The sequence below is a fragment of the Puntigrus tetrazona genome, chromosome 15 (genome assembly GCF_018831695.1).
Source record: "Puntigrus tetrazona isolate hp1 chromosome 15, ASM1883169v1, whole genome shotgun sequence".
In the NCBI taxonomy this organism is placed as follows: Eukaryota; Metazoa; Chordata; class Actinopteri; order Cypriniformes; family Cyprinidae; genus Puntigrus; species Puntigrus tetrazona.
Window position 1 is genome coordinate 19,414,768 of NC_056713.1, and position 70,755 is coordinate 19,485,522.

General features: G+C 37.6%; 2 protein-coding genes, 1 long non-coding RNA gene and 1 other non-coding gene across 17 annotated transcripts in view; 2 read left to right on the forward strand and 2 right to left on the reverse strand.

Annotated features, from left to right (window-relative positions):
- The window catches only part of mecom (MDS1 and EVI1 complex locus), a 138,168-nt gene extending 133,436 nt beyond the window's left edge, over positions 1-4,732 (reverse strand). For 7 of the 14 annotated variants that reach the window (XM_043259365.1, XM_043259369.1, XM_043259367.1 and 4 more), the window contains exon 1: positions 4,242-4,731. In XM_043259365.1, the coding sequence (XP_043115300.1) occupies positions 4,242-4,278 (37 nt within the window). In that variant the 5' untranslated portion in view covers positions 4,279-4,731. Of the gene's footprint in view, positions 1-4,241 lie in introns of all 14 variants that reach the window. The other 7 variants (XM_043259370.1, XM_043259372.1, XM_043259364.1 and 4 more) reach the window with 2 other exon arrangements.
- Positions 4,733-10,349: 5,617 nt separating this feature from the next.
- trnav-aac lies at positions 10,350-10,422 on the forward strand. Its single transcript has one exon. It is a non-coding gene; the product is annotated as a tRNA-Val (tRNA).
- An 8,864-nt stretch (positions 10,423-19,286) lies between these two features.
- On the forward strand, positions 19,287-54,654 carry nyap2a (neuronal tyrosine-phosphorylated phosphoinositide-3-kinase adaptor 2a). Its single transcript, XM_043259863.1, has 7 exons — positions 19,287-20,026; positions 22,313-22,533; positions 30,966-31,273; positions 39,201-40,382; positions 46,816-46,974; positions 47,433-47,545; positions 50,450-54,654. Exons 2-7 carry the CDS (start codon positions 22,337-22,339, stop codon positions 50,678-50,680), a joined length of 2,190 nt encoding a protein of 729 aa, XP_043115798.1. The 5' UTR covers positions 19,287-20,026; positions 22,313-22,336; the 3' UTR covers positions 50,681-54,654.
- LOC122359535 lies at positions 20,001-22,344 on the reverse strand. Its single transcript, XR_006252715.1, has 3 exons — positions 22,211-22,344; positions 20,889-20,988; positions 20,001-20,116 (listed from the first exon to the last, which is right to left on the reverse strand). It is a non-coding gene; the product is annotated as an uncharacterized LOC122359535 (long non-coding RNA).
- Positions 54,655-70,755: the final 16,101 nt, after the last annotated feature.

Sequence of the window (70,755 nt, forward strand, 5' to 3'; positions counted from 1 at the left end):
AGAGGATCATTTCCCAGGACATAAGCAGACCTTTTGGCTAAACTCAGCAGCTTCTGGCTAATCAATCAATCCTTTGAGAACATGTGATCAATCATGATCAAAACCCACAGTGGCCTGCAACTCTCTCCATCTTACGCAGATGCACACGCTCAATGCCTGGGAAAGCCGGCCTTGTTTCGAACTGACCCCATCACGGCCCACTGTTTTACCCGTAATTAACTCATCGGTCACTCGGACTTTGTCTCTAAAACAAAAGTCTTCGGTTTTAGACTCACTGATCTTTTCAGAGTGGACATGCATGCATGGAAGCTGAAAAGAGGCACAGGAATTCTCCAAGGGAAAGCATTACAATCCCAGGAACTCAACTAAAAACTTTGTAGTATATCATGCCAGCGAAGAGAGAGAGAGAGAAGAAAAGTAAATATTTATTCAAGAGGTAAAAAATTGAGACGTTAACATTGTAGATTTTCTTTTTTTTCACAGTCTGAGAAGTGAAGACAATATAAACATTTTTTCTCGCTTTCTTCCGTCCCCCAGCGAGTCTGAGAAATGTTTTGGCCGGACACGGTTCACTGTCCATGAAACATGGACATTTTTTTTTTCCACCGAGCTCTCAGATTCAGCATCAGGCGAACGAACGAGCGTTTAATACGGTTCGCGCTCACCTTTTTAAATGGCCCGATCCGTTCACCCCGTTCTGAATGGGCTCTATAATGAGCCCGGGGGGCCGGCGGACGCGGGACGCAGCAGCACGGCCCATTGCACAATGCAGAATCTAACGCGCGCCCGTGTCTAAGAAGAAGCGGAGAGAATGCTCGCGAGCGGGGCTTATTCTCACGCGCTTCACTCACGCGGAATGTCACATTGTTAAATTTGGAGCCCCGTCTCTTTTTTCCCCCCTTTCTCGGCGTCGAGTTGATTTTCCGTTGTTTGGACACTTTCACGGTGAACTGAGTCACATCAAAGTCAAAACAAAAGTCGTGGCGTGAAACTGATGGAGCCGTCGAAGACGCCGGACGGGACAAAGGGACAATCAAAAGTCTTGCTGAACATGTGCAGCTTATCAAATGCAGTTATCATCAAAAGAGAAATCAGATAGTTAGACCTCAATGAGAGCCGGGGAAATGCGTATGAATTTATCAAATAAGTCTGTAATTTCCCATACACCGGTAAAGGTAAATAACGACTCCACTTAGAAAATGTAATCTTTAGATAGAACGGTACAGTTGCTTGTACTTGAATATAAAGCATTATTCTATTCAACTGTGAATAATACACGCCTACGATATTAATAGCCATTTATTATTTTTGTAATATTGTTTCATTTATATATTGCTGCTTATATGCATCTTAAATAAACATGCACGTAAATATTGTTTGAAAGTGCTTTACCGTACCTTGCACCTGACTCACATTTCTACATCAGTTGCAGAAGTAATTTGTATATTTGCACTATATATAACTGCTTCTGCACCCTGCACAATGACAATAAAGTTCTAATATTATTCATGACCTGGTATATCATCTACAATGAGCAACGGACCCGTTTGCGTCAAGACGTTCAGACAAGGTAAATTTGGCAGACTTGAAAGTGTACGACGCTGCGTAATAAAAAGTGGAATTAAGACCGTCAAGATCAGTCAATATGTCATTGGTGGTTTCATCTGACAGCACGGTCTGATTTCTGGCAGGTCGAGGTTATTATTCCCGTTCATGAGGTGTAATTTTACCCTATTCATAGTAAACCTGCAACATCACGCTGAGGGATATAGGACACTTGGCACGGGGTGTTAAAACATTATAGACAATTTAAGACTGTTGGACCTGCAGGTGAAATGTCCGGAACCGCTGGCCAAATCCACAAAACATGTCGTGCACACACACCAGCTAAACGACCGATTTTTATTACCTTTCCAGCACTCACACACATCAGTGCGAGCGCGTGCAGCCAGAGTGATGTGCGGTGAGCGCGCGCGGCGGAGGCCACACGGAGAGGAGATTACTTTTTCCTTTTTTCCCCCCTTCAAGGAAACCGAGTCCGCGGCTACTCAGACTAACGCGCTGAACGCTCCTTTACCGACAGACGGGCCCCGTTATGAGGAGTCTGGGAATTTAAATATTCAATGTTGACATAGTGCAGGGCTGGCGCGAGGCCAGAGAGGCCAGCGTCTCGCGGGACCCGCGCGGTCCAGAACATTCTCTCCCTTTCACTTAATAGGTAGAAATCTTCTTCTTACATCTTGGGTAAATAATAATCTTTAAATACACCCCTCGACAATTATCCCGCTATTCTCAGATAGTAGCCTAAATAATAACGCCGGGGCTCGGAGAGGAGGGGGGGGGATTGTAACAATCTTGGCGAATATCTCTCGATCTGATTTTTTTGGCCAAAAATTGTGCACAACAGAAAAGTGTCCGTGTGCAACACCATTCTATTGCCTTTCCATCTAATTAAAAATGAAAGTTGTTCATTTGTGTTCACGTAATTAGGCTACAGTATGTGAAGCTACTAGCCTGCTTAGCTTGGCTTTCAGGTGTCATTAATAAAAACCTAAAGTCTAAAAACTCATTTAAAACAAGACGTGTTCTAGGGGGAAATCGTAAAACAGTGGAGCTGAGATGTACATGGTTATCTATTAAATGACACACACACACACACACACATATATATATATATATATATATATATATATATATATATATATATATATATATATATATATATATATATATATATAGAAAACACAAGTGAAATTGCGTTGGTCTGGAGGTATAGATGTGTGTGGACGAGAGCGCGCGTGTGCACGTGAGCGTGTTTGACAACTTGCTGCTGTGCGCAGAAAAATCCCTCTCACTGTACAATGGCAGGGCATAGGGCTCGAGAGGTAGTTTATTGAACGGATAAGACCCCGACCCCTGTCTCTGTCCAGACGGAGCGCGCAGTGTCTAGCCCATCACGGTGCTGTCGACAGGAAAGGAAACAATAATTCAAGAGCAAAACGATCCTTTACTTTGTTTTCACTGCCACTTTTGTTACCTTCACACATGCAGTCAACAATTTTTTTGACCAGCTGTCACAGTCCATATATATATATATATATATATATATATATATATATATATATATATATATATATATATATATATATATATAACATTTTTCTTTTAAATGTCTCAAGTTCATTACTGAAAGTATAATGCATTTTTAAAAAACGTCAAAACTTTTAGCTCTGCCCCGAGAGTATAAAACGCTTTTAAACACTGTGAAATATTTGGATGGATTTGGACGGCGAGGACCACAATGAGAGTTTATTGGAAAACAGCAAAAAAGAAAATTGCTCAAATCAGATAGTCGGCAGCCTACTGCGCACGAGGGGGCCGAATTATTCACAGACCTGAGCGAAATGCATTCGTTCCGAATAAGTCCAATGAGGAGGGGAACCACTTCCCACTAACTGCTTGATGTTGAGTTTCGGCGTTTGAGCTTGTGTTGTGGCGTGGCATTGAACGCATGCATTGAACGTCAAACTCAAACAAGCGCCTAAGGCAACCCGTAATCAAAAGCTAAGATTACAGTCGACCGTTTAGAGGGCCATAACAAACAAAAACATTTCTCCGGGCTGTTCATACCGGAACAAAAAAATCATAACGGGATTTGATCACTTGTTGCACAAGCAGAATCGACAAATCGCGTAGAAAAAAAGGGTAGGATATTGATGTCCGCGTGTCGAGGCACTTCAAAGCACTTTTAACCACAGTCCTATTAATCTAGCATATATGCATTTCATTGGATTGCCTGCCGTAAGAGCAGCTGTAAGCTACCTGTTTGCATTTAAAAGCGTGCCTCCGCAGCTGCTTTCCGTTGTCGACTATAGGCGAAGCTGTCTTTTCAAAGTCGCGGCTGCAAATTGATGTGACCGGAGCCGTAGAAACATGCACGAACGGCGTTGTTTTATCGAACGCCGGGGCGCTCGGGGCGCGAATAGAGAACGCGATTACGGAGCGCGATAGTTAAAAAGTTTGTGCGGCACGCTCAACTTTTTCGCCACTTTCGAAGCTAGGTTTTGCGATGTCCGACCGCGCGCCGAGGTTCGCGTTTAGCTCGCCTTCAACTCTTACAAGCGAACGAAACCGCCGGGCTCTGCTGACCGTAACCGTTTAGTGACTAAAATGTTTCTATGCATCACACGCACGGACAAGATGGCAGTTGAAAAGGGCTAAAAAGGAGATGTTGCACCTACCGGTGGTCAGTTTCCTTGCCCTGCCTTTGGACCTCATGATGCCCGTCTCTCGGCGTGGGTTCGTCGGATTTTTTCTTGAATCTTTTCCTCCTTTTTCTTTTTTCCTCTGTCCTTTTTCTCTGTGATTCTCAATCCCAGACGCGCTATCTCTCCAGCATTGTCAGTTTGGACACCTTCGCACATGCGCACACCCCCGAGCTGCCAGCATCGTCAAAAAAGTTTGGAACGATTCATCACCCAAGTATTACAGATCTTGTCAGATTGCAATAGCCGGCGAGATCCCTCTCGTGTCAGATCTTCAGAGATCAGTGGGCGCGGGACGGAGCTATTCGCGACCTCCGGGTGCACGAGGAACCGGAGACATTAATTATAATGAAGCAGTCTCGAGCGTCCAAGGCGCCCAGTCTTTTGTGTTTTAAATGAAGACGCATTAATCACTGTTCGGGTAAATGACTACCGCAAAACGGTTTCATTAAACGTTTCATGTTGTTTAATTGAGATTTGACCATCTTTATGAATTTATGAAAATGATAAACTTTTACTTCTCTCCCCCTCCCTCAGTCAGGCGCGTGGGCAGTCGGTACCGAAGGCAGCCCGTTGAATTTTTTTTTCCTTGCATGCGGCACTGACAATTATTAATCTAAAGAGTTGGGCTTGCTCTCATTTCACGTAGTCCGACTATATTCATATGATTTTTTTTGTTGCTTTTTTAAGTATAGCATATTAATTAATAAAAAACAATATTTTACTCAAATTAAGCAGGCACATTAGATCCATGCATTTAACTGCGAACGACTCTCCTTTATATAACAAATATATATATATATATATATATATATATATATATATATATATATATATATATACTTTATGTCAATTTAGTCTTTTATTATTCATTTTTAAAACGGGTTAGAATTCGGGGAAAGCTTGGGTCATTAAGTTAATTGTCCATTAATTAGAAGCGCGTGACATCATGTTGACCTTGCCCGTGAACCTTTAAAAGGGTCGCTTTCCTCTCACTGGCGGTATTGATTGCTAAGTATTTCTAAAACGGATCCAATTAATCTGACATCACTCTGCATAAAAATGAATGGCGCAGAACAAACATCGGCTGCCCGTCCACGCCTCTCTGAGCCACGGGCTGACCAGCACTCACACATGCAACACTTAGGCTAGTCAACAGAAAAATAAAGAGGTTCCTAAAATAACAAAAACAGAAACGTCGCGCGATATTTTGCCAAATTACGCCTCGCGATTATCAAAAATGTCAGCGATCATATTTATGTTTGAATTTTTTAGCTGACTGGCCGTAGGCTGTCGTTTAAACTCTGCTAGATTTTTTCTTGCAAATCAAAAGTGTGTTATTTAAATTCCAGAAACGGTGCATTCTTTCGGTGTGTTGTGAAGGAGCGTTTTAATTAAAACACATTTTGCGCAGGAAGCAAACATTAAAAGCAGGCGCTGTGGAACAAGCACAGCCACCAAATGCAACTTTTCTCCGTGACACGAAACAAACAGAGAGAGAGAGAGAGAGAGAGAGGAGTGCAGTTACAGTCCTCCTTTGTTTTGCCTTGCGTTGGCATTAGTTTACATCAACACAGTTTTTAATCCATTCGCAATATCTCACCGTCCTTATTTTCCGCGCTGTATTTTATGATGATACTCTGACCCCGCCGGCCAGAGACGGCGTAGAGACGGCGTAGAGCCGGCGCGCTGGTGTGAGGATCAGTCAAGACCCCGTGGGCTGTAATTATTGAAAATTAATTGAGGCCAGAACCCTTTTGGAACCGCGGCTAAATTATTAGCTTGTCGTCGGGTTTAAATTCAACCCCATCAAAAAGAGAGGATACGGTTTACCTTCTGTGATTAATGCTCCAACCTAATTAAAGGTTTGCCCTCTTGTGTCGTTTGATGTACAGCACGCAGAGGTCGTTGGCGACGTTAAAGAGGGAAGGGAAGGGTTAAAATAAAAAACATAATTTGTAAAGTCGGGGCTCTCGCGCCAGACTGAAAGTGAAATGGGAGCCGCGGGCACAAGGAAATTACCGCGAGCCCGCGTGACCTTTGCGCGAGGTAATCAATCAAGTGATCAACAGGGATATTTATCAATGCTACATCCTGTCGGCTGCTCCTCAAACTCGAAATCAAAACAGCGCAGACACTGGAGCGTGTGAAATAGGCGGAATTATTTTATAATAATGTCTGTGGTTATTAACGGAGCGGTCCATAGCGATACCCTTTGGTGACTAAAACGCTACTTTAAAACTTTAGAAGTAACTTCGAACACGGCTACCAAAGAAAACAACGTTCGAATTAATAATAACAAAAACCGGAGAGATGTTGAACGTGGGTGCATTTTCGTTGCTCAAAAAGAGGGACCAGGTACAGAAAGATGCTGAGAATATAACAAAAATATGCTGAACGCTGTCAGAATTATATTAATCCTGTTTTTACGACCACAAAAACCGATTTACCCCGGTCATTTAATTAATATAATTATATTGGCATCGGTTAACGGCATTATTTAACTCGGAGAAGTCGTAATGCTTGTCGGTTTGGCAGAAAATATTACGCGGGGTTGGGGTTGGGGGGGATAGCGAGCAGGCAGGCATTCAGCGCGAGGAAGAAAAAGCAGCGGTGCCCCGGCGAGCAGTGCCCCTCTGAGGAGACGCGCGTAACGGGAGACCGAGCTAACACGGGCGCATTCTTCACCTCCGCGGAGACTCTGCCAACGACTCCCTCTGCCCAGCCTCTCCGCTTCAAACGAGCGGAAACATCCCGTAACCACAGACTTCACGGCAGAGAGAGAGAGTGGGCAGAACAGGCGGCAGCAAACATCGCTTGTTTGATTTATTTATTTTTTACCTTACAACTGAACGCACTGATGCGTTCTCGATCACGTGTAGCTATCTATCAAGCAGGCCAACATTTTTATTATTATAATTATTATTATTTTAAATTAGTCTTTACAAAGTTTAAACACTTCGGGTATAACCATAGCAACAGTTAGAACGTTAGAACGCGCTCTGTTCAAATCATCAAAGGCGCCGTCAGTGACATCACTGCACTCGTATATCGACGCATATCGCAAAACGTAAAAAGTCTGAGCGCTGGAGAGGCCAAAAGACGATCGGGGTCGTTCGAGACCACACCGGATTGCGACGAAAACGTCCTATTGGAATTCCTTCACAAATGTGGATCGCCCCGCAAGTTGCTGCATAATTCGCGTGCTGTAGAAAATATATAGGTTGAGGCTTTGCTTGGCGAGCGGTGTTCACACGTCTGCGGCGGAGCTCCCCGTCCAACAGCAACAATGTGTGATTACCGTGAAATCAATGGCGATTGAAAACGGCTTTAATAAAACAACGTTAATAATATCACGTCAGGCTTAAATGGTTTTAAAAGTATCGGAGCTAACAAGTTTATTTATGAAAATGGCGCATAACCGGGGAAACCGATCCAATCGAATTGCATTAGCAAACGTCTAACAATGTCAAACAAACGTACTCTAATTTCCTTGAGCACTTTTGATCACGTCTCTAGAACGGCAGCTGGAATAATGAATCTCCTTTTTATTCAAGGTAATAATTGCGATCGGTAGTCAAGACGAGTGAAACTCTGCATAGAAACACGCTGGGTATGTCGTGCTGGAGGACGTTAAACAAGCACTGGAGAAAAAAAAAACCTGCGAGTGAAACGAGACCCGATCGTTGGGCAACGGTGAAAAAGTGTCTCGTTAAAGTCCGCTGCGGGGAGAGACACGTTGTGCTGATCTAGCACGCCCGTTCGTCAGTCATAAAAATCCATCGCTATCCCATAATAAATCTGATTCGTTCATATGTTGCGTATCGCTTCTTTTGAGTGAAAGGGTATTTAGTAATTGAAGTGCTTGTTGCGCAGCCAAGACTTGAATTTTATGCCCTCGCTGCACGAGACCGAGCGCGCGCTCGCGGGAAACCGAAGGCTGGCGCAGGCAGAGAAACTTTGAAAGCCTTTTTTTTCTTCCGCGGCCACCAAACAGCGTTATTGATAACGCAACCGGGCGACCGATGCATATTTAATTATTTAAACGTTAATCTAATTATTTAAATTATAGTTGTTGAATTAGAACGTTTCTGTGGTGTTGTAAATCAAACGGAAGCATTTTTTTCACATTTATATAAATATCAAATTCATGCTACTGAATTAATCTTCGTAGCTAGTCGGGAAATAATAGAATTATTCTGTAAACGGATAAATCGATACATACTTTTTTTTTTTGGTAAGGAAACAACACCGGAATCATATGTTTTTTAGCTTAAAAGAAAATCATATCACAAAACGACCGTGACTTTTATAGATGGACTACTATCTAATAGGTTTTAATAAAAGCTAGGGTTCACATGCAGCGAGCCTTTGCAGAGAAGCACACTGCATTTTTCCTCAAAACAATTAAATAGTGCTTGGCACTAAACATTTAGCACAGAATGAATGAGGCGCATTGTCCCGTTATGCAACGAGTGAGTTCAAACACGATATGCGCGCGGGGGATGCACGAATTATTATTGGAGCTTTACCGCCATCTAGTGTCAAAAGTAGACGCGCTATAAAACATATTCATTTTAGATGTATAAGATTTTGATCTTTTTAAAATGTTCATATTAAGTCAAATAAGGAAGCCGCTGCTTCATCGGCCTCAAAAAGAGAAAGAACTGGAGCGATGCCGACTCTGGCATCCCTGCAAGCCCGACCGAGCACAGTTTGATTGACATCTATTGGAGGAGAATCGTCCGCTCGCAGCCGCTCTTCCCGGCAACTGACTATCAGCAAAGATTACGATGCGCTCTCGAGACAATCTGCGGACGTATTTATGGCCTCGAGAGCGGCCCCGCCAGCTTTACAGGCGGTCGTTTATCCTAAAGCGCACGAACACCGCGCTCATCCATTCCCGCGGGCTCCAGCGTGAAGAGCCCTGACGAGTAATCGATCGGGACGGGCGAGCGGGGTTATTTACCACGGGTTCCAGTAAAAACGGACAGCTGAGAAGCGCGGCGATTCCCGGTTGTGCCGTTCCTTCTAGAGGAGCGAATAAAGTTAAGACAAATGTAGGAACTTAATTCACGATCGATCAACACTTTCTCAGAGCTGTTGCATCCTCAAGTTAGTCGTGGCACTGGCTATAGAAGTAGGAATGGGGAAAAAAAGCTAATAAAAGCACGTTTTAAGAACGTTTTCCTTATGTTTTCAGTGAACGCGTTTAATTTATTGGGTATGCAAATGGGAGATTTTAAAGGTCGATTTTATTTTGAGAAACATTATGAAATATAACTTTTGAATGTTCTTTTAACATTGCTTAAATGTTAAGACTTCCAAATAAAACATTACAGGAAAAAAAAATATTTAAAGTGTATTAATTCATGTTTTGTGCTTGTGTGTTGAGTTAATGTTTTTTTTTATTTGCTATACATGTAGAAATATTCAGCAATCCTTCAGATCAATTGATATTACAATCCTAAAGGACCAATTTTCTAGCATTTTTAAGCACTTCACGTGTTCATTTTTCTGCAGCTGTTACAGCACTGCTTGTTTTTCTGAACTTAATCGTCTTTTTATTTATGTGTTCTACTTTAATGTCTTTAGTGAATTATACTGAACTGCAATAAAGTCCTGGGGACAGTGGCAAAAATACAGCAACTATGTAAAAAAAGACTGTCTTTAGAAGCACTTTCGTCAACAAGCCAGTTTTTCACATTCAGATTAGACCAATCTTTCTTTTTAAAACTTTACTCTATGTTTACATTAACAGTTAAGTTAACGCTATGAACAGTCTTGAAAAAAAAACGTTTATACAACCAAACCCTGACTTTCAGTTATTTTCCTGTTTTGCAATGAGACTTTCAAGAATGACATTTTCCATTTTTAATAACAAAACTATACAGAACCATGACATATTACACAGTTTTTATACAAAATTGCCACACACACTTTCAGATCGCTCAGAAAGGATTAACGTGCGAAATAGCAAACTAACATTTCAGTCATGCTCAGAAAAGACACCTGAACAACTTTACGAACCGGTGCCTGTGAGCGCGACTCAAGTGACGTCACATCCTGCACTGGCGCAGCTCAGTTCCCGTAGTGTAGTGGTTATCACGTTCGCCTAACACGCGAAAGGTCCTCGGTTCGAAACCGGGCGGGAACAAGCGCAAACTTTTTTTTTGTTTGTTTGTTTGTTTTATGTCAAATCGTTCGTACGCCAAGATTTAAAGCTTAGCGCGACGAAGCGTTTCTCACGTGTACAGCGCGGACTATAAACGAAAATGAGTGTGCAACTAATTAAAGGGTATCAAGGGTGACATTTCAAATAGGGAAGACATTTTGGCACATCAACACGAAACAAAACAACACAAAAAACAAGCTGCTTCAAAATATTTGCATTTAAAATTTTTAAATATCTCGTTGCAGTTACTGGACTTGGTCACACGATGGCGACAAAACTTCACAAAACCCTTATGGCCTAAAGATAACTCACCACGTGGGGTAAAACCCTTGTACATTTTATCTTTTGCACAATCTACACAGCTCCGTTATGCACGATTAGCAAAATATGAGCTAATGGCACTGACCTGTGTTTCTTAAACCGAAAAGTGGTAATACTGGGTCATGAGCTCTTCTGTATAAACCATCTGTTAAAATAAAAACGAACAGACCTTGAAACGTCAAAGCACATACAATAACTGCAGCTAAAACAACAAACTAGACTTAAACTGAATCTCCTCACCTCACCTCAGGTTATGACAAATATCGTCGACATAAACTGCCGTTAAACTATTACATTTCGTTCAACCTGCTATTTAGAGCCGTGTTCGACACTTTAAACAAATGTCCGTCGACGAAAACCTCGCTAACCCAGGCCAAGTTTACCTAGCGCCTAATTGCGCATGCGCATTACTCGAAAAGTCCGACTGGGGAATCGATTCTTTCGAATAGTTCGTTTCAGAGCCGTTGAGAATCCATCTCGTTGGCTCCATTCGCCTCTCTTTTTCGCCCATTTAAGTGTCATTCATCCCCTACCCTTTTCACTGACGGACAAGGCATGAACTGATTGGGAGAAGTTCGGTTTCCATGGCAACCACAGCTGGAAGCAGCTCGCCGAGCGCGTCAGCGGGCAGGTCTTCCTTCACAGAAGCCGATGCTTTGCTCGCGGATTTGAAGTTAATCCGTGACAACGGAAACCGCATCCTCTCATAACAGCATCATAACGGAGTGGCATTAACGTCATAGCGGTTCCCTTCTGAGCCTCAAAAAAAAAGGAAAAGGAAAAAGCTGCTCTTAACGCAATACCTTTTCAGTCAGGATATTCCCTTGCTCTAATTTACCATGGCTTTACTATAGTAGCATAAAACTAACTGTGATGTGTTCAGGGAGCAATAATTCATAATAAATAGGTGTGCCACAGTTTGTTTTATACAATTAATATTAACATTCACCATAACGTGCAACTCATGTGTCATGTTTATTTTCATAGTTCACATACTACTATTAAAATAAGGTTACCGTGTGATCATTTTTGTCATTTAAACTTCTAAATTTTCCTCTTTTGATTAATAATGTTTCCCTTTAAGACACCAGTCAAAACTCAGTAAAAATGTTACAGCCGCACTCTACATAAATGAATTATTTGAGCGGCAAGCGTTATGGATTTAAAAGATTTTCCATACATATTATGCTAAAGTAATGCCAATATCCTTAGGGCCCAATTTTCCCCCCACCATTTACATAATGAGAAAATATCATTCCCACAATATGGACATTTGAAATATATATATATAAAAGGGGGATGGGCGAATAAAGGGTTGGCTTTGACAGAAGAGGCATATGGAGGTCAAGGGTGATTCATGACCTCTGTGTCAGTACATATAACCAAGGCCAATTCTGTGCCATTAATTCCCTGGAGAAATGCTCTACGGTCTACTCTTACATACTGATATGATAAGAGCGCAGTACAGCGCAAACAATCAGTTGTTTGTAGAGACAAATAGAGGCTTTCAAATCACGTCCATTACATTCAGCAAAGTGTGTGCGCGCGTGTTTAAAGAAGATAGAGCATATCGAGTAAGGTAGAAGCAAAACATCTCCAAATGCCGGCGACAGCAATTGGGCAACAATATAATGAGCCATTTTGCTCAGTCGTCTCTTGTGGTGTGATTTAGAAAAACCGGAGCCCCAGGCCATGTTAAACAAATGGGCATGCAGTGTTTTTAATGCATCTGTCAGAGCGAAGACGCCGGTGTTGAGCAAACAGAATCGGACTAGGAGACACTAAGCCTGATACAGTTCTCTCACGAGATCCACTTACGCTCCAATCGTTAGTCTGTAAACTGATTACTTCCTGGTCTTTAGTCTTATCTCATTACCCACATCGACAATTACGCTAAACATATTTCTTCTCCTTAGAATAATAGATTCTGCAAGGATGGCCGACTCCTTTGACAGACGGTCTGAAGGCAGATTAAAAATGTGATGGAGAAACTAAAAGGCTGAAAGGTCAACTGTGAGCAAGAGAAGTGTTTGAATGGATTAGAGTAATCTGTCTCTTTCCCTCCCTCTTTAAATAAAGACTGTCTATTAAAAAGTGAGTCGAGAATCCCCTTTGGGAAGGTAGATGCACATTCCACTAATAGAAAGCTGATGCATACATGATTAATTTTTCAAGAAACTTCTCTTCAGCCTTCTCGAGTCCACAGCCGCGCTTCTGTGGGTCTTTGATTTAGCTGGCGCAATATTCCCGCGTTTTCTAATATTCCCAAGTGGCTATTATCTTCTGAGATTCACCAGCAGCGCGAGCGGTATCGGAGAACAATTTTCACACTAATGAATTATCATAGTGATTCCCTCCGGTGGTTTTGCAGACGAAATGAAGTTCAGCTGAAGTTCTCGAGTTGGTTATCACGAAGCTAAAAATATACGGCACAAAGAAAAATGAAGCCATCGACTCGTGGCAGTTATAGGCTTTTAACGCTACGCATATCCCTTAACGGTGCTGTTATTGTTAACTAAAACTATTAAATGTACAAAATAAAATTTTATATAAATATTTACTTACGCTGATTTAAATTTAGAAATGCTGCCTGTGTGACAAACTGAAATAAGTTCAAGTGGCAGGCCAACTAAAATTTCTAAAACGGAAATAAAAATCATAGAAAGCTAAAATAGGGAAATAAAAAGATAAAAAACAACTGATAAAAATGAAAAAGCGCATAATAAAATAATTAAAATATTTAAATTAAAGCCAGTTCTAAACAAGAATAATATGTAATTGTATGTAAATAATGCTGAATTAACATTTATATATTTTTTGGTTTTAATTCTGGGGTAAAAAAAATGGATTTCATCAAATAAAAACAACAGGACATGGCACAATATTTAAGTAAATAACTCCCTTTATTCATAATTGCAATTAACTTTTTTCTTTATTCTACTTTAAAGAGAATGAGCTTTGATTGGTCCCTTTTATATATAAAGACATATTTTCTATAAATAATATGAGAAAACGAAAGCTCAAAGCAGAATGGATTCTGATTGGCTGTCAGTGTTTGCATCGTTAATCAGCCGGGGGAAAAAAAATCAAAATTGGGAAATTTCTCTTTACCTTCAATCGCTATAGTTGTGGTGTCGCTACAGTTTCATTTTGAGGAAGATTTTTCCATTTATACGTATAGTACGCAGAGGCGCATGCTAAATATAGTGCATGTTTAATCTAGTTTGAAATTTTTATGGTTGAACAGTTCAAACAAGAACAGAAAGAAAGAAGAGAGGATGTCTCTGGTGTCTTAGGAGGAAGTACACATTGATCAAAATGATCAATGCACAATCCGATCACAGTTTATATCCCACAGCGCAACGGGTGGCTTAAGGTCACCGGCCTATAATTTCATCATCTTAATATGTGAGCCGTGTAATGCCGTTACTGTACTGAATCAGTTTGAGGTGGCGTCCAGAAAGAGGAGGACTAAATCAATGCGGGGATTTTCTCTCTCTTTCCCTTTAGCGCGTGAGCGAGTGTGTGTTAGGATGATCCATGCTGCAGCGGCGAGAGTGCACTGACCATAAACAATTCATTACGAGGGCAGGACGGCCGAGGAACAGACATCTGCCCAGACCGAGACACAGTTCAAATGCGAGCAAGACGAACGATGGACGGCAAAGGATGAGATCATAGACCCGTATGTGTACGTTTCCTCTACGCGAGTCCTTGAGTAATGCACTTTAAAATGAACCATCTATAATCAGACCGTGACCTTAAGACGCTCTCCAATGTGACACAATATTAGGCTACGTGTGCAGCAAATGTAATGAGCTTCGTTTTTTTGGTGTTGCATGCACAGGAATGACCTTGTGAAAGGCTGTAGCGTGCCTTTTGTATAAAATCACTAATTTGGAGTTTTTTTTCTCCGGCCTGATCAGAACAGAAAGATTTAAAGTATGTTGATAAGAGCCGAAAATAGCCTAATCCTTCTCCGTCCTGGAGCTTCGCTCCTTCTCCTGCTGTACCAGCCAGAGGACAAACCAACACATCCTCCCCGCAGAACGGATTAACACACGGCCGACGTGTGAGATTCATCCGCATCCCTTCAGCAGTGTAAACACCAGAGCTGAGACACGTGCTGGTCATGCGTCTGGATGGACAGGGGATTGATATTACATTTTTATAGTTTTAGTATGTTGGGATTTGGGGTCCTTTGATTCGTGAAGTTCATTCTGTTTGTTCCAACCATCTGTTCATCCAACCGTCTGTCAGTCCATGTGGAGGAAAACACCTATAAAATATATAAAGACAAATGAATTATTACAATAAAGTAATAACACATAAAGGCGGCCATGTTTAATACAACAGCATGGTTTGTAACTGTATATATCTATACATTACTATTAACTATTGAAAGAAGTCTCTTATGTTCACCAGGGCTCATTTATTAGCCCAAAAATTCCAATTAAAAAAATATCGAGAATAACCATTTTCTTTTTAAAAATATTTAAAAATGTACTGTAATTTATTTCTGTGATGGCAAAGCCATTATTTCATTCTTCAGTGTCAGATGATCATTCAGAAATCATTGTAATATGCTGATTTTCTGTTAAAGAATTATTTCTTATTATTATTAAATTAATATTTAGTTTGAAAACAGTTCCAAAGTCTGGGGTAAATACTGTAAGATTAGATAAATACTTTTTTTTTTTTTACAGCTAGGATGCATTCAGTCGACCAAAAGTGACAATAAATACACATAAAATAAAATAATAATTAAATGTTTCTTGAGCAGCCAATAAAAATATTGCAATGACTTCTGAAGGATCATCTGACACTAAAGACTAGAGAAACGATGCTGAAAATTCAGCTTTACCATGACAGGAAAAAAATGTACTATTAAAATATTAAAATAGCAACACAGATATTTTAATTGTAATAAAATTTTAGAATAATACTGTTTGTTTTTTTTTAAATCAAATAAATGCATGCAGCCTTGGTGAGCGTAAAGGTATTTCTTTCAAAAATATTTATAAAAATTTTAATTGTTTCTAACTGGTGACTTTTGACTGGTGCATATATCAAGTGATCTGTGAGTGCGTTTGTAATTGACAGGGTGCGTATATATTATAATACATTTTTTTTACAATTGGTATTTGTCGTCTATGTTTAAGGCTAAAGTCTTTGGATGTTCATTTGAAGAAGCAGCAATCCAGCAACAAATGGATGCGGCAGCTCTTTAAACCCCTGCGGGAGGCTCACTGTCTGAGTTTGGCACGACATCTGCTGAGGTTTGTGACAGACTGAATTATGCATAATTGTGACTCGTTGAGAGGGTGTGTGTGTGTGTGTGTGTGTGTGTGTTTTCACGCTACAAGTATTTGGACAATTTGTTACCTTGAAACATTATGTACTTTTATGTGAGCGAAAGAGAGGTGTATGCATTCTGGAGAAAGAGATTTAATAATTCAGTGGAGTTATAATTGGCTCAGTCTCACCTCAGAAAATCGGCTCTGAATCACGCTATCTGTACAGAATGTCTCCTCTCAGCGCTTTACAGCAACACTATGTGTGCATACGCTGAATTGAAAGACTTTAATATTTAAATCAAATCTTATTATAGGAATAGTTCATACGCACACACACACACATTGCAAGTAAATATTACTATTTTAACGTCGAGTCAAACCCATATTATAATATTTTTTCATGGAACATGCACAATGTGTTTGTGTATGTGGGTTTGGAACGACATGTTGACTTAATAATTTCAGGAATTGTATTTTTGGTGCTCTTTCCATCAAGAACCGAACACATTCCACTGTATTGAGAAAAACGAATATAGCCCCGCCCCAAAAACAAAGCATTGGCTGAGAGCTGCGTCCAGAGTGTTGTGATTGGCTAACATGCTGGTAGCGGTCAAGTTTTTTTTTTTTTTTGCCGTTGACAAAGCCTGTGTGATTTCTCAGGGCTTCTATTTCCGTGATATCTGACAGCAGGGATATGTCACGTGCGCTATTTGAAAAAAGTGCTTACAGCAGCTTTAAGATGCAACATTATTTTTATTTTCTGAATAAAAGTGCTGGTTTGTGCAGAACTTGCCACCACAATGCTACAGTGTTGGGTTTTGCTTTGTGTTTTTGCTGAGGTGTTCTGACTGGTTCTGGGCCTGTTGCTATGCAATTTCTTAGTGGTTGCTATGGTGTTGCAGAAGTCAAAAGAGCCCATCCCTAAGTCATAGGCTTTTTGTGATATTACGTTTCCTAAACATGCCTCAGGCCCTCATTTATTTAACTATAATAGAAGGATGTAACTTTAAAAACTTAACGGTGAATCTAGGGCTGTTTTAGAGAACGGCATAGTTTAGTAAAAGGCCTCTAGAGGCAGTGCAATCCATTTTATTCAGTTCTTTATACGTGCACACCATGATTCTCTCATATCAGTGATTCCCAACCAGGTGCATATACATCAGATCAAACAAAAGAAACAATATGAATTAGTTGTTTCTTTTAAAACTTGTTTTGTAACTTTGCACCTACATGTCAACTAACTTTCAAACAAACTTTTTCAAACAATATATTTACAATGTAGATATAAGCAAAATATTAATAGGTCAATATAACCCTCATTCAAATATGTTACTGTATTTCAGTAGTGACAGATTTGTGGAGAGGAAAAATGTGTACCTTTATATTATAAAAGCTTGCAAACTTTTCTGAAAAAAATAAATATCTGACATTTCTGGCCACATGCTGTGCCTTTGGAGATTTATTAAGCCGCATAATACTCAAGTGCATAATACTAAAGACATATATTTGGGAAATACTGGCTTGTATGATAGATTTGGAATTGGATAATTTGTCAATTAATCAGTTTCTTGCTAATATGCAACTCCTACACAAGTCAGTGGTTTTATTTGGCTTTATCTCATATGTTTCTGCGCCTCTTTACAAAGTATCAGCGAGTCATTACAAAGTATTGTTGTGCGACATGTACAGGAAGTTTTGGAATATGTTCTATTGAAGAATTCAAAAGCAAGAAATGCGTGCGTGAATAGTCAACGTGGGTGTCTCGCGCCTCCATGTGCGGTCTTTGTCTCCTGCCTTTACTCCAGCAGCTAAAGAACGTGATCTGTTATCTCTATTCAGCTCTTAATGTCAGCGATTTCTGAACACAAAAGAGAATCTTATCTACAAAAAAAACTGTGAATGTGTGTGTGTGTGTGTGTGAATACAGGCATCGGCATATCCTGACCTATGTTTGTATGTGTGTGTAGAGTGTGCACAGTTCAAATTAAGAAGTGGTACAAGTGATTGATGGACAAAATCCCCCGAATGGACGTTCATCTCATACACAGAAACAAACACACATAGCTACACACGGAGATAGAAAGTCTTGGAGACAGGAAAAGACAGGAAGATAGAACAGAGGAGACAGAAAAATAAGAGAATGAGAAGTGGAGAGGCAAGTAAAGAATGCAAAGTACCATTACGCAACATACACAAACAACTCTATAGTGCAACGTCTATAAGAGCACGTTCCATAGAGGTGCCGTCTTTACTAAGTGTTTAAGTCAGCAAGAGTTAATGAGGTGAAGAGATAACCAATGGGTATATTAACTAAACACATCCAATTTAGCTCATTTAGCATCTTGCTAGAAAAGGAGCTTGCATGTTATTATAGAAAGACTTCGTTAGAAAATAAACGTTTGCTGAAAAATAGAGATGGAAACTGTCATAGAACCATTACTGGCATGTATTTATTTAAAGATACGTATAATATTTTATAAATAATCATTTAACTGCACCACCATTCAACTTTTGGCTTTAGTTTGATGTATTTATTTATTAAGTTATATGGTTAGTTCACCCAAAAATGAAAATTCTGTCATTAATTACTCAACCTGCAAGACCTTTGTTCATCTTGGTAACACGAATTAAGATATTTTGGATGAAATCTGAGAGCTATCTGACCCTCCATAGACAGCAACACAACTGAAATAATCCAGGTTCAGAAATATAGACGGTCTAACAATGATTGTAATGGCTGCTGTGAAATCACCTATTTTCATCATAATAAAAATATTTCACAGTATTAGTTTTAATGCATTTTTAATCAAATAAATGCAGCCTTGTTGAGCATAAGAGTAAAAATTTTACCAGCCCCAAATGCTTGAACGGTATACAGTCTATATATTTCAAATCCTTAGAAAACAGACATTATTTGTAGTGCAGAAATAACATTTCACCTTTAAATGCCAAAACACACATCTGACTGTCTCTTGAGTGTTTTTGCATGAGCCAGTGTAGTTGCCTGGTGATGACATTGTACCAGCAGAGGTCATGCCCTCAGGAGAGGACTGACACACACACACACAACCTTTCTCACTCACTCTCTCGCTCTCTTTCTTTCAGAACCACGGACAGCTCTAAGCGAGCCGCGCGATTGGTTGAGAGACATGAGGGATGCACAGGAAGAGAGAGAGCGAGAGAGAGAGAGAGAGAAGATCACCAGGGGACGGAGTGAGTAAGCAGTGAGGGCTGGAGGGAAAGAGATCAGAGAGCAAAAAAGAAGGTAGAGAGAGAGAGAGAGAGAGAGAGAGAGAGAGAAAAGGAGAGAGGAACTAAAGAAAAGACAGATGCTATAGCTGGTCTTTTTGCCTACTGACGCCCATGCTGGGTTCATCTCTGCGTGTGTGTGACGTGCACGGGGGTGTGTGTGGTGTGTGTGTGTGTGTGCGCTTGTGACGGCAGCCGCGGCGGCAGCAGCAGGGGAGGAGGACGGATCAAAGAGATTGTAGGACACGATGCATTTAGCTGCCTAACGTCTCTGCGCACACACCGTAGCCGGCTAAACCAGAACGCGCTCATACTACACGCATCCGCACGCAGCCCACCCCACACACACACACACACCACGCGTGTGTGGGGACAGCGCAGATGAGGCAACCACCAAAGGGAGGTGTGGATCTTTCCAGAAGCGTTTGGTAGGTGGGAGAGGACGGCCTCGGTGGCTGTAGCCCGGCAGGAGCGGTCGTAGGTGGAGAAGGGTCGGACCACTGCCTTCGGTTTTCTTCAGAGCTCTGGAAACGCCAAAGATGGACACATCCTTCACCTTTCTCTTCCTCACGCCAGTGTGTGTTTCCTCTGTGCTGCGTCGCTGTCGCCGGGCTTGTCTGCCAGCCGCAGGGGGATTCGATATCGTGCGGTGTTGAGAAACGCACACACAGAACACACCTGGAGATCAGCTGTTCGGGGAGAGCAGATTCACTGATACCGTGAGTGTTATCATGAGTATGTGTGTCCATCCAGATGTTTTGCTTTGTCTCATTTCCATCTCATCGTCTTCCTTATCAGTTCTTCATCATCTATATGACAGCAAGAGTATCAGCGGATCCCATCAGCATATTACCCACAATTCCCGACTGCATCTTTCAGATTCATTCATGATTCATTTGTATAGAACGGGATACACCTTTACATAACATTTTAATGAAATGACTTTCAAATGTATTTCTTTTCCATCAGTTCTCCATCATCTGTGTGTCAAACTGAGCATCAATTGGTCGTTCTGGATACAAAACCACAATTCACAACTACATCTTCAGATTCATTCAGCCTCTTTTTTGGCATTTGTACACAATGGGATATTCAAACAATATTTCAGTAAAATTCTCTATTAAAGGAAAAGCTCATCCAAAAAAATACAAATATAGTCAACATGTCATTTCAAACCTGTTTGACTTGAACACAAATATTTTTGGTTCATACATTGAATTTAATGTTTGTAGTACTTTTTTAAATATCTTCTTATGTGTTCTGTGGACATATAAATCAGGTTTGGAACAAAATGATGGTGAGCAAATGAAATACTAAATACATTTTCATTTTTGCATGAACTATCCCTTTAATTGAGCATTGGGCTATGTCAGAATCACTACATCCAATTGGTTCTTGGTGTATTCCAGTGACATCTTGAGTTTCAATGAATCTGGATCAACTCACGTTGGGTGTGTTGTGCGGTTTTGAAGGCTATTTCTATTCCTCAGTTATGAATCGCCACTATTAATGTAGTGTGGCGCGGAGGAAACCGTGAATTACAGAGTAATGGAATGAATAGGGAAGCTAAACTCCACTCACCGGGATCCACTGAAGTGGTGCTGTGGTCTCGCTGACCTATTTTGTGTGTGTGTGTGTGAGCGCCAGCAATGGAAATGTGGCATCCTGCCATCTCATCACCCTGAAAAAGAGACTTAGTGTTAGATGTTTTATTAAAATACATACACAAACGGTGATGAAACATAATTGTGAAACAGATCCATCTGGGGCATGCATCTACAGAGAAGAGGAAAAGAATATCTTGTTTCATGCTTTCGGCATTACATGAGACACACACACACACACACACACACACACTCATGGTGGGGATATCATGCCTGCCAGTGTAAAGCGGAACTAATGCATCTTCAGCACAGAATTAGGTTCTCAGCTTCCTGCATTATGTCAGCACACTAGGATACTGTTGCCTGGAAACCCACAGTTCCTTCTTCTCAAATTCCATTTATAGAATACAGCTGTGTGTCCCTGTGTATGTGAGTGTCAGGGCATCCATGGGCATGTGCAGGTGTGTGTGTGCGCGCTCACATGGGTGTGTACAGAAGTGTGTGAGAGATGTCTAATGGACGAAAGGCAGATGTGTAGGTGGGACTGTGACTAAGGAAGAGACGGAGAGAGAGGGAGACAATCTGAGATCAGAGTCTATATTAAGACATGCTGAATAATACAACAGAGCACAGCAAACTGGATGACATCTTCACAAAGTTGTAAAAATAAACTTGACATACTCTCTTATACCTCGTACAAAACTAGGTTGAAAATTATTGCTCTTTATGTACAGTGTACGGTTTTTAAAAGCATGTAGAAATAAAGCAGTAGGATTAAATAAGGCCCGTAAGTGGCACATAATGTTTGGCCAGATGTTAACACTGTTTGCATGTAATGATAAGAACCTGACTGATCTTACTAGTCTCAACCTGTTTATATACTTGTGTACTTTGTGGGAAAAATTCTCACAAGAAGTTGGATAGATGAACAGATAAAATGATAGATAGATAGATAGATAGATAGATAGATAGATAGATAGATAGATAGATAGATAGATAGATAGATAGATAGATTATAACCATAAAATCATTGATAGATGAATGGACAGGCTCTGTTAGTTTGTGGTAATTATAATTAACTGTATATGTAAATATGTTTTAAATATTTGTGTTCTCATCATCATTTTAGGTAGCTATGTAAACATATGTTAAACGTGCTAGCTCTTGCCCTTTTCCCAGCAGTGAATCATGCTCTTCGGCGTTAAAGGATAACATATTCCCCTGAGAACATGGCATTATGCATGTGTTGTTTGTGTGTGTGTGTGTGTGTGTGTGTGTGTGTGTGTGCATACATCACACCTGTAACTCCAAGGTTCATTGTTTTTTTTATAAAGAACAAGCTCTCAAGAGGACGGAATGACGTGTGTGAGACACTCAAGTCTCTCTCTCTCTCTCTTCCAGGCAGTCTCTCTGCTGTGCTGAAGGATGGATTCAGGGGAAGAAGATTGCACACATTTCCTGCAGTACGTGGAGGACAGCGGTCTGAGGGCGTATGACGAGCTGGTTATCCAGAACGCCTCTGACATCGCCCGAGAAAGCGACCGCGTCCGCAACCACACACACTGGACATACCTACAGGAGAAAACCCAGAAGAAGAGACGGCAAGAGGAAGCTATCAAGAGGTACACACACACACACACACAGCTAGGGATAGACTCCCTAGACTCCCAGTGAGTACTGCACATAATAATGCTGTTGGCTATTACCATTGTTCTTACTTTGGGATTTGTATTTAAAATTCATCACGTAGCTCATCCTGCTCTGTTTTAGACTTGCAAACAATAACTGGCACAATTATTCCACATATGAACACTAAAGGATATCTCACTCTAACAAAAAAGGTACAAAAACTGTCACTAGAATAGAATCTTTTCAAAAGGTACAAACTTTCTGACTTAATGGCACCTCGTTGTCCAATACAATATTCTAAGATGTCTAAGGTAATTGCAACAAAGCTGTTTGTTTTAACATTTTTTTATTCATGTATTTAATTAATAAGCATGGTTGATTAATTTTTATACTTTAAGTTAATTAACCACCGTTCCAGAACTGTATGGTTTTAAATAAAACAAAAGTTACTGAGGTAATATGAAAAAAAAATGGTCATTTCAATTCACATCTAATATAATTTTAAATTCGATTTCAGTCAGATCATTTTAATATACTATATTAATAACAATTTATTAGTTTAAATACTTACATGTAACCATAAGTCCCCCTATGTGGACAAGCACTTTAAAAAATGACAATGTTACTGCCAACTAATGTAAATGTTAACATTACTACCATATTGTGCTTGTCCCAAATGCAAAAGCGCATACCATAACTAGCGTAAGTATCTTATAGCAGCACTATTAACTAGAATTTCATATTGAACTGAGAAAATGAGAGTGACATTTATGTTAGTATATTATGCTCTTTAACATTTGGGATTTTAGTCGCCTGTGTGTGCAAAGAGAGTGAGAGAAAGCCAGGGAAATAAAGGTCACTGGTCCTGAGCTCTAAAAGTCAATGAGGAAATAGCTGGATATTAGAGAGACAAACACAAAGTCAATGAAAACCTTCGGCCATTATGCTGTCTGTGTGTGTGAGCAACAGAGAGTCATTTAGCACAGACGGTCCTGCCAGTCTAATAAAAGACAGACACAAAAGCATGCTTTGATTAATCTAACAGCAGCCCGAGGTGTACGAGTTTGTGTGAGTAATGATATTTCAGGGCTTTTGTATTTCCTTTATTGTTATTTTGACTTGTTTGTAGCTAAATGTGGAACAAAATGCTTTATGCAGCCCAGCTTACTTCAGTAATGAAGTACGTCTGAGGTATATTATTTATATCATTTCTTATTTTCAATTGATTTTCAGGGTACAGTATAATGCAGACATTTTTGTTAAGATTCAAGTAAGATTTAAGTATTTTAAGTAAATTAATAATATTTAAACGAGCAAATAAGTTCCATTTTAATTAATCTTGGATTGTTCATATAGTCACAAAATCTATACATACAATATCCTAGCAAATATATAGCAGATGCCTATTTTTTTTAACCTCACAGTGCTGCCATTGTGTTTTTCGTAAGCAACGATGATGTACCAGTTCTAACGCATGATGCAAGTATGCTAACTGTTGATTTCAGCACTATAGACATGCTAATCATAACAAACAGATGTTTTTCCGGCTGTAAAGGCACAGCCGTAGGAAAAGGGGGCGGAGAGTTGCAGCTCGTGTGCATTTAAAGTGACGTGCACAAAAACAGCGTTTTTTGATTCCACTCAAAATAGGCATTTTCAAAATGATATAATAAATGATCTGTGGGGTATTATGAGCTGAAACTTCACAGACACATTCTTGGGACACCTGAGACTCATATTACAGCTTGTAAAAAGAGGCTTAATAGGTCTCCTTTAACACGTATTCCTCTACCCTCTCATTTTTGTTTTCATTCCTCTTTTCTTCTTCCTTTTTAGCACCTCTCTCTTTATCAGCAACTTGTCCTCTCAACCCCTTCATTTTCTCTTCCGCTGCCCCTTTATCCTTACATTTCTTCCTGTTTGTACCCTGTAATCGAGCCTCCAGTCCTTTCCTCCTCTTTAGCATCTCTCTGAGAGGTCTGAGTGGTGGCCCTCTATTCATACAGCTTGAGACACTCTTCCCACAGTAAAGGGGCGTAAGTGGGGTGTTCTTTACACAGAGAGGAGGTCAATGACACGCACCACACGATCGAGCTCATTCGTGGGTTGTCTCTCTCCTTTGGAGGTGTTTTAGTGAGATTAAACAATCAGGATTACAGAATGCAGATGAAATTTCATTAACATAACTCATCAAAGAGGATCAAAACACACACGCGCATATAAACAGTGACAGTGGGAGGACCTAAAGTCACACCTCCTCAGCCTGGAGAGGGAAAAAACAGGGTCTGTCACCATGGAGACAGAGGGGTGAGTTTCTATGGCAACAGTGGGCTTGGTCCTCGTCTCCCTCTCGTCTCTAAATTTAGACTGCTAGCCCCTGAGGACACTTGCACACGCTCCCTTAAAACACACACAACAGAAGGCAGGTTTAGATGTGTCACTCAATTGCTATCACACAGATACGCACATTGAGAGAAACCCGGCCAAGGACACACACACAATGGAAAATCTGGATCTGATGACCTTACAGGACCTACATAATACCAGAAATCCTGTTATAGCTCGCCTCACACTCATATATGAGTATGTGTGTGTGATGACCAGGCTTAAAATTCATATGAATATGATTGGATTGGGAAATGAATAAGAAATTATACGCTACACCTACATAGAAATGCATAGGGATATAAGTGGGTTATTTAGACTGTTTTATAACATACTTCAATTAAGAAAACTTTGTTTGTTGTGCCGGTAAAACTGGTTGGTGAATCAAAAAGAAAAGTTATGTTTCATCCTGAAAATCATTTAAAATAATAATAATAATAAAATATATTCAGAGTCACATACATATATACATACATATATATATATATATATATATATATATATATATATATATATATATATATATATATATATATATATATATATTCATAACATTTAAGTCGATATTGCAAAAATGTATATCAAAATAATAACATATAAAATATAGAAATACTGCTAAACATTCACCTTTACAAATATACTACAAGTTACAATTTAGCTATCATATCATTTTTTCACGTTCAAGTAATGAGGTCTTTGTTAGGCTAATGAGAGGTGGGGAGGGGTGGATATGCTTAATTGCCATGAAAAAAACGTCAGGAAAACAATCTAGAAATACACATTAAATTTCACCATTGAAATCATAGGATATTTTATTTTGCAAAAAGAAAATAAAGTAAATTTTAAAACCCATAAGCTTTTTTAGTGCAACATTATTTTTAGAATATATATATATATATATATATATATATATATATATATATATATATATATATATATATATATATATATATATGTCATATCATTATTTTTGCAATTTGCACATTATTTGCATTGCACTAATAAGTCATTTTTCACATAAACATTAGGCTAATGAGAATTGTGAAAGGGTGTCTTACTTAATTGTAATGAAAATAATAATAATGCAAATAGCTTCGCTGGTTCTAAATATAACCTTAATTTTCATGTCGGAAAATACAAATTATTATAATTGATTTAAAATAATGTGTTTTGTCAGATTTTAATAGTGTGTCTGTGTTTTGTGTACATGTTTGCATCACAACTGTATAGGAGAGAGAGGAAGTTAACTGTGTAACACAGCTTTTCATATATTAATGATAATTCATGTTCAATAAATTGCCTGGAAATAGTTTTGACATGGTTGCCATAGCAGCAGCCAGAAGCCCTGAAAGCAATTTGGTGTCTAACGCAAACCGCAGTCAATGGTATCGTCTACGCTGACAGAAACAGTGTCACTATGACCTGATGTAAACATAAACAACAAAAACCAACGGAAACAGAAAGGCAGGGTTTTAAAGAAGAACTTTGTACAGGCATGCTTAGATCAGTAAGATGGGCATTGACATATGAGTGAAGGTCAGGGAAAGGTCACTATGAGCGGTGCATCACCTTGGTAGACAGAGTGCATCTGTTAGACTGATAGAGAGAGGAAAACAGTCACATTAACTGAGAGCTGTCTCTGGATGAGAAGACAGAGTAAAAAAAATGTGAAAAGGAGGACAGAGACTGACAAAAACATGATTCAAATCGTGCATGGAAAAAAAATTATTAAAGGATAAAGATTGGAGAGAGGGATAAAAAGGATGAGAGGTTGATGTATTAGAGAAGGACTGATGGGGGTAAACTGCTGGACAAGCAAAGACAGAAGTTTATTTACTAAGCTCTGATCAATACAGACAAATATAACGCATCAGTACTACACACACACACACACACACACAAACGTATAGACAGCATACAGATCAGCTTCAGGCAAACCTGCATCTCTGCGTCCACTGAGATTAGTGTGTGTTTGAAACAGAAAGATTTAGCACAAAGCCATCAATACTGTATATGGATGCATATATGTGTGCACAGTATTTCGCTTTCATAATATTTAGCATGCTAAATAATGCATCCCCTGAATATAAGCGTATAGGCAAACAATGCTAACTAAATGCTTTTCTTTCCATTAAAGCAGTAGTTCATTGAAACGTGAACATTTCCTGAAAATATAACCACCCTCAGGCCATCGAAGATGTAGATGAGTTTATTCGTTACTAACATGACTTGCTCACCAATGGATCCTCCGCAGTGAATGGGTACCGTCAGAATAAGAGTGAAAACAGCTGATAAAAATACATGATAGTTACAATCCACACAAATCCAGTCCATTGATTAACATCTTGTGAATCAAAAATCTGTGTTTGCAATAAACAAATTTATCACTATGATGGATGAAAACCACTGCTTCCAGGCTAAAATATGAGACCTCAATTATGGAATATTGCTTTCTCCAGGGTGAATTCATCTTGTGTGCCTCAGGAGTGCAAAGATCAAGAACTGCTTATGGATTATGGACTTGTATGTTTGCCAGAAGCAGTGGTCTGAAGTTAAAAAGACTTAATAATTGATCTTTTCAATTCACAAGATGTTAATTGATGGACTATTGATTACTCGTGGATTATTGTGATGATTTTATCAGCTGTTTGGACTGTTTGGCACCCATTCACTAAAGAGGCTCAATTGGTGAGCAAGTAATGTGATGCAAAATTTCTTCAAATCTGTTCGAATTAAGAAACAAACTCATCTACATCTGAATCCTAAAGCTGAGTACACTCTTAAAAAATAAGGTCCTTCACAGAGATGCCATATAGAAGAACCATTTTTTGGTTCCACAAAGAATCAAAAACCTTGCCCTACTAATCTCTTTTCCGTGACCTTTAACCCTTCACATGCACACATTTGTTACTCTGTCAGGGAAGAGACTTTCCATCTTAATCCATCTATTGATTTATACTGAGCTAATGATATTTTACATTTCCTAACCCTACCCTTAAACCCTCACACAAACCTTTCAGCATTTTCATTAAGACATTATTTATTATGTTTATTAATCTATTGTCGTTGTGAGAGCCATTAGCTGCTTCCCACAGTCTAAGTGATTTCAGCTTTTACTACCTTTTGGGGACGTTTGCTCCTCTGCACAACACAGGTGAAAGCTGACACACACACACACACACACACACACACACACAAAACTAGTGAGCATAAACTATAGGCTATGCTGGTCTAAGCTGGTCTTGTCAGCAGGAATAGTGAACACTACACTTCTATGCTAATGTGAACATCCATCAATGAGGTGATCGAGTCACCATAATGATCTAGACTCTTTCTAAAATGATGATACATTATTTTCTGAAAATAAATAGGAATGTGAAGTATTTAAGATAGGGAGGGGTTGTTTTTTCAGGCTTTCTGACTACGGTTTTAAATTTTGGGGGTCGGATAGTTTTTTCTTTACGTTTATAGAAGTCTCTAATGCTCATCAAAGCTGCATTTATTTGATCAAAAGTATGGCAAAACTGAATCACTCCAGTCTTCAATGCAAACGATACTTCAGAAATCATTGTTTTATGCTAATTTGCTGCTCAAAAACATTTCTTCTAATTATTAATGTTGAAAGCTGTTTGTGGAAAGCCCGATACGTCTTTTATCAGCACTCTTTGATAAATAGAACGTAGTCAAAAGAAACTAGAAATCTATTTCAATATGTTGAAGTCTTCACTGTCACCTTTGATCAATTTAATGAATTTGACAGAAGCGTACATTTCTTAAAATTTTAAACGGTAGTTTAGAAGTCACGGACAAAGCTAAAAATGACTTGGTCTTTCAACTGAAGAGCACGATTGTATTTTTTGTCACGGACATCGATTGTTCCGTCGCATTAATCAGCATATGAAAAAGTACAAGAAGTAACTGATTGGCCACTTGGTAATATTGTTTCGAAAATGAAAAGAAACAGAAAATACGATGACTGGTCACTCGATACACTCAAGTGTGAAGTGTGACCACTCAGAGGGAGGAAAAAATTGCAGACGATACAAGAAAGACAAGACAGATGACAACACACATGGATGAAAGGATGCAAGGAGAGAAGCAAAGAGATGAGGGACGCTGGTGCAGTGAGGTTGGCAGACAGACTCTCAATCATTCTTTATGAAGCACCACAGCACCACACCCTCCCCTCTGATTACACACTCACAGTATGTGTGTGTGTGTGTGTGTGTGTGTGTGTGTGTGTGTGTGTGTGTGAGTGAATGGTTACTTAAAGCCAACGTGAGTAAATCCTGTCTGCCCTTTAGTATGATTAGTTTTCCTCCAACAGAGAGAGAGAGAGAATTTGAGAGACAGCAATTGAACTGACTGCCCCCTTCTCCCTCCCTCCCCCCCTCTCCCTCTCTCTTTCTCTCTCACACTTTCTCATGAACAGACAGACGAAAGTAACTCAATTTTTATAGGATATTCGGCGCAGAAATCATCTTAAAATCCAGCCAAATTGCTCTGAATTGGATTATGCAGAAATGACTTTTAGCCAAGATAGATTCATGAAGTTATGAGGGAACGGATAGATGGATGGAGGGAATTTGCCTTTCCTCTGTAACATTCTCACATTACAAACATAGAATATTTTGTCACATTTATATTGCTCAAAGCTGCATGCAACATAAAATATGTGAAACACGTTCGAAACCGCTAATGAAATAATCTGGAAAACAAAGAACAAAGATGGTAGCTATCTGTAACGAGATTATCATAACACTTCATTGACAGAAAATCTAATATTGTATTTTATAAAGTAGATATACTGAGATATATGGATTAGGTAAAGTACACTGTTAAAATTCTGTGGTTTGTGCAAAAAAAATGTCCGCTGTGGTTGCCAGAATAATTTTGTAAAAAAACAAACAAACTGTAAACACATTTACTGAAATCTGAATGTAAACCAGTAAATTCAACAATGCTCATTGCTATTAAAATCTGTTTTGTACAGTTAGATAAATGACAACCACCATAATAATGCAGGTGGTAAAAGAGAAAGCCACATGAAGACGCTCATCACAAGCAGAAGTACATACTAATATATAGTTATGCATGCAAACACAGATCCACACCATCATAATAACACGCTTAAATAATGCAATACACATTAATCAGAAAAGAGCAGATGTGACATAAAGCCCAAATGTACATAACTGATAACAAAAACTATTTAAAAAAAGAATCATTATTTAATTACTTTTAAATGTGGAGTGTCATTTTTTCTATTTACCTTTTAAAAATGGAATAATTAACAGCATTGTACTGTAAAATTACATTAAATGTCCGGTTAGATGTTTTACAGTTTTTTTTGTATATAATATGGGAACTTACTGTTAACCTATTAACGTTTTTTTGTACTGTTTTTTACAAGATTTTACAGTTAGAATTATACATATATTTCACAGTAAGGATAAAGGTTTTATGTGTTTGAAAACAATTATGTCTGCTTTCATCGCCTTAAAAATAAATTATTGTTATTTTAAAATCAAATTAATAATTGTTATTATAGTAAAAATTTTTGTTATTTTACTTTTTCATTTAAAATAAGTTTTTTTTTTAATGATGGCAGTTCCCAATCATTATTACTATTCTAACTTTCTGCTTTTTCAATACTGAAAATAGTTATCAAAGCTGTATATTCTTAGTGTGTGTGCGCGTGTTTAAGGTTCTTTGATGGATGGGAAGTTCATCATAACATATAGCCCACTTTCTCAATTGCATTTGCACAAGGATTTCTCCACAATCATCCTCCCCTGATCTGTTTGAATTAAACTCCCCGTGACCTGCGCTATGCATGCGGTGTTCTTTGTGAATTTACGTTAATGAATGCTGGACTAGATGAGAATATTAATCTGTAATAGAATATTAATCTGTGCTGGTCTTCTGTCATGTGGTTGGTTCTGCTCTATTCTGGAACAGCGCCTAATGCTGAAATCCATCTAAAAGCATATGGGTGCACTTTCAGTACTTTCAGTAAACTGCCTTTCTCTCTCTTCAGGATTGGCGAGGATGTGGCCCGTGTGACGGAAGGAGGAGGATACGCAGGCAAACACTTTCGTATGGGCTTCATGACGATGCCGGCCCCTCAGGACCGCGTTCCTCCTCCCTGCGGCCCGGGCTTCACTGTACGCTCGCAGTCTCTGCACTCGGTGGGAGGGGGAGAAGAGGAGGGGAGTCCCACCTCCAGAAAACAGCCCCCACCCAAACCCAGACGAGATCCCAACACCAAACTCAGCACCTCCTCTGAGACCGTCAACACTGGGCTCAGCACGGGGAAGAGCGGGAAGGAAACGGACAAATGCGACGGTAAATATGCGTATGTGCATGCAACAACACTAATGCTTCTAGCTACTGTATTCAAGCTAGATTTGTGTTGAAAATATGTCAGAACATATTTTCTGCAATGAAAGTACATCTAAAATACCATATCCCAAAAAACAATGGTTTTCTTTCATTTCCTGGTCTTTCACTCTCAGTTACACATCATTTATATTAATATATTTTAAAGTTTTACTATAGTGAAATATTTCAAACAACATGCATTCTTTAAAAACACACACACATGCATCTCAAGCCTCTGGAAAAATGGCATCTCTTATTCTTTCCCGCCGCTTCTCTGTTATATGCAAATCTACTCTCTTCTGCCATCTCTTTCATGCATGCCTCGTTCTCATGGATCATTACACATGCAGCGCTTCCTTTGAGCTCCACACACACACCAAACACTTCCTCGCTGCCGTACACATCTCACAGAAGAGCTAGACAAAAAAAAAATAGTCAATATTTCAGAAACTTTACTATATAAACATACAAACAGAGAAATCCACCGTACAGGATGAAACTAAGAAATCGTTTAACTCGGTGACTGTGGTAAAAAGTCTCGCTTTTTGCTTTATGTCAAGGCTTCATTTAAATTTTTGTTTTGGAAATGATTTCTCAATAAAAAAATAAATCAATATTTAAAAATAGTCAATGCAAAGCCACCAATAACTGGATTAATGTTTCTTTAAAAAAACACTAAGAAAGCTAGGAAACATTAGAAATTTATTTACAACATTTTCACTCAAAACTTTATTAATTAAGCACTAATCTATTTGAATAATTAAGTGCTCCATCTCAGTGTTTACAACAGTATGACTGTTAAGGCTCTGCCTGAGGCGAGATATAGCATTACCAAGGTGGCCATCGAGTGGACTGACCTCCTTCGAGAGGGACTTGATACACACTTAACAGCAGCACAGCACACTTGCAGACTATAATGAGTCAGTGTCAGACGGTACGGTCTTTTTACATAACTGAAAATGCAGCGCAGATAAAAGGTCACCAGACATATATTCGCTTTCACAGACACCTGTAAATATACCCAAGAATCTTTCCAGGAACGGGTGACATCAACTCTCTGTCCTCCTCTGACTGGTCACCCTGAGCAAGCAAAAGCGCTCTGATTGGTCGCCTGCTGGCTGCAGTGTCATGAATGGGGCAACCGTTGCCATGGGCAACATTCTCGGCCTAAGTGTTTTACCGACGGTGACAGTTTCAGACAAAATCAACCAAAACACAGATGATGCCTCTTATAAACAAGCTCAGAGCTACGAGGTCGACAAGCAGGAGACTTGAGTCGTGATTCGCATTCACAACACGAAGATGCAAAACACAGTTTGAGCTAAAACAAATAATTGGTACACTTTGGGAAACAAGGTCACTGGGGCGGATCTCTTTTATTGGTAAATGAGATGTATGTTCTAGCTTTTGTGCCTTCAATAGAGGTTTTTTTACCTTTTTTGTTCTATTGCGAGCCTAACAGACGAAATGTGCTGCTCTAGGCTGTTTTATATTATACAGCGAATAAACGCCTCAGAGACCTTTACTATTCCACACACACTCATTTCCACACACATTAGCCTTCATTTAACCCTTAACTTGATCATTACTGATCCCACTCAGAGAGCTGAGCTCATTCAAAGTGCTTTTCTTTCAAATCCAAAGCAGAAGCACACATTACAACATACCTAACCCCACTCCAACACTTGACCTCATTTTTCAATGTCTACAACCTCATTTAGAGTACATTAACCCTAAAAACATCAACCGGCTCTTTGGAGTGAAATTTGAAGCGCAGCCAACTTTACTACTACATACAGCACATCAGACCTTTTAGTATATTCAATCTCATACACACGCAACCTCATTTTCTAGTGAAGGCAAAAAACGATCAAATATTAAACAATTTAAAACATTGATTTTCTAATTGAATTTATATTTTTATTCCTATGATGGCAAAGCTGCATTTTTAGTATCATTACTCCTGTCTTCAGTGTCAAATGATCTTTCGGAAATTGCTTATTTCATTTTCAAAAGCTTTATTGTCTATACCCAAGATCCTATTATTATCGATGTTAAAAACAGCTGTGCTGCCTAATATTTTTGTGGAAACCAAAGGCCAAGTTCCAAAGGCCAGAACTGAAATATACATTTTTAACAATTTAAATGTCTTTTATTTATCAATTTAATGCATCCTTGCTGCATAAAAGTTTCCCTTACCCCTTCAAACACATATAAACCATTTCTCTTTTCTGTTTTCAGATTATTCCAAGAGCATATTTTTTAAATCATATAGGATCTGGATGTCCGATTAATGATCTATACAGAGAGATTGTGTCTGACTCACTTAGCCTGAGGCTCTTTGGCATTTCCACCAAACCAAGGGCCAGATTATTCCTCCAGAGAAACCTCAAAGAGCTCGACATCTCTCCTTCTCTTCTCTCTCTTTCACCCTCCAGCTCCATACTGCATACACTTCCCCCATCTCTCATCCCTCCTTTACTCTCGTGTCTTCATTTCCCACCCCAGTTTGGCACCCTTTCTTGTTTTCCTCATTACGATCCCGTCTTTTATCTCACTCGCTTACGCATTCCCTTTCTCACAGACCAACCCACTTTTTCTTCTAGTCTTCTTAATTTATACATTCATGTTATAGAAACAGAATTCCCTTTCTAGCCTGTGGTGTAAAAATAGCATCAGATGGTATACTTCAAAGTATACTATGGAATTGCCATGGATCTACAAAAACATGGAATAACTACAATACTTGTACAAAATGATATCATACTACCACATTTGATTACACTTTTTTCCTCCACATGAATCCTCTTACAAAAAAAAAGCCGTACTACGGTGGTACTATGGTAGAGTACTATGGTAACAGATGATAAAATCATTATACTTTGATAAATACCATAGTATTAAATGATACTATGGTAAAAATAAAATTTCCATATTCATAATCATGCTATTTTAACATGAAATGTAATATAATTAATTCCATAATTATAATCCAAATATAATTAAATCTGGCACATTTCTGATCCTCTCATCTTTCTGTCTTCTCCGACTTTTCTTTCTTTGCTTTTATGGTCGTAGTATCACCATGGCACAATATTTACAATTCTCACATGATATTTATGTAGTTCAGTGGAATTACTATGGTAAATGTGCAAAAAAAACATGGAATAATCATGGTACATGGGCAAAAACATGGCAATTGTACTTTTTATCCATATGCTGGTGCAATGGTATAATGATGGTATCACATGGTAAAACCATAGTACTTTGATTAACACCATGGTATTAAATGATTACCGTGATTACTGTATTTACATGATAGCTTAAAACTATAAAAAACATGGAATTACTATGGCACATGTCCAAAAAAAATTAATACCGCAATGCCATATTTAGAAAACATATCAACCCACTTTCCTTCATCTGATCCCTTTGATATTTCTAAGCATATGTGACAGCTTGCTTGAATACGTTTATCTTTTGCGCTGACCTATAACAGAGCATGTATGTCCTATATATAGAGACAGAGAGCTACTGACACACATGCAAACCTCAATAAATCATGAGCAGTGTTCTTTAAACAGCATCATATCAGACTTAATGACATGTGGCATGTGGCGTATATCTGTGCTGTATATCTCATTGGCGGGGACTATTTCACCTCTAATTTAGAGGGAAATCAATATAAATGCATTATCGTACACATACAAGCACAGATAAACATCTGTATTAAATCAGCAGTGCAATACTAGATAACAGATCCAGCATTTGCTACATCCTCTGATGGAAAACAACATCACAAGACTGCTTCTGCTTCAGAGAGAGAGAGAGACAGAGAGAGAGAGAGACAGAGAGAGAGAGAGAGAGAGAGAGAGAGAGAGAGAGAGAGAGAGAGAGAGAGAGAGAGAGAGAGAGAGAGGATGGATGTGTTGTGAGAGGAAGGTACATCATGCACCTGCTGTCCTCTGGAACATAGTGCCCTATATTTTCCCATGTCACAGTCATCAAATTCACTTACAACACGCTCACACACACACAGAGATGCATTAACATGCTTTCCATAGGCATATGTCCACACACCAGCGTTTCAAACAGGATTCTGCTTCTGCAGCAAGGGGCATTGGCACAACCATGAAGAGACCTAATCATTTGCTAAACAATAGAAGTACCGTTTTTGTGAACATACAATTATATTTTGGTTACAAAATACCCCTCTGCTGCTGAATTGCATCATCTGTATCAATTAATATTTCTGAGGAGCCCTGCATACAGGAAAAAATTGAAATTGTGGCCACAAATAAAGAATTAGTTCTCAACATATTTTAATATTTATTATTATATTATATTATATTATATTATATTAATGTATAATATATTCGTGGCCATTTATTGTTATTTTGTTCCCTTATTTTAGTTAAATTATAGCAACCTTTCAGTTAAAATGCGGGGGAAAAAAGGTATAAAGCATGGGAAAAAAAATTTCATGCAAGTTTATTTTTCACAATATGACTCCATATCTTAAAATTGCATTTTCTATAATTCTCATAATTTAGAATTCTCATTATTACAATTTTGTACTTTCATGTATTTCACATGAAGTATATAATTAATTAAAAAATTTCTCACAAATATTTAAAAAACACTATGCCAAGGTACATGCCACTTACATGCCAAGGTATTTTTCATTTACACAGTCTTTTATTTAATTTAATTTAATTTGCTAGTCTTAATATTTCACTCTTCAGTGTAAATACACTTTTTTAAGGGTGCAGTGATTAGTCTTAGCTAAATTTAAAAATAATAGAAATATATATACGAGGCGCTTAGAAGGTGTACAAGTTTGTGTGTAAAATTGCTTAGAGAATGCAAGTCACTGTCCTCATTCTGTCACTTGGGTAAGGTGTTGTGATCTCTCCGAGTCTTTTTCTGAATGATAAGTGAAATCATTTTGTCATTCTTGCTGACTTTTCATCTGTGTATCAGAGAGTTCCACCACAAAGCTGATATAAATCCCTGTCATGTCCTTTACATAACATAAACCCATGCACGCACACACACATTGGATCTAGAGTCTCTAGAGAATGACGTAATTATAGCTTCAGCCAGCATTACAGGAGATTAAAAATTAGCATACATCCCATGCTGCCCCATTAACTATTACTTGCACTTGCTGTTGGCAGGAGACACACAAGTAGACACAAAAACAAACACACACACACACACACACCGCTCTGCCGTTGCTGGAAGAAACGGGTCAGTCAAGTTGCCCTTCTCTGAGCCAGCTGAGAAATGACAGAAAGATGGAGAATGAGCGAGTGAGTAAACAAGAGGGGGAGGGCGGAAAAGAAATTGAAACAGTCGCTTTCCGCTGAGATGATTAGTCAGGATGAAATTCATTCATGAAGTTAAAATGACCTAGTTTCCTCCACTCTAGTTCTTTCTCTCCGCCCTCCAGTGTGTGTAGGAAACTGCCTGTTTGTGCCTGTTTGATTATTCCATGAACTCTTCCCACAAAGCTTAGCATCTCGAGCTGACATCACCAGTTACTGGCAGGGTGAATTCCAATTGCCAATAATGCAAAGTGAATTTCACAGGGCACAAGGCATAAGTGTCTATCGGTTTGTACCATTTCACTGGAAGTGGAAAGGCAATTTATCAAGATCATATAAATACATATCATAAATAAACTACATTTATTTTCCTATTAAACTGCAAAAGGAATTTAGCTATATAGATTCAATATGTGTATATATATATATGTGTGTGTGTGTGTGTGTGTGTGTGTGTGTGTGTATGTATGTATACAGTTGTGCTCATAAGTTTACATACCCCTTGCAGAATGTAAATTTTCATATACATGCATTAATGAATGTAAACTTTTGAACAGGATGATAATGTGTATATATGTTGTTTAACAATCAAATTTTTTTAGTTCAGTACTGGACTTTAGGAGCTACATAAATACATCTTTCTCAAAAGACAAAATAAGTAAAATTTTGCCTGATAATCCAATAAAAAAAGAAAATATGAAACGGTGGAAATGTGTTTATCATGATTTAAATGCATTCTACTACCAGAGACCAATGCTTTATTAAAAAAAAACAGTAATCAAACTTGGCCAGAATAAATGTAACCATATAAAACTGAAGTTGCTTACATTCTTACAGATGTAAGCCTACTTTTAATAATGAACAAAGATCAAATATTAATTTCTAAGTGATATTATTATTGCATTAATATTATTCATATTATCAGACAACCCAAATCTGTTTTTGTTTTTCTTTATTTTGTTAAAGAAAATTAATAGTCAGGTTTCTACAACTTTAACTTTGAAAAGTAAAAAAAAAAAAAAAAGAGAAAAGATTTGACATTTATCTGAATAATTATCGATATCGACTGATATAAAAAAATAGAAGCAATATCGCCCAGCCCTAATTTATGGGTATGTAAACTTAACAATTATTAAAATTTTGTATGTTCTGCAAGGAGTATGTAAATTATGAGCAGAACTGTATATGTGGGTGTGTGTGTATATATATATATATATATATATATATATATATATATATCCTATTATACCCCAAAAAACACAGCTTCTACAGATATGCCCTGCTCAGTGCGGCGTAGAGACCCTGTAAATAAGAACACATCTGCACACACAGCGAGTGTGCCCTGCTTTACTCATTTCTCAGCACTGGTAGCTCAGCTGTGTATAATTAATCCCGTCTCAAGCAGAGTGTTAAACTCTATTCTCACTAAAAAGTCCTTAGAGAAGCCTATTAACTCACTTCATAACCGCACACATTCAGGATTAGTAACTGTACTGAGAGGGCAGTGGTGAGACATGATGCGAGCAAAACGAATAAAACTTAAAGCATCAAAGAAGATCACATGCACAGTAGACTAGTAATGGCGCTGTGCAGCCCTATACGGATTTGTGGGTTAGCAATGACATTAAAAATCATAGATGCTGACTGGGCTACCCTTCTGCTAAGGCTTAGCAGTGCTAATATTTTCAGATTTCATCTCTATTTCAGTAACAAGGTCATTGCTGTGCTATAGGATAGCTAAAAGTTATTATTTGCACCTTTTTGAGAGTATTGGGAGACTATGTGAGTATTGAGGCCTTGAGAGGTTTAAAACGCACACTTGTGTGTGCCAGGTAAACAAACTAATATAGGTCTTAAGTAAAAGCAAACAGCCGAGAAAGAAAACACACGTGTAACAGTATATTGGATCTGGGCAGCTCTTAAAGTGACAGCAGCCTAATATTCCTGCTGTCTGTCATTCATGTTGATCAAACAACAAAAGAGAGAAAATCTCTCACTGCTCTTGACTAAATCACTGTTGTAATTTTAATAAGAAAATATAAATATATTTAATTTACACAGTGAAGAATATGCAGTGTTTTATAAATTATTTTATTATTATTATTTTATGCAATGTAGCATCTTTCTTATATGCTCTACTGTAGTTTTGGTCCTATTGCTTAGTTGATTACTTTTTTTATTCTTATTAGTATTAGTTTTTGGATACTGACACCATAAACAAGAATTATGATGAATTAAATTTTTGATGTCATTAATAGTTAAAATTCACCCCTGGGTGTTCTTTATTTACCTTTAATGCAAACGTTGGCTTGTATATAGTTATTGTTAGCCGTGTATGCTGCCTTTGTTCTACAATAAATAAATAATCCAAAAAATTTATGTCATAAACGCCTTATTTAAAGCAAGAAATCAATATATCATTACTGTAAAATACAGTTACTCATATCATGATATCATATTTCCCACCGATACTATGTACTTTATATTAGCCGTACTGTTGAATTCCATACAGCGCTAACAGAAATCCTAAAGAAATCACACTTTTGTTCTCTCTCCCACAGCGTCTAAATCCCGCCCCTGCAGTGAAGAGTACCGTCGCATGCCTCCACCCAAACCCAAACGCAACCCCAACACCCAACTCAGCACATCCTTTGACGAGTCTTACATCCAAAACCACGGCAGTAAGGCAAAGTCGGCCTCTCTGCCGCGGCAACACAAAAAAAAGTCTGCGTCTCAGAATCAAAGCCCCGCCCCTGATACTGACGATGAAACGGAACCTGTTTATATAGAGATGGTGGGGAACATCTTACGAGACTTCAGTCGAATTGCAGGAGCTAACGGCAATGAAGAGGACGACCAAGGTGAAAGTGTGTACGAGGAGATGAAGTATCCAGCTTACGATGATTTACCTTCATCTTTAGACCACGCTCAGTCGCGATGGGAGCAATGTTCCACTCCTTTGGTGCCGGAAGTCGAACTTACACGACCCACCACTCCACGTGGTTCGCTGTGTGACATTCCCGCCCCGTTCCCGAATCTGCTTTCCCATCGACCTCCTCTACTAGTATTCCCACCTGCACCAGCCCAATGCTCCCCCAACTCTGACGAATCCCCCCTTACTCCACTGGATGTCACCAAACTGCCCATGTTGGACAACATGGGGTATGGGAAACCAGGTGCATCCCCAACTAGCGCCGACCCTGGACCACAGCTGGAGGCGCAGCAGGTGTCCGGTAAACACCACCACCACCACCACCACCACCATCATCATCATAAGAAGTCAGCAGAGACTAAGGAGCAACAAACAATCACAGCATCAGGACGTTCGTCTGCTCCTCCTCTGCCATCTGCGCAGTATAAAAGCGGCGGGTCTTCTGCGGCACATGGCTACCCAAGGAGCCACTCCGCCTGCCCGTCCCCTGTCAGTATGGGTCGCGCTTTGACGCCGCTCACCCTGAAGCGTCCCCCGCCGTACGACGCTCTCATGACCGGGACGATTCCTCGCAGCGCCTCTGGAGTTCCGCACGGATCGCGTGAGAGCGGGCGGCTCTCGAATTCCTCTAGCGTGCACGGAGGGTCCATGCAAAACGTCTCCACCGCGTCGGGCTCGAGCTCAGGGTCGGGAGGTCGAGGCTGTCGTACACCAACCAGTCCTTTGGATGAGCTCAGCAACTTGTTCTCTTCCGGACGTAACATGCTGAAGAAAGGTTCTGGAAGCCGAAAGAGTAAGGAGTCAGCGGATGGTGAGTAAAAACTGATCTAAACTTGTTACCAAAATCAAAATTTGGGGTAGGCAAGTCTTGCATGCTCATCAGAGCTACAGAATAAATTGTAATATTTGTAAATATTATTATAATTTAGTATTTTAATATATTTTAAAATGCAGTTTATCCCTGGGATGACAACGCTGAAGTTTTAACATCATTACTCCAGTCCACACTGTCACATGATCTTTCAGAAATCATTTTAATATGTTGATTAAGATTTTATTAGATTAGATTTAAAGTGAAATCTTTACATTATTACAAATTCCTTTTCCTTTAAACAAAGAAAACAAACAAGTTTTATAAATCTATAAATTGCAATTCAATTTTCAGTTCATATAACAAAGTTATATACATTGGTCAATAAAGAGTACATAGTATAACAGGATATTTGATTGCGTATTTCCTAATTTTTTTACATATTGTTTACCTTTACAGTAATGAAGATTAAAAGAAACAATTATATAAACTTGTCGGTAATTTTCTCTTTAAATAAATAGGTTGAATCTGGGCTACAGTGAGACACTTACAGTGGAAGTGAATGTTAATGTTAAAATACAAGCTCTTAATGTTAAAATGTTTCAAAATTACAGCCACATGATGTAAACAATATGCATGTTAACATGATATTTGAACAATTTAGATTTTTTTTTTTTCAAATTATGTCATTGCAATGAAGTAGTACCGTGTTAACACCATAAACCCTCCAAAAACAGTAAAAATTACAATAAAACAATTACAGTTCAAATAACAGAATGAAATAGTTCATTTTAAGGTTTGTGCCTTAATGTTAGTTTCATTCACTTGAAATTGTTTGTGTTAAATTATTTTTAAGCCACAAATACTGTCTGGAATATGTCCAAACCAGATCTCAGTCATTTAACTTTTAAAAGCGAAAATACACAGAGTAATCGTCAGCCTATTAACATCAGTGCAAGTAAAAAATAAGCCATCTAGAGAAAGTACGAAGACTTTTAATTAGTTACATCTGCATATGTTAAACCCAGCAAATACTGTAATTGAAGGGTTAACTGTGAGATATCTGGGGGCGATTGGTAGCCGTCTCAGTTACAACTTCAAAGTGAGGGATGTTGTCTCATACAGCAAAGCCTGATTGGGTTTAAAGAGCGTGTGTAATCGTCTTGAGAGCTGCAGCTAAGGACTTTTTTTCCAGACTGTTATTTTTTCCCATGTGTGGAGGAGAGATGGCTTTCATGTCCTATTTCCACGGTCCACTTCCATCACCCCAGGTGTGTCTGTGCGCAAGTGTGTGTTTGAGCCCGTTCAAAGATTAAAAATTGAGCGATCAACCTACGCACAGACCGTTCGGCATGCTTACAGAGAGTGAGAAAATGACCCAGATTCTCCCACCCAAACAGAGCCACTTCACATCCAATGTGAAGGTCGCCAGATTGTTGCATTGCGAGGGTTGTTGAGTGCCTTCCTCGTGATGCTTTCACATCTTGATTAAAATTGTAATGGATTCATTCTGAAACACTTCAGATTAACGAGTCAAGGCTATGATGTTGAGCCACACATACACACACACACACACACACTTTTTACATACCTTTATAAGAAGCCGAACCTCAACTCGGCTTATTATAATAAGGCATATACGCTACACAGGTAAACACACACACAAACACTGAAGCAGGTCAGTCTGTCCATCACAGTCGATTTTACGCTACCCAGTCCAGCAGAGACACACAAACACACACAGACTCCTCCTGTCAGTATGTCTTCCATGGATCTGCGACTTGGGCTTCGTGCCTGACAGAGTGTGGAGGTGTGTGAGATTAACAGGCTGCCGGCATTAGTATGTGCGCGCGCGTGTGTTTGCCTGACACACACACACACACACAGAGAAAAGCCAGAGATAGTGAAGAATCTGTCACAGCGATACAAAACAACCCGGTATCTCATTCTCATTTACAGCTCAACATCAGTCTGCTAAGAAACACGGCTGTGAGCACATGTGAGATTATGATCAGAATTCCCTCATACATTTCTGATATATTCAGCTTTAGTCTTGTGAGTTAAAACCTTGCGAATGCTGTTTTATTACAGAATGTTTTTAATACATTGCGATATATTCGAATAAATTAAAGAATAATTTATTCCTGTGATGGCGAAACTAAATTTTCAGCAGGCATTGCAGTCTTCAGTGTCATCATAATTTAAAAAATAATGCATATGCTGATTTGAATCATCCTTATTACTCTCAATGCTGAAAATGTTTAAAGTAAACAATATCAGGAACACACACACACACATGTATATATGTATGTACAGTATCAGCTATCAGATGACCTATCGTCCATAACATAAAAACAATTACTGTCATATCTGCCCAAATGTCTATGGCATGCCTGGTCACTATACAAATAATCCGATTATCACAATATTACAGAAGTTTTATGCGGCGTCATTGATTGAATAAACCTTCTTCTCTACAGATCCCATATTGAAAGTCACTCTTAATTAAACCTTTTAGATATTTTCAGATCCACCCATTTAGAGAAAAAAACAATCAATGACCGAGCTCTTCCTGTTCAGGGCAGCTCACCCCTGTCCGAATTCTATTAGGGAATTCTACTACAACTCAGCATGACACCATTCGGCGCCAGAAAGACATACAGAGTCTGAACATGTGCCAGTGTCAAGTGCCACGCCAATGTGTTTGTGCATTAATCTGTCTTAAGGATCGGTCTAATTTAAATGAGATATGGGTTTGTTTTGATTATGCCCTACAGTACCCATAAATAGCTTTAAATATGATTTAACAGACAGCAGTCTCCTGCTACGCTTAATGCATGCAGCTGTATTTAAATGTAATAGCGCTTTTCCTGAAGCATCGAAGAGCTTAATAGTTTCTAAAATTAAGTGTCTTGGTAACTTCACATACTCTAAGGTTACATTAGCATATACTAATAATGATCCTACGCATTTAATATATTTCCTCATCATTATGTCTCTGAGGTTGGCATATATTAGCATAATTTAGAGGCACAGAAGTGCTTACATTGTGGCCTGCTGTGACATGGAGAGCTGATCTGTGTAACATGAACATAATGGCAGATCAGGTTAGCTGTCGGGCTGAGAACAGAGAATGTGATTGAGAAGAAATTATTTCCAGAATGTGCCATTAAACAGAGACAAACTGACTCCAGTGCAACAAAATACTTACATATAGTGTTATATTTTCCATTATGACAATTTCATTCTGGCAGTTTCAAAGCACCTCTGTTTTCACCTTTATGGCAGCATAGATAACTTTCATATGACAACTCTCTCTCTCTCTCTCTCTCTCTCATATTGTATGTGTATGTATTTATATATACATAATATACACAATACAAATATAATGCAAACAAACACTTGTATCTTGGATGTGATATATATATATATATATAATCTAATAACTTTTAGTACTGTCAAACAATTCATGTTGATTATATTTTTTTACATAATATATGTGTTACATAATATATATATATATATATATATATATATATATATATATATATATATATATATATATAAAACACATGCATGCAGCATGTATTTTAATTATAAATATTTACCCATATTTACATCATTTAATTTATATCATATAAATACATTTTAAAAAGTAATGTGTATGTGTGTGTGTATATATATATATATATAGTATATATATGTTGATATAATATATATATTTTTTTTTGTTTGTTTCATATCTTTGCTTGTCCTAGTAGTGGTTTAAGTCTCATCTGTTAAATCCTTTTTTCCACCTCAGTATAAAAATGAACTAATAAATAAAAAATAAGGGTAATTGCAACTGAATTCCTCCCAGTTGTAATTTTATGTCTCAAATGCTACTTTATTTTCTCATAATTGCGAGTTTATATCTTACAACGTGACTTTATATCTTGCACTGCGGCTTTAAACCTCATTAATGCAACGTTTTATTCCACATTGAGACTTTATGTCTCATTTGAAACTTTATCACACAATTTGCTTTGCTTTTTTTTTTTACTCTTACACTGAAACTGGCCTCTATGATCATCTGTTTCTCCCGACCTCTGAGGCTGAGTCTGACAAATGCCTTAAGCTAAGAAAACTCTTAGTTGTAATTATAACCCAATGATCGCTAAAAGTGGTTTGGTGCAATCGGAGGCTGATCTTTAGATCCCAAATGAGATCTGACTCTGGAGATGAACTACAACCTGTTTTGTTTGGCTCCTGCTGTGCCTTTTAGACTTGTTTCTTTGGTGTTGTTTATGTCCATTACCTCTGAGTGCCAAAAGATATTTGGCATGGCATTTCACTCTAACTGGATGAGAAGAACATGTTTCTATGTTGGCTGCTGTTTGCAGAAAAGCCTTGTAGAACAACCTGACCCTGTGAACACTGACAAGAACACAGTACTGCCAACATACACCTAAAATTCCCTCTGCTAATGGACATTCACACACACAGACTACATCCAGGCATTGACCGTGTGCATGTTAATAAGTAAATATGATAAATTTGTAGCAGTCTTAGCATTAGCAGCCAACGCTAATGACAGTGGACACTAATTAAATGTAGACTAATGGATCAGGACACCACAGACTAATGGGATTTCAACAGACGTGGCCAGACAGTGTGTGTGTGGGTTTACCAAAGAGATAAAGTACGGTAAATAAGGTTTTAGAGTAGCTAATGTGAGACCAGAATGCAAAATAAGCCAAAATGCGAAATGGGTCATTTCTTTACACAAAAAAACAAATATAGCCTATATATCTTCTATATAATTTTTTCATGAAATTTCTGTGACAAAAAAAAATAATACAGACAAAAAATATAATAGCTTTAAATTTTAATTGTCGTAAAAAATAACTGAAATAAATCTCACAAGGAGTTGTAAGCTGTGCTTTATTGACTAAAAAGTATCGGGTCATAAGTGTAATTCGTTCAGTAAGATCACATTACCAAACTGTATGTTTATGATTCGTGAAAATTAACTCATAAGAGTCATTATTTCAGGAATCATCCAACACTGGTTGTTCTATTAGTGTATGTTTATGATTCCCTAAAAGAATCGTCTCTTGAGAATCGCTTAAGAATCGTTCATTCTGGAAAACGGCACTGGTTATATTATGCCGTATTGTATATTTTTTTGATTCACTAAAAAGAACCAACCCTTAACAGTCATTAAATCGAACATCTGAGTACACTTGTTGTGGATTTTGTATGTTATTCAGAAAATTCTTTCAGTAGTCAGACTACGGTAGTCTGTGATTCACTAAAAGAGCTGATTCATAAGAGTCATTAATTTGGAAATCAGACAACAATGGTTGTGCCGCACTGTATGGTTATAATTCAAATTTGTAAGAACCAGTCAGTTGGTTTTCAAGTTTCTTTTTTTTTTTAAACAGAAACAGTTTACAGCTCACAAATCTAAAAAAGGAGATGCTATGTGCATGTAGAGAAGATTGAAAGATTCACCTGAAATGAATTAAATGCTAAAAAGAATGTAAGATTCAATCAGCATGGCACAATTCTGTTTTGCAACCCTAGATGCAGTGCTGCATGAACTGGAATGAACTGAAGTAGCTCATGCCTTTTATTAGGCTTCAGTCACTAGACATACACAAACACACACACACACACACTGATGACATATGCTGATGTCACCTTCAATTCCAACGCCCATAAGTGTCAGACGATATAGCTAGGCACACATCTATATGGAAGATATGGACACGCATTCAGATACTCTTGCCAGCTGAAATAATTGAAAAGCTTTCATCTGTTAGTAAAGCAATTTCCCTAATGTCTTCAGAGCCAGTGAAAGACGTGATGAATGTGACTGCTAATGGATCCCCTGTGAGGGGAGAGAGATTAAGAGAGAGATGAAATGAAAAAACACAAAGATAAAGGGATTGACTGTATGAAAGAGGAAAGAATGGATTGTAAAAACAAAGAAATGTGAAGTCTGAGCATAAGTAAACGTCTTCTATTGTTATTTTTGAAATATTTATTCAATGCTTTGTTTACTATGTAATTATGCATATTTAGCATACTATGCCACATTGTAGACATATATTTAATATAGCATATATATATATATATATATATATATTTTTTTTTTTTTTTTTTATAGTATGTGAAAGAAAACTGTTATCATATTATATAAATTTTATATGTCATGCAAGCAGAAATTTTTGCACAATATGCATACTGAATACTCTGTAAATAGCAGTAAGATAGTGTGGAATTAGTTGTATCTCTTTTGTGACACCTAGGGATAATGTATATGTACTGCAACATTATTACAAATTCAAGCACTCATCTGTGAAACTGCAAAATCATTCTCATAAAAACAGAGAGCTGGAATATTATACTGCATACTCAAATCTCTACCTCTTTTTCTCTCTTTTAGGTGAAAGTAAAGGCAGAAGTGACAGCAGGGACAGAGCCCTTCGTAGCTCTTCTCCGAAATCACAGGATTGGGAAACGCCCACAGGACAATCAGCCACGCCCACAGCCACACCCAGTCGGTTCGGCCGCTCCTCCATCAGCCCGACCACCATGCTTGGAGGTGCGTCCTATTCATAAAAACAAATGAAGATGTTCACATTAAGTATTTAAAATGCCCCAATTATGAGTTAATATTTTGGTTTTGGGAGTCCTAAACAACAGTTTGACATACCTGCAAGCAAAAAAAACCCCTTCATTTTCTTTTAATATGCATTTATTTATTTAATGACTCCCAAGCGATTCGTTCAATTATTAATTTTTCCAAACCCCTCTGGTGATTGGTTTATTTCATTTAAAGCAGCGTTTGGAAGCTTTCAGCACTGACATCAATATGAAACAGCTTGGGACTCGTTTAAAAAACGCCTCGTTCGTCTTTTGAGAGACGATAGCTTTATACACGTTGCACTTTTAGTTTTAAAGCTCTAAAGGATGTTTTCATTCACTTAGCGTACACTGCATAAAAGCTCCTTTTCAAAAATGCATAACAGGGGCACTTTGACATATTCTCTTTCATTTTAGAAACAAAAGCCGGGTGTAAACTCGGCCGCTCGGCGTCCACATCAGGAGTCCCGTCCCCTGTGGGAACGCCCCAAAGACACGCCTCCGACCATCCGTGCGGGACCCCGTTCCAGGTACAACCCCCTTATTCCTCAGAATGAGCGAGATATGGCATGCGTGTGGAGTTCGGTTCCTGTCTCGGTGTCTGTCAACAACACCTTCATGTCTTTGACCTTTGACCCCCACGGCTGCGTATATATCCTATTCTGTCTGCTGCTTCCGCTAACCGTGCGTTTCGTTTGGCTCGCGGCGCTCATCGTCTGTCTATGTAGATGCGTATGTGTGTGTTGTTTGTGTTTGGTCCAGATCAGGGCTGCCTTCCCATCATGCTCTGAAGAGGCTCTCACATTTAATTTGTCCTCTGCGAGTTTATGCCAAGAGATCCACAATCAGGGTTTTATACATCAGACAGTTTAAGCACTTGAGAGTGATCAGTTTAAACTGATCTGAATCTGAATGAGAACCTCTTTAGAGTGGCGGCGGACAGCTTTACTCTCGACCCGCAGCATCCTCAATCTGTTCGGTCTCTATCACAACGTTTCAGACGTTGTGGTTGGGTTCCTCAGATGTACAGACATCAAACACAGCTGTTTAATGCCATGAAACTGGAAAAACTGGAGCCTCAATCCAAAGCATATGCCATATGACTGAACTTGATTGAATTATTTTATTCTGTAGGTAACATTTTAATGCATACAGCTCCAAGATAATGAAATAATACAAAAAAGGCATTGACATCCTCATATTCACCAAGACTCTATTTATTTAACCAAAAAACAGTAAAACAAATTATGACATTTTACTGCTGGGCACCGACTAATCACATCCAAAATATTGTGTACATAATATGTGTGTGTGCTGTGTATATTAATTCTGTATATATAAATACACACACATCCATGTATATATTAAAGAAAAATGTTATTATATATATATGAAATTTATTTATATATATACAGTCATTTATATGCATGTTAATAAAAACATTTCTAAATATATATACTGTACATGTGCGTATTTATCTATATACATAATAAATATACACAGCACACACACATATATTGTTTTGTTTTGACTTATTTTGGATGTGATTAACCATTGCTTAGCACAAGAAATTATATATATATATATATATATATATATATATATATATATATATATATATATATATATATATATATATATATATATATATATAAGATTTCACAAGATCCTTCAGAAATCGTTCTACATTACATTATTTTTTCAGGATTACTTGAAATAGCAATCTTATCTAATATCAAAGTCTTACTGACCTCAATGGAAGTTTTTTGATGTTTGCTTTAAAAGAAAGAGCTGTAAGTAAAGTGCCATTTAAATAAAGTGCAGTATTTTTTATTCAACGGGTAAATTTAAAGAAACGGCTGTTTGATGTGTGTATATACATGTATCCCAGACTTGGCATTTATATCAGTGTCAAATGCTCTCTCCTGTTTGTCTGTGTGGCCTTATTTGAGCAGGTTTTTAGAGCTATTGTATTATGTACAGAAATCCTGTAATGATGATTATGTTTTCCACATCAAAGTCACTTTCACAGAGACTGGGGAGTCAGTTACACAACTTACTACACAAACTCACCAAAACACACTCTTTATATCACAACTGACGAAACACACTTTTTTATAGGAATACACACAGAACAGATATGACGTGAACACAATTACTTGATAGAATAGAATATAATAAGACATAAAACACATTTAATATGTTGTCTGATCTACTCTCACTCCCCAGTTGTGTGTTTGATTGTTAGCAGCTGTAATTGAACTAACCCAAATAAACCTAAAAATTGAGGGATAAAACTAACCCAGACAAAACAAAAAAATAAAACCTTCAAAATGTCTTCTCCTTCTCCGCGTCCACTGTAGTTTCTGTGTCTGTCTGCTGCTTCCTTTCTCAAAAGCACAAACGTGTGTGTACTGTATGTATGTGTGTGTGCATGTCTGAAGTATGTGCTCGGTTACAAAACCTAGTTGGCAAAACTTCATTTTATTTAGACAACTTTACTATTCTGCCTCATAAAACCTTTGTTTTAGACTAAATTTAAGGCAGCATTACAAGTATCCTTAATTTCAAATCTGTGTTATTTTAGTTTTATTTATACACAAATATTAACTAATATAGCTTTTACTTCTACATTTGGTTTACATTTCTACAGTTTTGTTTGTATACGCTTTTCATTTTTTTAATATTTCTATAAAAACCATCCATTTATTTTTATTTCAGTTTTAATAATGAAATGATTTTAACTTAAACTTATTTCAGTAAATTACCATGGCAACATTTCTAAGTTTCATTTAGACTGAAGTTTTTTATGTGATATTTATTTGTTTATATATTTGTATTTAAACTTTTTTGAAATACCCAAAGTGAAAGTTAATATTTAACAATGCATATGCTGTCTCAAATTGTAAATAAAATTTGATTTTACTGAAAGTGTACGTACCACACTTTTTTTAAACTTACTAGATTATCACTTTGGTAGCTTAGCAACATATCAACATTAAACTGAAATAAACTGCCATTATTATTTTTATCAGTATTTTGAATTAGTTTATATTTTGCTTTCATCTTAATTTTCAGCCTACTAGGTATTGAACCAGAGCAATAGTGATTTTGTGTTGCCTATAAAATTGTTTTCATTTGTGTTTGTACAGGTGCATGGGCAATTTAATATATGTGTACATGATTAAGATATTTTGTGTGTGTGTGTGTGTGTGTGTGTGTGTGTGAGACAGAGACAGAGAGAGAGAGAGAATTTAACTGAACAGCAATACATTCTAACCGCTCTGACATTATTAGAGGCCATGAATTATTAAACACCTCCTTTATTATTAAAGAACATGGTGAACGCCTTCACCCTTAAAAAAATATAAGGGCTACAAAATTAAAAACAGCTCTGCATGCACCAACATTGTCTCACCCTTGCCACCCATTAGATGCCCCCAATGCCCTGGGCATGTGGGGACAGCACCATGATGGAGATGATTGAGAAGAAACGTCACCTGTGCAAGGAGATAAAAGCCAGACAGAGACCTTCAGACAAAGCCCTGTGCAAGCAGGACAGCATGCCCATCCTGCCCAGCTGGAAGAAGACCAACGGGAGCAAGAAATACGGGCCCCCTCCGTACTCCACCCAAACCACTGTCTTCTGGGACACTGCTATATAAAGAGTGACCAGCGAACTACAGCCATGGAGACTGAGGGGGCGTGCCCAAATATTGATTGACAGCTAGCAGGAAGCGGGACTAAGCACAGTGAAGGATTATCAAAACTCCCTGGTTTCCTATCGCTGTTTATATTTGATATTTTTATATTGGAGATAACTGTCTTAATATAAAATATAATTAGCGGTTTTATAAAGAGGAACTCTCGAAGTGAGATCTACGAGTGAAAAAGAGTACACTTTTACCCATGAGATGATATTTGTCCTCTTCGAAATGGTCTTTCTATTTATTTTATATCCTTTTTTGGGGTGTTTCTATATTTGGCACTCATCCGTGTGTCTGGGGAAATAATCTATAATGTGTGGTGAAATATGTGCAGTAATTCCATTGAGAAAACACATTGTTTTTAATGCCTATGCATTTGGTTATACGGCATGGACGGCGCTTTTGTTCATTGTTTTTCATATGGAGAGTTTATTTGAAAATGCTATATTTTTTGGTGTCTGTATTTTAAATGTCGGATCGTGAGGTGTCAGGTTGTCGTTCCTATGACTTCTGGGTTGGACTTGAAGGCGATCGGCTGGATTTTGAGATATTAGATCGGATTGGATTATGAGATAACGGAGTTATTAAAGTAAAGCTCGGGCAGTTGGTCAGATATTGAGCGTGCGGTCAGATAAACCGCGAGGGCACTTTCTGTTTTGCAAGGTCAGCTGGTGCATTCAATTGTGAGCGCTGTAAGCTCACAGACACACATTAATATCAGCTGCTTTACGGCCTAACATTTGGTGCTGTTCAACTACTTTCTTGAATGTTCAACTTTAACAGCTACATGACAGTCATACGCATAATACTACTGGTACGAAATTAGCATGGGCGGTTTGTGTATGGCCATTGCGGGTGCACATGGTCAGGGATTGGATGATGAAAATTCATAAATCTTTTCTTCTACCATGTCAGATAATATCTTGAATACAGACACCGTTCCTTTTATGAAGCACTATGCAGACATACTGTCAGTTTACATGCTCATATATCACTGCGGCAAGAGTCAAGGGCAGGCAATATCATACTGAAAAGGCTCAGAAAGAAAAGACCAGGCCATCATTTACTCTGATAAGATGCTGTGCATCAAGGCTCCATCTATAGCTTTACCATGCAATCAGAGAGCCATGCTGGTGCATTCAAGCACACTTGACTATATGTGAATCGTAAGAGTTTGCCCACTAGCAAGTCAAGCACAGCTTTAAAACGGCAGGAGAGTAAACTCCTTTCTTTGTGTATCTCTGGAATCAGATCGTGCAATTTGGGGCAAGAAATATACTAAATGCAAGCATACAAACAAATGCATGGCTAATAGTTTTAAAGCGATTGGTTTCTTACAAGGGACAGTTCACCCAAAAATGAAAATTCTGTCATCATTTAGTAACGTTTGAGTTCCAAACCTGTAAGAGTATCTTTTTTATGTTGAGCACAAAAGATGATATTTTGAAGAATGCTGGTATCTAAACGTATGTCGGTATCCATTGACTTGCACAGTATGGAAAAATACCATGGAAGTCAATGGCTGCCATCAACTATCAGAATTTTAATTTTTCACTAATCTCAGTATTTTACGAAAGCAATAGACCCTGAAAAAATAAATATGCTAAAATGTTTTTGAAATACAATTATTCCATGCATAGTATACCAGTATACTACAAACGCATTTACATATTTATGCACTTAATAATAATACCCTGCAATTGTACTTTTAGTACAAAGTCTGCTATTGGAACTAATGTTGTACTTAATGCACATTAACTGTATGGAAGTATATAGTGCTGAAGTCCAACTAAAGATATACTAATAATAATATTCTTGAATAGATCGACTGCAAGTATACCTAGGTACACTTTAAATATCTTGCATTTAAGTACAGATATTATTCAAAAATCATACAATCCTCATTAATAGTAAAATTGAAACACATTCCAACTCAAACGTTCCAACTTTAAATCTGAATTGAAAATGTTTTGTGTAGCTGGTATTTGGAAAAATCTGGCTTTTTGTTAATGAAACCAAGGTGATGCAAACATCTGGGTTGGCCAACAAAATACATCATCCCTGCAACCCTTTATAGAGTTATATTTTTAAATGTCTCAGATGAGATATGTTATTATTCATGCAGCTTGCTAAACATAATTATTTCACACAAAAAAAAAAAAAAAACACAGAAGGCGGCTTAGAATGCAACTTCTTCTTTCATTATTAATTGTGATGCATTTCACATCCCAATAATGTGAGAAACCAAGTATTGCGTTCATGTACTTGCATAGAGTATGTCTCGGGCCTAAAAGAGATTCACCCAAAATAGAGAATTCTGTCATCGTTTACTGAAAACCTGTGTCATTCCAAACCTGCACGGCTTCTTTCTTTTGTCTAAACAATGAAAGCCAATGAGATCTAATGTTGTTTTGGACTTCCCTGACTTTCACAGCACAGTTGAAGCAATTATTTAAAAAAATTATTCTTCTGTGTTCCATAGACGCACGTTTGGAATGAAAAGAATGATAGAATTGGCATTTTTAGCTGAACTATCCCTTTAACATACCGAATGTGGATGGTTTGAGGATTCACAGTGCCCTTTTAAGTCTTCATTTGATGTAGAATAGCCAATGAGCAATGGTGTTGGGGTGATTTAGCAATCGGCTGGCTTTGCCGTCAGTAATTTGAGGGACCAATGAAGATGTTTATCTGCCAATTAAAAATGGCAACACAAACTCTGTTTTATGCTCTACTGTACAGCTTTTTGCCACGGAGACACTGTGCTCTGTAGTTCTTTGCACTGCTATGGGCGGGACTGTGATGTCATGTTGAAGTTCTGATTGACGTATGCTCAGGTGTGATCAAGCCACACCCCTAAAGACGGGGCCGGTTGTCTGAAGCCCCTCCCCTCACTGCCATCCCCATCGCACAATCACACGTCCTAATGCTTATTTAATACACATTAAACCAACAAAAAGACACTGTTCAATGTAAACCGTGTACACATGCACATTAAATACAGGCACTTTTCAAAAATTGTATCAGCACGTGCTCACATACACATGTACAAAGCTGGCATCCAAGTAAAAAGCATTGCCTTGGAGACCTGGGTTCACTGTGACTTAAAAAAAAAAAAGACTTTAGGGAGGGGCTTTAAGGTCAGTAGAATGATGTCATAAAGGTTTACAATGAAATGAAGGTAAATAATCATACTTATAACATTACGGTCACTACAATGAAAATACACAACAGTGTCAGAGGGGTGATCAGTTCTGTAGACCCCCACAGATGCAGTACTACAATTTACCAGTAGATGGCAGTAACAGTATAGTGTTCTTCGTATGCACTTGCATTCCAGTTTGCATACTTAAACTGTGTGCTACAAATACATACTTTTGAACGCATTACCTTAAGAAACCATGTATTACTATGACATTATAGGAACAGCTGACCCAAAAATTAAAATGTACTCACCCTCAGGCCGTTCAAGTTGTGTCTTGATCAGAACAGATGGATTTTTCACTGGAAAAAAAAAGCATCATTATGGATTATGGATAGTTGCTTTTTTTTTGTTCACATTACTTTAGGCATTTGATTACAAACACAAAGCTTTTTATTTCACAAGAAATGAAATGATGGGCTGCATCTGTGCGGATTACTTGAAGATTTTATCAGCCGTTTGGTCTTCTAACTGCAGAGGAATCATCAGCAAAGTGACGTAATTCTATATTTCTCCAAATATGTTATGATGAAGAAACAAACTCATCTACATCTTGCCCAAGGATGAGTAAACCGCAGCACATTTTCATTTTTGGGTGAACTTTTACCATTTAGCTAAATTCGTAATCTACAACTATAAACTTAAAAAGACGCAAGTGTAAAAATTGTGTCAGAGTACATCAAATAATGCGATATCAAATATTGTGATAATAGACATAATTTGGGAAACACAAATATTCGCATCTTGCCAAATATATACAATGCACAGTATGCAAACTGGGATGCAGACATAAAAAACAGGATTCCCTCATGGCGTTATGGTTAAACTAACTATGTGTCTTTATAGTTTCTAAGTGCTATAAGGACGAAAAAGCCAAAATGGAAATTTTCAGGTTTCTGGGCAAATACGAAACCATACAGATATTTGCATTGTGAGTTTAGAACAGATCTCAGTACCAGACGTATACCACTCAACGCAATGATTTCCCAGAGTCACATTCATGGAACCTGAAATGATGCCCGACAGGTTCTAGAACACTTGTGATGCAAATGTTCTTTGATACATTCTGATTCTAATGTGAAATGTCGTGAAATATGAAATGTTCTAGAATACGGGTTTTTGTGGCATACTTAGAGAATGCTCCTGGGTTTGTTCTTTTACCACCTACAACGAAAGAGCCAATTATTGTTCCTCCAGAGTCGTTTGCAGTAACTTTCCAGTGCACTTATACTTTACCCATACAAAGGGATCTTCAGATATACAAAATGTTTAGTTTCCTAGATGTCGGAGAAAAAAAAAATAAGAAAATGAATCAGTATGTATACATCATAATTAAAAAGAATGACGATATGTAAGATAATTTTAAAATAAAAAAGTTCGAATAGTGGCTGATACACAACACTTTCATTCACACACAATCTCTTTGCAGTTTTGGGTTTTTGCAGTGTGTAAATATTCTCTAGTTTAATCAGTGGACGCATTTGTTGCACTATGGGAGTGTAACATAAGCACAGTGGTGTCCGAGTGTGTGTGTGTGTGTGTGCGTGTGTGTCTCTTTTGCACTCAGAGTGTTGCAGTCTTTACCTTTTCTAGTATTTTTATTTTAGAATGTCAAAAAAAAAGAGTACAAATGAAAAAAAGTATGCTTATTGTATCACTGTTTTTCTTTTGAATTATTACAGAGTATGACAGAAATAAATACATATGTTTTTGCATATCTGTTGTGTGTCTGGTCATTCAGGTCTCTGACTCATATGCAGCAAAGTTGCATGGAATTGATATAGAAAAAAACTGTAAAATTATAAATATCGTTACAATAATTTATTTGAGTGAAATATTTAGCAGTCGTTACTTTGTGTCACATTATCCTTTAGAAATCATTGTAGACACAGACACAATATTTTAATAATACTATTATTATTGCTTCGTAATTTTTTTTTATTTAGAAAAAAATGGGACTTAACAAAAACACAGCTTATTTTTTATCAGTTATGTATCTACATGTAGTATACATCAATAGCAGTGAAAACAGGCCTGCACAGAGTTTTAAAAGTATATCTATATATATAATATGCGTATAATATAATATACTATATAATATACGTGTTAGCAACGGAAATATGTGAGAATATAATAACCTTGCCCAGGAATATTAAATTTTTCAAGGTGTTCTGTAAAATCCTTTGACATCCTAACTTCTTTTGTGTACTTAAGTTAGTGAACAGAACAGAAAACAGCGTTATTTATGCATGCGTTGTCTTCTTAACCAATAAAACATGTCAGTGTTTTAAATCACGTAAAAATGTAAGCACTTTTCTTTTAAGATTTAGGTCGCCGTACCTAACTAGCCCGTTAGTTATCATACTGCTAATAATTAGCCTGCTAGTCCGGCTAACATCCAAAGGCTTAGCTTGACGCTAACGAAAACGATAAGACCAGCCTTGCCAGAAAACTCAAAAATGCATTATTATACGTTTTAACCAAACGATATCCACTTAAGATGATTTATAGCTTTCATAAAATTGTTATATCAGTTTATCCACAGAGAAACTTGGACAGTGCTCAATGCGCATATTGACATAATACTTAACGTCATTTAGTTTGTTGGTAATCGGTCAAAGCACGTGGCAGTTACCTTTTAAATCGTGCGTTTTCCTCGTGAATGTTGTTTTGGGGCATCAACACCTCCGACACGGAACGCAAGATGGCGGTGTGCTTTCTCAAACCGCATTAAACGTTAGAAGACACGGCCACGCTGGTGCACGCGCACGTGAAGCGCGCTAGTGAGCGTTCGTGCGTGCAGTCTGCGCTGATATGACCACCAGGTGTAGGTTACACGGAAAATATCCTGTCAGCAATCACATACCAGCATGCACGTTAACAGCACACGCTTATTTCCCCCCACAGACGGAGTGTTTCCACTGTAAGTGCAGAAAGTGTGTGCGCGCCATCCCATCAAATGCGCCTAAGTGTGTGTGACCTCAGGGCAAAAGCCTGTTACTCACTTTATAAGGGCATTCCTTCACTTACACCTCCACCAGGAGAACCTATCCGTACGTTCTTCCACATGTTTCGTCTCTTTCTCGTTCTCCCTTCCTTTCTTTTGCTCCTGACCCCTCTTTATCTGTTCACAGCGTGTCCGTCTCCGTCTCTTTCTTCTGTTATTCATCTCTCTTTCATCACTCTCTCCATTTTTTACTTCAGCGTTCGCACCCCCTCCCAAGTCCCCCGACAGCAACCCAAAAACCCCATGCGAGTGGGAAAAAAAGTGAGAGAGTTTGGGGCGACATGAGGCAAGGGACCGTCCCCCCCCCCCTCAAACTTCAGTTCTACCCCTGAACTCACTGACCCCCTCATACCCGCCCCACACACACCCGGCGGACTAATCCAGGCATTTATCAGCCCAAATAGAGGCACAGATAATCATTCCACCCCCATGAGATCACCTCGCTACCACCCCTGCGAGTGTGTGTGGATGCATTTGTGTGTTTGTCTTCCCCTCGAAACTCAGAGCGCCACACAAAGGACACAGGAAAAGACATGACATCTCTCTAAAACAGAGCGCAGGGCCTCCAAATGAGCCTTAGACTCCCGTATGAGTCTGTAGAGAGAGACTGTAGAACAAAGACGTGGCTTATTCACTGAGAGCTGCAGAATTCTGCTTGGGTGTCTTACAGCACGCAGACAATATGAAGACTCTAACTGTGCCTGGGCACAGCATAATATTTATTTTCTAAATAAAACATTATACATTTACGACAAGCTACGTTTAACTTAAATTCAAGACTTTTCAGAGAAATATAATATTGGGAAATATGAGGCAAAGTCGATCTCTAATGCCGTTGCTGTTAAAGAGAAATCATTTAGATATTAAAAATATGAGTGTTGCTCATGCAGGACAACTTAAGTGAAATTATTTGTTTTCATAATTAATATGATGTTTTATTTGAGTTAGTTTGAACAATTTATGATATTTTTGTATTCACTCTTGTTATTTAATAAATAACCTAAAATATTTATAATTTTCTGATTAACATAAAAAAACATTTATTTTTTATTTTTTTATTTTATTTATTACATTTATTTTCATTGTTATAAAATAATATCAAATACAAATTCATATTTAATAGATTCATTTTGTATTTTTGTTTATTTACTTTATTATTTTACATTTATTGTAACAATTAATTTTAATCCTAACCATAAAATTGAGTTATTTCGACCTCACTAAAGTCATTTTGAACCACTTAGTTTGCAACAAAATTCAATTTGAGGCGTCTTAATTGTCTAAGTACTTTTTAACCCACTGTAGCCGCGGATGCGAACTGCTGCGAAAAGGCTATAAAACACATTAACTTTAGACAAAAGTCAGCGAGACAGTGAGCATGTGTGTAAAACGACTGAGGGAAACACTAAAGGTTTTACTTCCACACAAACAAGTCTCTCTGTCGCTCATAAACACAGACACTTAACAGCAAAAACACTCAGCGTTGCCAGCCAGAGGACTCGATCCTTTGTAAGTCCTCTCTGTCATCTGCTGGCGAGCTCCCTGCCTCGACATCACATTTTATTAGACAAAGCTGACCCCCCTCACACACACCACACACACACACACACTCTGTTGAATGGTCTGCCTATGCTTTGATCTGTTAGGCTGTCAGTGCCGCTTGTCCAGGGTTATGGGTGGAAGTAATGACCACAGAGAGTTCACTCCAGGAAGGGCACCCCTCCGCCCCATCCACACACACTCACATCAGCGGGGTCATACGCGACAATGGGGTCAGCCCTACCACATCCACACACACACACACACACACACACACACACACACTCACACCGACTTCCAAAACATGGAACTGACTCCCTATAAAAGAGGCTGCGGGCCACGATGAGGAAACTCGTCAAACACTTCCAGATCCCACACTGAGACTCTCTCTTTATCTCATTATGACCGATAACTGAGACAATGGACGCTTTTATACAAACTGTATGTTTTTGGCTTCATTAAAATGGTGCAGTCTGGAATTAACCACACTTTTAGGGAAATCAGGAAAGAATAAAAGGCGGATGACTGGTAATAACTAAAACAAAGTAATTTAATACTGTGATTTAAAACAAAACTGTAATTGCTAATACGGTAATGTAAAGCAATATGCTGATTATAAATCAGTAACACTGATGATATTATGATAAAACAAAACTAATGGTAAACAAGATCAAAGACCTCTAATATTAGCAATATTAATAACAATCTAATATTAGCGATAATAATGGCTAGAAATACAGTAATAGTAATAATAATATATTGATATTGATTAATATGATGATTATAAAACGCTAAACAATTTTTTACTGATTTAGTAGCTTATTAAAAGGCTAATATTGACCAAATTTACCAAAAAAATGCAAAAAACGTAGTAATACCAATTATTTTAAAAATCACTAGTATTTTAATAAAAACACAAATATTGACAACATTAATTAAAATACATACTAAACTGAACAAATGGAAAATATGTACCAATATCAATTATTTAAGAAAATCTAATCATTTAAAATTCATAATTAAAACATGTTGACCTAGATGTTATTTAAAAAAAAATATATATATATTATGAAAAAAACTGTTTTATTTATAAAATACATTAATTTACATATCAGAAATAAATGTATTAAATCTATCATTAAAATATAAAATACACAAATAATAATAATAAAAATAATAATAAACCAAAACGATAGGCTGATAAATTCATGAGTAAATGAATGAATGAAACAAAACACTCATTGACCAATACAGTCATCAATATTTCATGTTTCTCTTGTCTTCAGCTTTTGACAGCAGTGCAGAGAAGACACTTTCTTTGCTGAGAAACAGCTGATATATCAAACATTTCTTTCCTCTGGGACTCTGAGACTTTCTCATCACTTTCTCTGTGACCTTCTTACGTTCAACAAGGACTATCTACTATTTCAGCTACCGTCCTTTCTTCAGTCCTCAGCTTTTCCCATGGTCCAAATCTCCTTCCATTTGCCCTCAAAAGCTCTGTGATTCATGTGCTGAATAACAGATATTAGAAAACGCAGACACGCCTTCACAAACACACAAATGATGTGTTCCTGGACTTTCTGTTTCGGTCACACATACACACACCCACCGGTTGGATGCTCTAAAGTGGTGTGCGTTATGTAAGAGCGTGTGTGTGTGTGTGTGTGTGTGTGTATGTAGGTCAGTTGTAGCCCGTCTCCACACGGCGTCAGACTGTGTAATGAGTCCTGCTGTTCTGTCTGTACTGGGCATTACATCATCCCAAGCTAAGTGGCCACACACAAACAGACTTGCTCATGTCTGCTGCGCGTTCGTACGTTCGGTAAACAGGACAGTACTTGTTGTTTCACCATTGAAAGAGTGAAGCATGCCTCGATTGGCGTTTACGCCGTGACGCGTAGAGACGGGCTGTCGCACCGCATTGGTTTGCGTGTATTTATTTGCATGAATCCGTAAATTGAGGTTGTTTTGTGTGCTTGCGCATGCATGTGTATGTGTGTGTGGCTGCTTTGAAGCAAAACACATGAAAATGACTGTCAGAATTAGGGTCAGGGTTCAGAGGTCATAGGTGATGGGGCACGGCAGGTCTTTGATTGGTGTTTCTATTTGAAGCACCATGTGAAAATGCAGAGGAAACTCACATCCACACACACACAAGCCTTTTTTCACATGCTTTCATTGTGGAAGAAAATCACTTCATAGTCAGTTTAACTGGCAGCAGTCTTTCATTTATTTTATTTGCTTGTTTGTGTATATATATATATATATATATATATATATATATATATATATATATATATATATATATATATATATATATATAAAAACACATGCATGCAGCATGTATTTTAATTATAAATATTTACCCATATTTACATCATTTAATTTATATCATATAAATACATTTTAAAAAGTAATGTGTATGTGTGTGTGTATATATATATTTTTTTTTTTTAGGTGCCATATGAAGTTTCCAAAGTAAGCAATATATATATATATATATATATATATATATATATATATATATATATATATATATATATATATATATATATATATATATATATATATATATATATACATATATATATATATATATATATATATATATATATATATATATATATATATATATATTTTTTTTTTTTTATATATATACATATATATAAATAATTTAATAAGAAAGATGACTAAATGCAGTCTGTGCCCAGCTATGAGGACCTCAGTACATTTTTTGTGTTCAAAAAAGGAATTGCTGTTAAACATATGAAGGTCTGCATGACATAATTCAGTTGAAACTTTTTTCAAAAATGTTTAGCATTCCTGGTATAAAAATGATCGCTGCGAGGCATTGGCAGGGTGAACAAGTCTTTTGAGAAAGTTGTGAATGAGTGCCTGGGCGCACTCTTGCCATGTTGCCAGATCCAGCTACTATAAGCGTTAGTAGACTTGACTTTTTCACTTAATTTAACATGTTAGAGAGTTAATAAAGTAAGAAGTTGCAGTTTAGAGTCAGCTAATCTTATCTTTAAATTGTCTTATTATTAAAAAATATGAAATACTGAAATATTCAGTTTGTTCAATTTTTTGTTTGTTTAGTAGCAATATCTGGCAACACTGCATGTCCAGCATTTACACTGACAGAAAGCAAGAAATCCCAGGACAGGTTTCTGATTACAGAGCATTTAAAAAATAAAATAGATAAATATCTATCAACACTGTCAAAACAGTAGCATTTAACGCTACACACAGATCTGTAGAAATGTAATGTGCAAAAACTAGCCATGAATAAGTCTAGGCTATTGAGTGTAATTAAATTTTCACAAATCACGCTATAAGCATTCATTAGGGCACTAGGCAAAGCTATTGTAATTATGTATTGTTGCATAAACAGCTGATAAAACTATCTCTCCTTAAATATAGTAAAGTGTGAATTACACAGAAACATAAATACGTGTATCTATTCACATAACTGAAATTCCAATAATGCACATAAGCAGTCTCACATAAATAATTTATATAATATTAAATAAATAATAATGAATCTCATTATAATGCATCTTAAAAATTCAAACATTTACATACTTAAAAGATTCAAATGCATTCTTTAAAAAATGTAGCTATAAAAATTTTAAATAGTGGAAAATGAACTTACTCTCCAGTCATTCAAGATACAGATGAGCTTGTTTCTTTATATGAGTAGATTTGGAGAGAGTTAGCATTACAGCCTTGCTCACCAGTGAATTATCTGCAGTGAATGGGTGCCGTCAGAATGAGAGACCAAACAGCTGATAAAAACATCAGCGATCCACAAGTAATCCACACCACTCCAGTCCATCAATTAACAGCCTGTTAAGTGAAGAGCTGAATGCACGTATAATGCTTTCTCCAGTGAAGAAGTCATCTCATCTGAATCAAGAGAGAAATAAGCACAGACCAATCACAATCATAAAAAATTATATTACAGATAAGTGGCTTGTATTTTGCTAAAATGTTCACCCAATTACATTTTTAAAATAAACTATTCCTTTATTGATGGATTTGCTGATTAAAAGCATGCACTTCAAATGAAACATTTTGGTTGAACTATTTTTTCAAACATTTAAGGGGCATTTTAAAGTTATATTATATTACAATGTTTAAATTAAAGATATAGTTGGCGAAAAGGTGGAAAAGTGCACAAGCACTTGTGTGGGCCTAATAAGTCATGTTGGCAAACAGCAGTATTTATTAACAGTACTTAACAGTATTTATATGACTGCCTGAGTAAAGGCACATAGTGAAATCATTGTGTTTCTAGTCATTTGCTGACCGTATCCTTCCATGGGTCGCGATCCTGCATGTATTAGTCCATTTATTGAATCCTGAGTTTGTTTTTGACGGAACATGTGAGTGTGTGTGTGTGTGTGTGTACGTGCTGGAGGAAGTGTCTCCACCAGGAACGTGTTAAAGGGTTAAAGAGCCGGACTGTGTTGTTGGCATGGAGGTTGTCGTGGTAACAGGAGTGGAATGTTGAGACCCGCTGTCCCTGTTGGGGCCGCACTCAGAGCAGCCGTTTGTGTGGGTGTATGTGTGTGTGTGTGTGTGTGTGTGTGTGTGTGTGTGTGTGTGTGTGTGTACGTTACTGAAGTGCGCAGGCCAGGGGTAACACATGCCTGGCGGTCGTCCTGGAAATCGTCCCACCATCCCGAAGGACTCCCGAAGGACTTACACACACATACACATTGATATTGCATTCACAGAACAAATACACTTTTCTTTTCTTTTTTTTTTTTAGAAAGAAATTATATTGAGTATTTCCTTTTAAATATACCTTTCTTAAAAGGATTAAACTGAGATTATCTACAAAGTTACTTCAGAAAGTTGGCATATTTATGCCTGGATTTAATGTCCAGTACTAAAACGTTTTGCTATACCATTGATGTTTTAATAACTTTGTTATACCATTACAGTTTTTGCAATGCAATTAAATTTTTCTGTTCTGTTTTTATTTTTTGTGAAATAATGCCAACATAACATTTAATTTTAGGACATTTAGATTAAGTTATTTTAGTTTTAGTTTTTTTAGTTTTTTCTTTAAATTTAATTTAATGTTTTTAAATTTTATATATATATATATATATATATATATATATATATATATATATATATATATATATATATATATATATATATATATATATATATATATATATATATATTTTTTTTTTTTTTTTTTTTTTTTTTTTGCTGATTTGGGTCTTTCTGTATAATTGTACAGATTTCTCTAGCACAGAAAATATAAAAAAAAATATATAAACCTCTTTGCAAAATAGTATTTAACAGCACAGTCCCAAAACAAATCCAAAACCAGGCAAACATAACAGGGTAAACATAGGGAATTATTAAAAACAAACCAGTGATTTATGTTATTTCCTTTGCTTTGAAAAAAATTTCCTCATACCATATAATGGCAGTTATAGATTAAAAATTGTTAAAATAACATCTATTATTTTGAAAGCGGCATTAAGAAAACATATATACCCTCATAATAAAACAGAAGAATAACTTTAATATATTTACATACAACTATAAAACAGTCACAGTGTTTAAGTCAACCGCATTGCTCTGGCAACACTGTTGTTTGCTCTATTCTTTCTGCCAACTCCTCCTTTCCCTGAGGGCACCATTAAATGTTTCCCCGTTCTTTCTTGTTCTCATGACACCTTCTTACCTGTCATGAGCAGAACAGATTGAGCCGAGAATTGCTCTAGAAAATGAACTGCAAGGACGGGAATGTAAAGCATGACTACCGGTTTTTAAATCGGCTCTTAAACCTTTTTTGTTCTGTGGTGTTTAGACCTTGTATTCTGTGACTTTTAGAGCTCATCTGTTAACTTAGAGGTCATCTATATGCAAGTGTAGGCTTAAAAAGTTGTCAAAATAAAAGCTTAGAGCATACACATGCAGGTAAAATTGACAGTTTTTGTCTTCCAAGAAAAAAGAACCAAAATATTGATAATTCTTGTTCACAGAAGAGTACACTTTCTTTTTCCAATGGAATGTTCTCTAGCATTACCAAGAACATGCTTTTTTTTAATAACACCCCAAATGTTAATCGGGAACTTCAGAGATCACTTAAATATACAGATTTTATGAAACATTTCTTATTATCAATGTTAAAAAACAGCTTTATAGTACCTTTGCGGAAACGACAATGCCTTTTTCAGGGTTATTTGATAAGTAGGAAGTATTAGTAACACTATAGCAGTCTCCACTGTACGTTTCGACCAATTTAATGCATTAAATGTGCAATGAAACTAATCAAATTAATCAATTACTTACTATTTATATACTGATTTTTCTCATGAAACTAAACCTAACCAGTGTACGAAACTTAATCTTGCTGAAGTGTTTTTTTTTTTTTTTCGAGAGTGTGATATATAAAAGCATAGCTTCTGCTGGCCTGGCTTACCCATCAGTGACTCGAATTACCCTCATGCCGTTTGACCACAGCCGTCAATCAAATACACCCACACGCTTATACTAAAATTCCCGTCTCTTTCTCTCTCACACACACACATACTGAGGTGTGGAATGTGGCTTGTGATCAGATCAAAGACTTTACACTCTCGCTCAACAACGCACGCTGCAGTGCTGTATGTGTTTGTTCTGTATACTTTCTAACATCGTGACCCAGAAAACGCAAAGGTCGGTAGATCGCGCCGCGCCTCGGATCCGTTATACAACGCACATGTTTATCAGAGCGAGTGTGTATATTAGTTCTTGAAATGTCAAAGGCAGTGTAACATATCCTAAATGTCACTGTGTGTGTGTGTATATGTTTATCCGTGAAGGCCGAGACTCAATGTTAAAGCAATATTTAGCTAATGATATACGGCAACTATAGCGCCAAGAATAACAGCACGCTACATAGGCTCATATACGTACGTTGAGATTTCACCCTCGTGCCACGCTTAAAGCATCTTAACGGCATCACTAAGACATAGTTCGATGACTTGTAATACGGCTCTGTTGCGTCATAACAGGAAAGGCAGCAAAGTGGTTTTGTAATGTTTAATGGTGGCTACTTATGCCTGTGTATATTGTAATATAAACAAGCCTAGCTTATGGTTCAGTCCAGCGCCATTATCCGAATTACATAACTGACGCATGCATCAAACGCCAACAGCTGAGAACATGCAGATTTCGTTTTTTTAGCTCTGTTTCAGACATTTGATTTCTCTCGCCCTCGCTTTGTGTAAGCTATTGTGATTTACTGTGTCTTGAGACTTGGGATTCTTAAGTAGTTACAGTAGCTTCTGTCTGTGACAGTCACCCCTCTTTCTGTCTCTGACAATTTCTCTTTGTTCAACAGTGAATCGCAGTACAGTAATATCTGCACTCTTTTTCAAGTGAATGAAAACACGGGGCATAAAGTTAAGCTAAGTATTTCCCATACAATGATAACCTTAAAAATAGGAAAAAAAATAGGTTCTGCGTTTGTTACATTGTTGAGTCAACCTGAATTACCTTTGTTGGTCTTCAAAACCTAAATTGTGCTATTTATGATGAAATCTGAGAGCTGTCTAACCCTGCATAGACAGCAACATAACTAACCCACAAGGCACCAGAGTTATATATATATATATATATATATATATATAAACGTCAGATTGATGTTGGACGTGATGTCGGATGGACATTGCATTTCGGTTGGAAATGAAAACCGGGTTGACGTCAGTTTGACGTTGACTTAACATTGGATTTTGGTTACACAACCAAAAAAAAAGAAATATCGACGTCAGCTGACGTCTGTATTGGACATCAATTTAACATTTACATTACACGTTGAATTTTGTTCGCCTGACGTCGCAACCAAAATTTGATTTAATTTATGACATTGTGTGCCTGCTCAGAAGGCCCAGAAGTGCACTAAAGGCATTTATATACATCAGTGTTTTAATCGTAAATTCATTAAGCTACAAGAATACTTTGTGGCAAATAAAACATTCAAATCAACTTTTTGCAACAATTCTTGTCTTCAGCCTCTTCAGCCCCGAATGTTTAATGCAATTTCAAATTTTTCTACATTTAATAGTTAATAACACGTTTTTTTTTTTTTTTTTTTTTTTTTGACAAAATGGAAGTTTCCTCAGAAAATGCAAAAATAAATAAATAAATAGTTGACCAACATAAAACAGTTTAGTTTTAAACTGACATGAAAATGATAAACATTTTCTATAAATTATTTATAGTATAAATAATAGGCCAAATAAAAACAAAAACATGTGGTACTTATGTGAAAAAATAGACTTATGACATGCACGTGTTTGGCAGGCATACAATATGCATATGACACAAATGTTTTACGCAGTTTTTGTTTACATCTGATACACATCTACCCCACGACCTTAATCATACCCCAACATGCCAAACTCCATTTCTGTGTATAAATACCACTTTTAAATTTTTATTTGGAATGATATTTCACTAGATGGTCCTTCTTTACCAATGATATTTCACTAACATGATCAGATCTTTCAATGCCAAAAGAAGAGAACGTGCATGGATATGTGTGTAAGAAACAAAACAGGGAACAGGTTTACTGTAAATAGCATCACTGATTACAGAGGAAGATATAAAATATCTCTTTCCTAAAAGTATTAAACACATTGTATACAGTCACATCTTATTCTTAACAGGCTTTGGTCCAGTAGGAGCCGTAACCATCGAAGACTTCACTGGTATTTCTACTGCAGCACAAACACATTCACACAGATGATTTATTGTGCACATGGCCTAAATTGACTCGGCACCCTGTGTGCCCGGTAAATCTCAATAGCTCACAACCGCTGATGAGTCCTTTGACATTACAGAGCTCAGAGAGGAAGTCCAGTGAGGACAGAAGGTCTTGGGCATTAAGCAGCAGCACAATGTTATTTCAATGACCTTTAACCAACTAAAAGATAAACACATAACAGACTTATCAGAAAAGGTTTGCAAAAAATTTCAAATGTGAAGCTGAGAGAAAACAAATAATGTTATCTGCATGCCTAAAACGGCATACTGTGCTTTAGTGTTCTTTTACACAGTTCGCATCAAAGAGCTGATTCAAAGAAACAACTCACAAGACTGTTCATGTAATTGCACAATGACATAACAGTATGGTACGACTCTGTTTTGCATTGCAAAACGATTCCACCAGTACTAGTCTCAATCAACTTTTTGCATAAACTACAAGAAACCATAAAGGAACTTGTTCATATTCGTATAGTTTAGTAAAAAGATCCGGTTCAAAAGAATGATTCATTTGTGAACCGGACGTCAGTAATGTGTTTGCACAGAACGACTTATATTTCTTTGTGACGGAAAATAAAAACGAAACCTACCATGACATAATCCATTATTTTATTAAAAATTTTACAAGGTGTGCATTTCATGTGAGAGCTAATTTGCATACTAATGTTTGGCCTGTTCATGCTGTAAATATTGACTTGTGCGCATGACCTGTATGCAATTTTTTTTATACATTTTTAATCCACTTTTGAATAATAATGTTGCATCTCATCGCATTCAAATCGACAAATAAGCCTAATAATTTTATTATATTAATATTTTATATTAGCTCCCTACATTAAATTGAATGCTCTAATATGAATGGGAAACGGATTGATTTTTTTTTTTGCCTAGAACATTATAGATGAATCATGACGCCTATGTATTAGACAAATGTAATTTGTAAAACAGTCTGTTTTACATTCTGTTGTTTTTTAAAATGACAATTGCATTTAACAGCTTACGTTGTGCAGCACAACATTCTTTCAAAACTTGAACGACCTTGTGTGCAGTTGCCTTCGGATCCCTCATAATGAAAGAAATTGGCTAATATGTCATACAGCAGGGGTTTGAGGTCAGATGAGTCTTCGGTTGCACACAGGATATCTTGGATTAAGCTGGATCGTTTTGTTTCTCTGACCCTGAAAGGTGAAAGAACATCCCGTCTCTAGCGAATAAGCGTCTTCTCAAACCATGTCCTCAGTGCGATATCACCTATTCAGACTACGCACTAATCCAGTGTTTACGACTTGAGCTGAATGCTCGCATTCTACAGTGCATCCCTTACCTAATCTGAGTCACACACGCCGAAACTGAATTACCCCCGAAACGTCCCGCGTCCTGCTTCAGATGAGCGCCGCATGACCGCTGCTGTATTTTTGGACTGTTTGTACCCAAAACGCGCCTGATTAGGATCCGAGTTCACCGAGCTATATTTAGAGTCAAGCGCTCAGTAAAGGGAGTTTGAGTCAAAGATCACGTACGGGTTGAGGGAAAACAACGCTGAGCGAAAGGAACTTCGCGACCCGCTCCTCCTCTTCTAAAACCACATCTAACGTCCATTCAGAGAAAAGCGGCAGCGAAATTATTGGCGTGTGCGCAGCTGTTTCAACTGTATGTATCAAAATGATTTAAAACGCTTGACAGCGCGGCTCGGCTTCCAACCAAAATTGTTTTTGTTCCCGCCATTAAAGTGTGCTTTAAAACCAGCGGAGGCCTGCCCCTAAATACGTCTGATTGTTCCGAAGTTTCATGTGGCTGCAAACCGATCGCCCCTCACGTTTTGACTTTTAAAGCTAGCTAGGAAGCTAGCTGTCAGTGCAGAGCTCGGGCCGCTAACTCAAAGCTTAATGACTGTTTATCAGTGGTTTCGGCCTTACTGTTAATGAAAGGGTGGCCTACCACCTCAAGAGCCTTGTCATCTCCTCTTGGCCTCTGATAAAAGCACCCGACTCGCTGGGCTTTGATAATTTTACCTTAAAAAAGCTAAAATGTAGGACTTGGCAGTCAAAGAAGCTGCACAACAGACTTTGTCAGACCACTTGTTGTGCCTTCAGGCTTGAAAGGCGTTTTAAGAGGCCAGATACTTGGCTGAATTAATGGTGCGTTTGGTGTCGAGCCTCTGAGGTGACCCGCCGACTTACTGGAACTGGCTTTCCCCCCCTTTCACGTTTAATTAGCAATTAGCACGTTGGGAATTCTTTGGAATTTTGATCCGATGTGCAATTATGTGAAGCCCGACCATGAAACGGTCAGTTGGTCGTAGACAGACGCAAGCATGCGAGCCTACGGTATGAACGTTCTCCCCTCCGCCTGAGTTCAGCGCTAGCCTTCTCAGAGTCAGATAAGGACACATCTGCTGAGTATTATCCCCCAGACTGCCGTGGGGCCCCTTTATACATCAACCCCTCACATACTGCACACACACATACATGTACACATGCACACACCCCCTCGTGGTTTTCTTCCCGTCTTTGTTTTCTCCTTTTCTTTCCTGCCTCCGATGCATCGTTCTTTTAAACCTATTTTCTGATTATCAGATCTTTTGCTAGTTAACTACCTTTTCTCTGCTTACTTTTTATCTTTCACACATATCTCCTGCCTCCAGGCCTGAAGGCCCAGGATAGTCCTGGCCCACCCAAACTTGACTTTGACCCACCCTTCTCCTACAGGAGTTGCTGTTCTGGTGGCATCATGCTGCAGTGAAAAAACTAAACAGAGTAGTACCATGGTACTTTTGTCTTCTAAACTTTTTCCTCAGTTATCTTCACTTGCTGAGTTCTTCTTATTTCCACTAGGTTTTTTGTGTGCGCGCGTATCCATAAATATCTGAATCCCTCCTGTTGCATATTAGATGGACTATTTTTTTTTTTACATTAAACCCTGTAAATATGACCATAAATGAAATGCATCTCAGTGCTAGTATGTGATTTGAAATATGCCATCTTTGCACATGGGCTTAGTTCTTCTACAAAACATTTAAAGCCAATAATTTCAGCTGTAAATGTCATGTGACATTTAGCAGTTTTAACATCTAGCAATAGCCGTCTTAAGAAACTAGGCAAAAAAACATTAATATTCTGCCAGTGTTATTTTTGTTAACTAGAATTATTTTTTCAACAGTTTAAATAAAGCTGAAAAAAATTTACCTTGAAAAAATGTTGCTGTGTTAAGTGAATTAAAATATTAAAGGTACTTCTTATATTGTGTACTAAGACTTGTCATTTTGTGCCTGTCTTAGTATATAAGTACAGAAACGTTTTTAAAAGAAAAAATATCTTTTTTGAACGTGATGCTACTGGTCTAATTAGATTCAATGATCTATGCTAAGCTATGCTAAGTGCTTTTGCCAGACCTGGAGGTCGGTTCAATGGATTCCAGAAGAGTAAAACCCGCCTTTTGTAACTCTGGGGGTCTGTTTGAGTGAAGTGTTCCTTAAAGCTGACTAAAATAGCTCAAAGTAGA

Excerpts from the sequence above, each read along its gene's own strand:
- nyap2a (XM_043259863.1), top strand. The coding sequence starts at position 22,337 with ATGGATTCAGGGGAAGAAGATTGCACACATTTCCTGCAGTACGTGGAG. Across the intron at positions 46,975-47,432 it reads CCCGACCACCATGCTTGGAG|AAACAAAAGCCGGGTGTAAA; the intron begins GTGCGTCCTATT and ends CTTTCATTTTAG. Across the intron at positions 47,546-50,449 it reads CGTGCGGGACCCCGTTCCAG|ATGCCCCCAATGCCCTGGGC; the intron begins GTACAACCCCCT and ends GCCACCCATTAG.